Below are 72,089 nucleotides of genomic sequence, written 5' to 3'. Positions count from 1 at the left end.
AAGAGCTAAAGTAGAGCCATTTACATATAATTGAAAGAAACGGATAGCATTGCAGCTAGTGGCAACTTCCTCCATTGAGTAGGAGGAGGCATAGGATAGAACCTACAATCAAAACCATCTAAATTCAAACACAAAATTGAATGAGAAAAAAAACTTCTAGTTCAGTTTGTAGTCATATTGGTACCATTATAGTTTTTGCAGCAGCTGCTGCCCTGGCTGTGGCTAGCTCTCCTGAAAGAACACAAATATCAACAAGAAAAAGTGGAATGAAAGCCATATCTCAATTAAGCAATCCACCAAACTTTAACCTTCGTAGTATGCCAACTTATGTGCACCGGTTGGAGCAACCATGATAGGTGCAGAGATACGATAGCCCAAGATCGTCGTGGACATATCGATTTTACTCACATCGACAAGAATTCGAGGTTGAATCCTGAAAACAATTGAAAATTATGAACAACGTATAGTATCACTTTTCACAGTAATCGCAAACTAGCTTTAAAGAAACTTACATGATTCTATAGAAAGCTTGCATGTTCTGTCTAAGTGTGTGCTGGTCCTCAGCTCCTCCTGCATAGTAATCGTAATACATTTTTGGAAGTGCTTGCCTAGCCAATTCTTTGAAGTCATCCACATTCACTGGTTCAGTTGACATTTTAATACTGATAAAATAGAGACAAGAAGAGAACAATACTGTTTTAGAGATTTTGGTAACCATGAAGATCCATTCAAACAAATATCAGCCCAAATGAAGATCTGTACAATACCTAGCAGTGAAATGAAAACTCAAAAATCATAGTTACAAGATCTTGCCCAAATCAGTTCAACCATTGAATTATAACTCTTTCTTACTTATTTTGGCCAAAAACCCTAGAGCAAATACCTTGCATAATACTTCCATATTCTCTAAATCCATATAAGATCCACTTCTTGATGAAGGGAAGATGAAATTGCCCAGATTCATCACTGGAACTTTTAAAACAGAGGAATTGGTTAGCAAAATTAATGACACCAAACATCCTAATGTATAATTCTCTTAGAAGGTGACTCTCTTGACATTATAAAAAAAAAAAAAAAAAAAAAGACCCACTAAACTTGGGGTTGATATTTGATAAAGTCAAGTAAGCTTCATGAGAACAAACTTGAGAAAGAAGTAGATCAGCGAAAAGAAAAACTTACAGAAATAGCAACGACAAGCCGATTGAAGTGATGAACTAGAACAACACTAACAGTGAATCAACTTTGTTTATAAGGAACAGAAAAACATGTTCAACTGGGCGTTTACCGGGAGACATAATGTAAGATGATACATATCTATTTAATATCAATCATTGGACCTTGGTGTTATCTATTTATTTATTGTGTTGATTAATATTTCATTTTGGGTCCGTTGTACACGTAGCAAAATCAATCAAAGTAGCATAGCTATAAGGTTTAGGACATTTTCATTTACCTTAACTGAATCAACAAATGTATGGTTTTAAAAACTCAAAAGAAAATCAACTGGATACTTTAAAGAATTGGCCCGAGCTTTTGTAACTTGGTTCTTGGGAGGGAGAACCCAAAACACTGGTTGTGTCCTTGTTCGTTCACTTTATTCTACTTTGTAAGTTCTTCATTGTGTCCTTGTTCGTTGTTCACTTTATTCCGTTGTGTAAGTTCTTAATCCGTTGATTGCAACACTTTGAAGATGATCACGGCTTAGGGGAGCCTAAGCCATAGCTGTCAGAGAAAGGATTCTCAATCTTAGGGGGAGCCTAAGACTTAGCTTCAGAGAAGAAGTTCTCTATCTTAGAAGGACCTAAGATTTATCAGTGAAGGGAGTTCGTTGATCCAAGAGTAAGATAATCAAGTTGAGAGGAGTCTCACACACTGTCAAGTGCCGAAGTGTTAGATGCTAATATTAACATACTTAGGGGGAGCCTAAATTCAATTAAGAGGGAGTCTCATATCTAGGGGGAGCCTAGGTGACGTGTGAGTTAAGCTTTATGTGAGCCACTGTAGTGGTTGGTGTATTACAGATAAGTACTACGTCGTAAATTGTTTAACTCTTTAATATTAGTGGATTATCTTTCTTGGGGACACTGCCCCCTAGATATAGGTGGTTTATTATCGAACTGGGTTACCAACTCTTGTATTCATTTACTTGTTTTACTGTTTTGTTGTTACAGTGCTTGTCAGTATTTTCTGTTTAACATCCGTATATCCAATGGCGAGTCACCCTAGTGCTTTTTCAATTGGTATCAGAGCGGGTCACCTTTATCTCAAGTGTTTCGATCATGGATGGGATAAAAAAAGGTGGATCTACCACTTGTCCTCTGGATCTAGATAGAACTAATTATTTGTATTGGAAAGCTTGAATGGTTGCCTTCCTGAAATCGATTAATAGGAAAACATGGAAAGCTATGGTTGTTGGGTGGACTCATCCTACCATCAAAACTGATGATGGGAAAGAAATCTTGAAGCTAGAGTCATAGTGGTCTAGAGAAGAAGATGAAGCTTCAGTGGGGAATTCTCATGCCCTGAACGCCATATTTAATGGTGTAGATCACAACATATTTAGACTAATTAACACGTGTGTCTCTACTAAGGAGGCATGGGATCGTGACGCATGAGGGAACTTCTAAAGTCAAGATGTCAAGGCTATAGTTGTTGACATAAAAATTTGAGAATCTTAGAATGCATGATGATGAGTCCATTGCTGATTTTAATGTCAGACTGTTAGATATTGTGAATGAGTCCTTTGCTCTTGGTGAGAAAATCTCAGAAGAAAACCTTGCCCGAAAGGTGCTTAGGTCTCTACCTAAAAGGTTTGATATGAAAGTTACCTCTATTGAGGAAGCTCAAGACATAATCAGGTTGAGAGTAGATGAATTGTTTGGTTCGTTGCTTACTTTGAGATGTCATTGAATGGGTCGAGAAGAAAACTAAGTGTATTACCCTTCAATCCTCTGTTAAGGAAGAACTTGTTGGTCATGATAGAAAGTTAGATAATTTCCTTGCTAAATCAATTTCATTGCTTTCAAAATAGTTTAATCGTGTCCTAAAACGTTTCGAAAAGAGGTTTGACACGTCCAACACTAACCAATCTGGCAGTTCTCCTCCCTCCAAATAATTTAGAACTCAGAGTCGTAAGAAGGAAGCTGACGAGTCAGGTACTTTATTTTTCCAAAAAGAAAAGTACTTCAAATGTATAAAGTGTGACGACTATGGTAAGGATGGCAACGGGGCCAGGGTGGGGCGAGGATGCATTCCCTATCCTCGTCCCTGTGGGAATTTTTAATTGTTGGGGTTTATGTCATAAAACTCGCAGTTTGTAAAAAGATAAATATATTCTATAGTCAATAAACTTATTATTGATTTTATAAATTTCATACATAAGTGTATAAATCCAATAAACTAAGATTTGTGACTACACTTGAACTTTATGTAGAGACATAAAAATGAATCAAGTTCAAGTAAATAACAAAAACGATCTATAGTACATGATTAAAGTTGGTACCTTATTCTGGTAACACTATTGGATGTGGCTTAGTCTGTAGTTGTTACAAGTTGTTGTAAAGTTACTACTAACGAAGTGATCCAAATTCGTTCATGTATTTGACATGAGGAATGAGGGCGTCCTATGCAATGAGTTTGCATAAGATCGGACCAAGAAATAAGTCACTATTACTTTATAACGTTGTTTACTATATAAGACTGACTATTTCACTTAGATGACTTAGGTAACTCGATCTTAATTTTGAGCTAACTATGAACTCCTATTTATTTGTGATTATCCTTAGATTTGCATAGGTGAGGGTTGGCTCAACAGCGCTGGCTCAATAAGTCTCCCATTTCAGGGGTAAGATCGAATAAATAGCTGGGGACATAGAGTGCAAGGCAGAATTTATACCTACCCGATTTAGGGATAGGAGAAAGGTTGTTCTCTCAAGTACTAAATCTAGGTCTTGAACTAGGGGCCCCACCCTCTCACTGAGCTGAGAGAGATTTGGTTTAGTGACTAGATCACAAACCAGTTATTCATTAGAGAATCAGTAGGAACTTAAGAAACAAGACGTAATCTCGGGGGTAAAACAGACATTTGACCTAGCCGTTATTACAAACAACCTGTGAAAGGTCAACTTACTCATTATGGTTAAATCATGTAGACATAATATATCTACAGTGAGGGGAGTGCAACTATGGGCTTTAGTGGAGTGACTCATTAGTTAACGAATGAGGGTTAATTCGGTGTAATGAGTTTAGCCAATTAATCTCAAATCGTTGGAATTCATGATCTGTAGGTCTGTGAGGTCCCCCTACTAGCTCATAAATGGATTAGCTTTAGAGTAGCGTGATAAGTTAATTTGAAACGTTCAAATTAGAATTAAAGGAATTAGTAATTATATGAGATATAATTACACGTTTAATTTAAAGAATTAAACGGAATAGGAGAATTAATATTTAAATATGATTTAAATATATGAAGGTGGATTTGTGTAAAATTAATTTAATATTTGATATTAAATTAATTAGAATTAATTAAATTGTTTAAATAATTATTTATTAATTTTATTAGAAAAATTAATTTATGAAATTAATTTTACAAATTTAATAATATTTTCAATTTTAGAAATCAAATTGATTATTGAAATCATTTTGGTAAAAATTGAAAAATTTGAAACACAAAATGGAATTATGGTTTTTCCCAATAACATCATCAACTAGTTCACACAAAACCACCTATTTTTTGCTTCAATAACTCCAAGCATGAGCTGCATCTCATGCAATCATCTTCTTTGCATGAAAGACCTGCAATAAATAAAGAAGATTGGAGTGGAATTGAGGCATGCATCTATAGAGTTTTTGCTGAAAAATTCATGTTGAAGAAGTTGTTCTTCAAGTGGGCTGTAGCAGTGAGTTCTTCTCCAAATTCCTTTCATTCAAGCTTATTTTGAGTCTCAAAACTCAATCTAAAGCTCCAAGAGAATAGTGTGTAAGATCTTGAGGTGGTCTACAACAAAATTTGGAGAAGTTTGCAGTTGAGAATCAGGATTTCAAAAAGTTCTATAAAGGTATGGCTTGAAACCCTCTTGTTATTGTGTAAGCATGCTTTAGTTAATGCCAAAATTAATGAATTAGAGTGTTTATTGATCATTGTTGCTTCCGCTGCTTGCTAATATACTCCAACATTAATCCCCATTCCTGTCCCATTTTCCATTTTTGGGGGGTCAGGGTCGGGGTCGGGGAATCCTTATTTGGGGATTCGGTCCCCGTGGGGAAAACTTCTTGTTTTTTATTTTATCATTTTATTATTTTTATTATTTAAAATGAACTAAAATTAGTATTTTATTGAAATTGTGATTTTTATGTTATATATTAATATTATTGTTAGATATATTTGTTTAAATTAACAATTAAAAAATTATTTTAATATTTTTATTATAAAATTTATTATATTAAAAATTTTTTTAAAAAAACTATCTGAAACAGTAGCCAAGCTACTGTTTTAGTAGTTTATATATAATAATAGGGCAGGGATCCCCTCGCCGCCCCCGCCCCCGTCCCTGACTGGGGACCCGATTTGACCCCCATACCCGATCAAATTGGGGATTCCTCGTCCCAGTCGGATCGTAGACCCGACCCCGCAGGAAATTTTGCCATCCCTAGGCTATGGACACTTTCAAGCAGAATGTCCTAATTTTTTAAAGAAGCAGGGTAAAAGCTATGTTTTAACTATGTCTGATGTTGAGTTTGGAGATAGCAGTGACTCAGAGGAAGATGTTAAAGCACTTGTTATTAACATTTCATCTGACAACCCGTCATGTGAGGTTTATGAGCATGGTGTATATGTAAAAAATGTTCATGACACTACCAACCATGGGTCTACAAGTCCTTATCAAGCTTTGTTTGAAAAATGGCAAGATGATCAGAAGGCTCTTAATATGTAGAAATAAATAAATTGAGACCTTGATTGCTGACAATCACAGACTTATGTCTACGATTGTAGAGTTAGCTTGAACGTTCACAGGTTAAAACTGAAAAATACACTATGAGCAAGAATGTAAGAAAGTTGAACACTGGTACTAAGACTCTTTAGAAATCCTAACGAAAGGAAATGCGATAGGTGATAACATAGCTTGGTTTTTCAGAAGGTAGTCGTCAGCATAATAAACAGTCTAAAGGGAAGCAAAATATTGAGTTTGTTAGAGCTCAAGAACTAGAGTCCAATGGTTTTACTGAAACTTCCTCCTCCAATCCTATTGAGAAAGGTAACAGTATATTCAGGCAAAGATGGATTTGTCACTATTGTTGCTGATAGAAAAATGTTCATGTAGTGGAAGAAATCAAAATCAATAAACACTCTAATTATACTTAATTTGAGTTTTAAAGTATGTAATAAAACTGTTATTTAAAGTAGGGTTTCATAATTGTATCACCTTTGATGAAACTCTTGAAATCCTTACTCCTCACCACGAATTCAGCCTCCAAATGCACAATAGAATACTAAGAGGATCTTCTCTACTATCCTCTAACTTAGATTGTGTGGTGGAAACACTAAATTGGGGCCTAAATGATAGGAAAGGAAGAGGGTATTTAAGAGTAAATCAGAATTTCAAAAATCAATTTTTGTATGAACTCTTCAAACTCTGAATTTTAGAGTATTTGTGTGCATGATTCATGCAAACACTCCCTTAAACATCTGATTGACACTTCAATCAACACTAATGAAGTGGATTAGGTGTTGAATTGTGGATAATTCCACTTCAAACTCCAAAAAAAATGGACATTTCCACTCAAATTTTAAAAAAATCATTTTAATTTTTGGTTTTTATTTATTTAATTTTACATTTTAGAACTAAATTTATATAAAACCAAAAATTCAATCCAGAAATTGAATTTCAAAAATGAAAAATGATTTATTAATTTAATTAATTAAAAAAATTAATTAATTAATANTTAATTAATTAATATTAATTTAATATCAAATATTAAATTAATAAAATACCTAATTTAAACATGAATCCTATTCATGCAAATCAATATTTAAATATTTTGATCTCTACGATTATATTTAATTTCCACAAATTAAATGTTTAATTATATCAAATATAATTAATCAAACCCTAAATTGAATTTGAACACTTAAAATTCCAAAACCCTAATTTCGAATTTGAACATTGCAAATCTACTCAATTCGCTAATCCAAGACATAATTTTACGAGTTAGTAGAGGGACTTTATGGACTTACAGATCATGAGCTCCAACGATTTGAGATTAATTGGCTAAACTCTTTAGACCGAATAATCAATATTCGATAACTATCGAGATACACCACTATAGCTTGATAGTTGCATTCTCCTCACTGTAGATATATTTCTGTCCACTTTAACCATAATTAGTAAGTCGACGCTTCACAAGTTGTTTGTATTTATAGCTATGTCAAAATTACCATTTTTACCCCTATAAATACATCTTGCTTCTTAAGCTCCCACTGATCCTCTATTGAACAATTGGTTTATAGTTCAACTAATAAACCATATCCCTCTCGGCCATGAGAAGGCGAGGCCGTTTTGTTCAAAACCAGGAGTCAGCACATAAGGGAACTACTTATCTGCTAACCCTAAATTGGGTAGGAGTGAATTCATATTCATATTTATAATATTTAAATTAAATTTAAATATTTTTAACTCTCCAAATTTGTTTAATTCGATAATTAAATGTTAATTACATCATATATAATAATCCAAACCCTAATCTGAATTTGAATATTTCAAATTCTTTTAACACACTATTCTAAGACCTAATCCATTTACGAGCTAGTAGAGGGACCTAATGAACCAATAGATCATGAGCTCCAATGACAACCAATATTCGTTAACTATTGAGACACTCCACTAAAGATCAGTAGTTGCACTCTCCTCACTGTATATATTTTTATGTCCATTTGATTTAACCATTATTAGTAAGTCAATCATTCACAGGTTGTTCGTATTTTCAACTAAATAAAAATTATCATCTTACCCCTATAATACATCTTTCTCCTTAAGTTTCCACTGATCCATTAATAAACAATTGGTTTATGGTCCTATCAATAAACTGAGTCTTTCTCAGTCATAGAGAGGGCGAGGCCCCTTGTTCAATATTAAGAGTCAGTACTTAAGGGAACAACCTATCTGCTATCCCTAAAAATGAGTAGGAGAGAATTCCATCTTGCAGGACTATATCACCAACTATCTACCTGGTTTTACCCCTAAAATGAAACATTTATTGAGCGGCAATGTTAAGCCACTCTCAAAATTGCGGATTAAAGGATAATCCCGAGTAAATAGAAGTTCATAGTTAACTCAGGACTGAGATTGAGTTACCTTAGGTCATCAAGTTAAAATTGGTTGTTTAATAGTAAACGGCGTTATAAGGAAGTGACTATTTCGTGGTCCAGTCTTATGCAAAAATTTTTTGCATAAGATGCCTCCATTCGCATGTCTCCACATGAACGATTTCGGGATCACATCGTTTGTATCAAATACAAAGCGAACCACATCCATAGTGTCCCCAAGATAAGGTACCGAACCCTATCTTTATACTTTTAGACCGTTTTGGCTATATACTCAAACTTGATCCTCTTTTTTGTCTCTACATAAAATTTAATTATTCATGCTATAGCCAGGAGTTTGTTAGTTTATTGGATTTAGGCTATTACAAGTGAAATTTACATGTTTAATAACAACTTTATTGAATAAACCTCAATAACGACTTTATTGCAAATAGAATATGTTTAAAGATTACAAACTGCGAGTTTTAGGACATACAACCCAACAAACTCCCACTTGGACTAAAACACTAGTGGGTTTACATATATACAATGCTGAGTAAGGGAGAAATAAATACAATAAGCTAAGGCATCTAATACCCATGAATTCTCCCACTTGCCCTAGATTTATGAATCTTGTAGTCCTAGTCTGACTAGGTGACCCTTGAACACTTTAGCCGTGAAGGTCTTTGTAAATGGATGCGCTAGATTTTCTTATGAGGCGATTTACGTGACGATCACGTCTCCTAAGTGTACTTTCTCCCTAATGAGATGGTACTTGCGCTCAACGTGTTTCCTGCGCTTATGGCTTATCGATCTCTTGAGTTTGAATTGCTCAACTGTTATCATAATAGAGGGTGATAGGCATATCACCAGATGCATATTTGGAACTACTTACAAATCACTCAAGAATTTTCTAAGCCATACTGCTTCTTTCATTGCTTCAGATGAAGTTACATACTCCAATTCCATGGTGAAGTCAACAATACAACTTTCTTTTATACTCCTCCATACTATAGCTCCTCCATTGAGAGTGAATATTAATCCTGGAGTAGATTTTCTAGAATCCACATCAGTTTGCAAATCAGAATCAGTGTATCTTGTAAGGATCAAATCCTTAGAACCATATAAGCTCGTAGTCCCTCGCTCTCTGAAGATACATGAGGATGTTTTTAACAGCAGTAATGATCATATCCAAGATTGGAATGAAATCTCCTAACTATTTCAAGTATATAGCATATGTCTAGGCATGTACACAACATGGCATACATTAAACTCCCAACTGCTGATGTATAAGGAATTTGTTTCATAGCCTCCACCCTTGAGGTGTCTTAGGATGTTGTTCCTTAGATAGATGAATTGTATGAGTAAAAGGTAACAGACCTCTCTTGAAAATTTTCACCTTATATCTAGATAGCATCTTGTTCATATAAGATGTCTGAGATAAGGCTAGCGTTCTGTCCTTACAATTCCAAATTATTTGGATGTCAAGAACATATTGAGCATCTCCTAAAGCTTTTATTTTAAATTGTGATGTTAGCCATTCTTTAACGTCAGCAATAAATCCTACCTCATTCCCAATGAGTAGAATATCATCAACATACAATACTAGAAAAGTTATAGTTTTGTTGACAATTATCTTGTAAACACAAGATTTGTCAACGTTCTGTTTAAAGCCATAAGATTTGATCACATTCCAGGATCGAGATGCTTGTTTTAACCCATAAATTAATCTTTTAAGCTTGCAAACCTTTTGCTCTTGACCCTGTTCAATAAACCCCTCTGGTTGAGACATATAGATACTCTCTTCAAGATAGTCATTCAAAAAGGTTGTCTTTACACCCATTACCATATCTCATAATCATAAAAGGCAACAATGGATAAGAGTATTCTAATATACTTAATCATGACAACTGGAGAGAAGGTTTCTTCATAGTCCACCCTCTCTCTTTGGGTAAACCCTTTTGCCACGAGTATAGCTTTGTAAGTCCGTACCTTACCAACTTGGTCTCATATTCTCTTGGAGATCCATTTGTAACCAATGGGTTTTACTTCATCTGGTTGATTTACAAGTTTCCAGACTGAATTGAAGTACATAGACTCTATTTCCAGGTCCATGGATTTTATCCACTAGTCTTGATTCACATCTTCCATCCTATTTAAAGGTCAATAGATCCTTCAAGCCATCATCAGATATGATCACCTGAGTTTCTATCAAACTCATGTAACGTTCAGGCTATTGAACAACCCTCCCACTATGTCGAGGTACTTTCAACTCCTGAGATGGTTGTGTCAGACTAGTTATGCTAGTTTCATCAACTCTTGTTGATGGACCAATTTAATCAACAACTTGTGTTGATCTATCTATAGTTTCTTTAGAAATTTCATTCAATATTAGTTTACTGCAAGGTTGATGATTCCTTATATGGTCTTCCTCTAAGAATGTAGTATTTATTGGTACAAACACTTTTTCTTGAGGATCATAAAATGGATCACCTTTTGTTTCTTTGAGTTATCCTACAAAACAACATATTTTAGAATGTCGTTCTAATTTCTTCAAGTTTTGCACCAACACATGTGCTAGGCATCCTTAAATCCTGAAGTGACATAAACTACCTTTATACCCTCTCCATAACTTGTACGATATTTCTAAAACACTTTTCGAGGGAACCATGTTTAAAATATATACTGTAATCTGTACTGCATATCTCCAAAATGAATTAGGTAACTGAGCGTAACTCATCATCGAACGAACCATGTCTAATAGGGTTCTATTTCTCCTTTCTATTATACCATTTTGTTAAGGCATACTAAGTGCTATGAGCTAAGACTTAATTACATCTTCTATCAAATAGTCCTAGAATTTCAGGTCCATATACTCACCACCTCGATATGATCGAAGTGTTTTAATCTTTTTACCTAATAGGTTCTTAACCTCTACTTTATATTCCTTGAACTTTTCAAGAGTTTCAGACTTATGATGCATTAGGTAAATATAGCCATATCTAGAATAATCCCCAATGAAACTAATGAAATATTTAGATCTTGTTTGTGTTTTAACGTTCACCGGACCACAAAGGTTTGAAGTTATTGATGCACCTAGGTCTAGCATAGCATAGTGATAATTCTATCTCCTATTTTGCATAGCAAGGTAAACATTCTCGGGTCCCTATATTTCTGAGGCATGTCCTTTTTTAACAAAGCAGAGACATTCTTGCTAACAGTTACTCTCTCTTCTTCCTTCTCTTTTCTTTTCTTAGTACATAAGTCTTTTAAGAATTTAGCATACCTAGGTATTTGTTGAATAGAATTAAGTAAAAGGATATTAATTTGTACCTTTTTAAACATTTCAATTGGTTCTAAATCAACTTCTTCTCCTTTAGGCTTAGAAAGTCTACTAGGGAAGGGGGCCTTAGGTACATACGATTTTACATTAGGGGGAGAGTACTTACGTAACTCTAGGAAGATGGAAGATTCCTCAGACTTATTTACCTTGTTATCATGATCAATTACCTTTTCAGGTTTCTTGGGAGTTGGTTGAACTGGGCTAGCTACTTGAGAGGAAGAAGGAATTACCTTTCCACTTCTTAGAGAGATTACACTTACATTTGCATACTCGATTGAGCTGGGAGCTTTCCTAATGATTTACTCTCAAGTTTGCTTAGCACAATTGCAAGTTGCATATTTGTGTGCCCAAATTTGAGAAGCCTTGTCTAGTCTCTTGTTGAAAAGATTTTGTGTCTTGTTGAAGTTGTTTGGTTTCTTGTTGAAGTTTGTATTGTCCTTTTGCAAATTGTGGAGTTCCTGTTGAAATTTTAATGAATGGTCAACAAGGGGATTTCACTACGTCCTCGAAAGACATACCTGAGGAGCTTGAAGACCTTGTGGGCAAGCTTCGGAGGTATGTCCAACCATACCACATGCTCCACATGTTTTAATGTGGAGAAGTCCTCTTTGAGCAACCTAATTAAAAAGGAAAACTAGATTAGATACTTGAGTTCTCAACTCACTAACCTCTTTAGTCTGAACAACATCATATTCGAGAGTCTTTGATCCAAAATTCTATGAGTTCTCTGCCATGGTTGATATTAGTTAACTAGCTTCAGTAGGTATTTTGTCAGCTAGAGCTCCACCAGTAGCCACATTAATGTTGCTCCTCTCAGATGGAAGCAATCCAGAATAGAAATATTGGATAAGGTATTGGTTAGAAATTTGATGATGGGGAAAGGAAGCACGAAGTTGCTTATACCTTTCCCAATACTCATATAAGGACTCTCCTACCAATTGTTTTCTACCATGTATTTCTTTTCTAATATTATTAGCCTTAGATGCAAGAAAAAAATTTTCTAAAAACTTTTTCTTAAGACCATTCCACGTGATAATTGATCCCGCCGGCAAGTAGTACAATGAATCTTTGGCCACATCCTTTAAGGAGAAGGGAAAGGTCTAAGATTAAGTTGTTATTGCATTACGCAATGTGGGTGCATACCATCACATACCCAATGGAATTCTTTCACGTGTTTGTGTGGGTCCTCACCTGGATTACCTCGAAAAGTAGGTAAAAGATGAACTAAACCGGGTTTCAATTCAAAAGATACCATAGTCTCCGGATATACTATACATAACGGTTGTTGAGTGTAATCGAGTTCGGCAAGTTCTCTTAACGTTTGCTCTCTTGCTTCACCCATGGTGTTTGTTTGTATTGGTTCCTCTTCTTGACTTGATTATTCAAATTCTCTTTCTTCTCTTCTTGTTCTTTCCTTTCGTAGTCTCCTCTCCTCATGGTCGATATCTACAACTAAATCACAAAGTACACTTTAAGAGGAGTGGGTCATGCATAAAAGGATAGTTTAATAAACTAATTATTTTTCTTGTTTTGTTTTTATTTCTTTTTCTTTAAAAAAAAAAAGAATTCAAATATTCTTAAAGGCCAATTGCACAGTTCCCTTGCAATGGCGCCAATTTGGTCGGTGCAAAATAGGTGTCTTTGATTCCATCTTACCCAAGCAAATGAAATTTATAAGGCTCCAACGACTACCAAAACTAACACATAGTTCAAGTGGAAGTAGGAGGTTGATCCCAAGGAAACCTCTATTAATTGACCAAAAATAACCCGGGCGGGGGGGATGGGGATTGTTTGTAAAGAGATTAAATGCTAACTAAAATGAAGATAAAGGCAAGTTGATAGAAAAAGATTCTTGGAAATTCTTGTACTAGGTTTTAATCCTATCATTGTTCTTGAATCACATCATTTAGCCCTAATCTAAGTAAAAAAAACAAAAATCCAATAAGGAAAAACCTTTAAAGACCCATATAGTCAATTAACATGAATCACATCACTTAGCCCTAATCTAAGTAAAAAAAAAACACTTCCATATAGCTTTATCAAGTTCTTTTCTTAGATTGCTTTAAAGACATGGGTTATCATGATTATGATATTCAATAAATACAATAGAGTAAGTTTCAAGAATGATTGAATGAATGTTCTAATAAAGAATTTCAAGAGTTAAATTCGGAAAAAGTCCTAATTAACACAAGAAAACTTAATTTTGTAACCTATCTCACCATTATGCAATAGTGCCAAGCAAGAATTACATACAAGAATTCAATGGAATCAAAGCGCCAGTTATCCTCCTCTATTCAAATTCAACCCAAGAACATTCAAGGATGAAGACAATTTAAGAAAATATTTAAAAAAAAACACACAAGAATTAAACCTAGAATTAAGAATCCCCAAGAAAAAGAATTACTTAGCCTTAGAGATAAGAAGTCTTGAAGAAGTTCTTGAAAGTATGATGAATTCCATCAATCAATTCACTAGAGAATTGTGAAAGTTGCAAGAAATCTCTAATACAAACACAAAGTTGGGTAATTTTATCTTTAATTTTGTTCTAAGCTCTCTATCAACTAAAAAGTGAATTTTTCTCCCCCTCCTCGGTGAAAATGAAACAAATGAATTTAAATCTGCATGTGTAGCATCGCGATGCCAAGGCTAGCGTTGCAACGCTAAATCGTAAAAGAGCCAAGAAGCGTTGGGCTAGTGTCTTGATGCTGTGTTGACGCTCGGTAGCGCAAGGCGCGTTCGCGCACAGACGGTTCCGTTAATCTCTAGAGCATTGTGACCCTGGGTGAAGCATTGCGACACGACCCTATTTTTGCAGCAAATAGGGGCATTCTGTCTTCAAGTGTCAAGCTAGCATCAAGCTTAGTGTTGTGAGGAGCGTTGCGACGCTGTAAGTTGCTGAAGTGTGTTGAATTGTTCCTCTTGAGGGGTAAAGTGGTAATTTGTCCCATATCTTCTTGTTAAGTAATTCTTTGGTTTTGTTTGGCTCGAATTAGCTCCAAATCTTTTGAAATAACTTGGTTTGAGTCGAGATTGGAATTTATCTACCAAAATAGACATTTTAAGCAAATAATTGACGAATAATTGAGGGAATTGGTACTAATAAGATAGCTCTTTACCAGATCTATCAGTCCACCATTTACCAATCTCTTGATCCTATTGAGATTTATATGTCTAAATGTCAAGTGCCAAAGAAAGGCATTAGGATAAACTTTTCGTTTCTTATTTTGAGTTTCAAATATTTTAAACATTTACATATTTAAAATAGCTCTTGTCTCAGTTGGTTTTAACACATACAAGTTATTTTCAAGTTTAACAGAACATATTTGAACACCTCTTGAACTAAGAACACTTTATTAATATCAAAAGTAACTTTATACAATTGTTCTAATAAACAAAAGATTGATACTAAGTTCCCTTTCATGTCAGATCATAATAAACATTTTCTAACAAAATGTAGGTCTGAAAAATAACTTCAAATCTTCCACTACACGAGTTGAAACCAATTCACTTGTTCCCACCTTGAAAGTCATCCCATTCTCTACCAGCTGTTTCTAGGAACTAGTTTCATGAATGAAAGTACAAATATGGTTAGTGGTGCCTGAATATAATATCCAGGTCAAATGAGAATTTTCCACTAACCATTTTTCAATAACAAGAAAATCATATTTACCTTGTTTCTTTTTCTCTATTTTCTTTAATGCAAGGTACTCTGGGCAATTTCTTATCCAGTGTCCATCCTTGTTGCAATGGTAACATTTACCTTTAGCAACTTTGACCTTGCTCTTATTTGTATGAGCTTTCTTTTTCCCTTTACCATTCTTCTTCATTTGAATACTCTTATCTTTAGAAGTAGAAGGTCCAAATTTCTTACCATAAGGTTTAGTCCCAGATGATGATCCCTTCTGGAATTTTTCAAGGGTTATAACAGTTGTTTCCCCTTCATGGCCTTTATTCTTCATTAGGGATTGATAAGCCTGAAGCTCATTAAGAAGAGTAGTCAGATTATATTCTATTTTGTTCATTATTGCATTTGTACGAAATTGAAGAAAAATTTTCGGAAGAGATTCCATGTTGAAGCTGACTTGGCTCTTCTCATCTATAACAGGCCCTTTTACCTCCGGATATTGAAGTGGACCATCATGTCCATGATATGTTCTCTAACAGAGGTCACCTCCTTCATACGAGAATTGTAAACATATTTGAGAGCATCATGTCAAATGGATGAAGATGGTTGTCTGTACATCGCTTGCAATGATTCCATGATTGCCTTAGCGGTGACCATGCTCTCATGCTTCTTAGTCAACACATCAAATATATTGGCTAAGATATAGGCTCGAGCTTTTTCGTTCGCCCTAACTCATTTTTCATACGCATCCCAAACATTTCAGTTTGCAGTTAAGCTGGAAATTGGAGGACATTCCTCTGTTAAAACAAACCTTTAACCATCTATAACTAGTATTGCATTGATATTTGATTTTCAGGTTGAATAACCTTCAGCATTAAACTTATCGGAAGTTAAAAGTTGGATAATAGAATTCAACATGCTGAAAATATAAACAAATTCTAGTAGGAAACTGCTTTTAAATCCAATTTTATTTTAGAAAAAGTAATAATGTACCCATAATTCATTATTAATTACAACGATATTTTAGTAAGTCCGAATATATGCTACCGAGGGGTAGTCAAATACTCCTTCACTGAAGTAAGACATTCTTGACTACATACTAATACCAAAACAACCCTTTATTACTATAGTTATTTAGTTATCGTTTTCGGTCAAGAACTGACTAACGCTTAGTAACTCTTGTAAGGGTGACCCTCTATTTTTAGATTTCAGAGAACGGTATCAACAAGCTCCCAATTTGGAAAACATTGTTGAAGATGGAACTAGGAAACCCTATTCATTTCTGAAGTTTATGGTGTTTTGATCTACAACCCTCCGAATTGGTGGTCGCCTAAAAACGACACGCAGGTGGAACCTCACGATGTAACCTAATGGAAGAGACTGTAGGATATGTTAACACATTTCCTTTACCCATTTACTATGAAATATTTCCCCTATTCACCTTATTATTGACCTATGCAAACACTTTCCTAATAGAGCAGTCACAGTAAAAGCGACATGAAGCCGAGCATGAAGGATCTCATACTGAGAGCTCCATGAGCAGGTTTAGATCGCTCCGATTTCACGGTGATCGAAACACAAACAACATACATTCCATACATACAGTTATGCATATAAAACTAATTATCGGCATGCTCAGAATACAAAACAATAACAAAAAAAAGATTCATACCACTTGAAGACTCTCTTCGCACTTTTGAACCAATGCAACGGAAACCCTCCAACAGATCTACCAGCACCTGACGAGATATGTCGACTGCAACAGCACGATCAGAATGTACACGAACACTACAATGGGGACGACACCACCACAGAGAAACCTGGGTATTCTCGGAGTAAAAAACCCAAAGAGTGGGCTCTGGTGAGTTTGGTAGAGGATGGAGGAGAACACGTCGTGTAGACGAAAAGTAAGTGGGAGATGAAACTCTGCTATCGTATAGCGAAAATGCTTATCATATAGTAGAGCTACACGATCGTGTAGGAAAAAATGAATGATTGTTTAGGAAAAATGTATGTGATCGTTTAAAGAAAAAGTGAGGCAGATGATCGTTTAGACGAACGAGATTCTATCGTATAGGCTCTCACGATCGCTTTCACGGATTCTTTTGGGCACACGATGATACGAAATGCACGATTGAATTAAAATGAAAACGATTTTCATTGTTTTAAGCCCCATTTCCCATGTCTGAACGTGGATCAATCGGTTAATTATCAAATAATTAATCAATTAATTTAATTAATAAATATAATCATATAATATTTATATCCTATAGTTTGATATCATATATCTACTATAGTATTTTCTCCTTTACTTGATATAAATCATATTTATATCTAATTTCCTCCAAAACTAATGTATCTCATACATTTAGCCAATTATATCATATATAATTAACCAGTCCAATTATATCATATATAATTGAACTTTCTATTGTCAATTTAAACATTTCAAATTAACCCAAACACTAGTTCTTGACTTTATCCAAGCTACCCAGGTGACCTAATGGACCTGTGGCTCGAAGCTCCAACGGTACGTGAATAGCTGACTAAACTCTTTAGCCACGAGATCCATCATCCGTTAATTGCCAAGCATTCCACTAAAGACTAACAGCTGAACTCTTCTTACCACAAATATATTTCTGTGTCCATCGGATATAACCAATCATAAGTAAGATGACCTTTCACAAATGCTCATAAGTACAGCTGGGCCAATTTACCGTTTTGCCCCTGTAGTTACATCTAACTCCTTAAGTACCACTAATTCCTCTAATGAACAATACAACATAGTCCAACTATGTGTGAACACCTCTCGAGCCAAGAGAAAGTGTGTGGTGCCACATCGTTCAAGCTCCGGAATCAACCCTTAAGGGGAGCCATTTATCTACTTACCCCTGCCTCGGGGAAGGAGTGAATTCCATCTTGTGTAGCTAAGTTCCCAGCTCTCAAATTAGACGAATCCCAAAATGGCAGGTTTGAATCGGCGACCTGGCCACTCGCACCCATACAAATCAAAGGACCGCCCTCAATGGCAGGAGTTCCCAACTCGCTCAGGATTGAGGTCATGTTATCTATGGTCATCCTAGTGAAGTGAAGTCTCTGTCATGAACGGTGTTATATAACGAGACATTAACACTTCGTGGTCAGGTCTTATACAAACTCTTTGTATAGGATGTCCCCGCTCGCATGTCCCCAACACGAATGATCAGGATCAGACCATCTGTGACAAATCACAACACTTGTGACCATTCCACAAAGCGGACCGCGTCTGTAGCGTTACTAGGATAAGGATTCCCTCCTTTATCCATATACTATAGACCATTTTTGGTTATCACTCAAGATATGCATCCACTTGTATGTCACCACATACATGCTTGAGTCACATAAAGATAACCAGGGATTTTATGTTTATTGGTTTGTGGTAAAGCAAATAAAACAATCAACTTAGCAAAATATAATATGTGAAATAAATATCATATATTAATAACACAAGCGTTCGTACATACTGTTTACAAACTATTGGACACGAGACTTTAGGACATCAACCCCAACAGAGCATGGATCTCACGGTGTGAACTCTTAGGGACGTGAGAGCTAAAAACAATATATCATATATATTAATAATCTCTTACTAAAGTGTTTTATTTGTTTTGGATAAATGTTTACTCAAGTATATTCCAGCTAAAAAAAACTTAAGCTTAGGTGATTATCCAAGTATAACATTTATATTTGGATTTAACCTACAATGTCTAAGTGATAAACCACTTTATTACCTCACTTCGCTCACGCATGCTCATAAAACCGAGTTAACAACGCTCAGGAATCGGCTAAAATCTCTAAGTAGCAGGTGTTTCATAAACCGTCAACTTAAGTACCTCCAGCCTTAGACAGAATTTTAATCTGGGTGAGTTTGTAGCCAAAGTTTTGCAAGATAACAACATATTTTAACTATTAGAATAAGTTTTTATTTGTCAACCCTAGATGAGCATGCATCTTATCTTTGTTATAGATTTTAAATGTCTAATTCATTTTATAAGACTTTATAAAACTATAGACATGGTTTTCCATCCATAACATACACCAAATATTTCATAATTTAATATAACAAATTATATTAAATATATGAAACCCTAGATCATGAATACTATATATTATAACAAATTATAACATACCTTCAATGCATGATACATGCTTCCTATGGTGAGATTTTAAATCTACATGGCATACTATATACACATACAAGATTTATTTAATTATAATAAACATTCTACAATGCATAAATAATTAAACGCACTGATATAGACCAGTTTTGGCATCCTAAGCAAGCGAACAAGCTAAATGATTACAAAAATAATCAAAGCTTTTTTTGAACTGCCATTGGACCGCACGAACTGGCCTAAATTGGCTCTAAACCAACCGAATCGGACCATAATGCTTGAAATAGAGCTAAACCGAAACAAAAACTACTGAATCGAACCTCCAGCAGCTAAACTAGCCGAACCAAGCCGCAAATCACCTGAAACTGTTTCACTTGCACGTGCGAAATCTGAGTTGACTAATAAGCAGCGTTGCAACGCTACATGAAGGGCATTGCAACACTACAAGGCAGTGTTGCCTTTGTTGGAAAAAAAACTGTTGTGCATGCTTTGATTCTTTTTCAATTACAACCTAATTGCAACTCTATTGACTCTAACAAAGGTATAGACTCTTAATCATACATTAAGACCCATAAAAAAGGATCCAATTACAAAAATTACAACATAATTGAAGAAAAATCTAATGCCAAAATTGTACTATATCCTTATTAGCACCCATTTCATACAACTTATGAAAAGCACCCATCAAGTTAAAATTAACCTAAATTGAGTGCTTAAAATATGCTCTGATAACAATTAATAGATTCGACATTCAACATGCGAAAGTAATTTGGATGCTAAGCACTCTAACTACATCAATTTTAGTGAACATATCATCCTTGAGTTGTTTGATTTGGAGTCCAAGGAAGAAGCTAAGTTCTCCCATCATACTCATCTCAAATTCACTATGCATACACTTAGAAAATTCTTCACACAAAGATGGATAAGTAGAACCAAAAATAATATCATCCACATATATTTATACTAAAAGCATATCATTTTCTTTAATCTTAATAAAAAGAGTAGTATCAATTTTATCCATTTTAAATACGTTCTCAAGCAAAAATTACTAAGTCAATCATATCAAGCTCTTGGAGCTTTGTTTTAAGCCATAAAGAGCCTTTTTCAACTTATAGACATGATTAGGAAAATCAAAACTTTCAAACCCTGGAGGTTGTTCTACATAAACAACCTCCATGATATAACCATTTAAAAATGCACTTTTCACATCCATTTGATACAAAATGAAATTCTTATAAGAAGCAAAAGCAAGCAACATTCTAAATAGCTTCTAATCTAGCAACTGGTGCAAAGTTTCTTCATAATCTATTTCCTTCCTCTTGACAATAACCTTGGAGCTACAAGTCTAGCTTTATTTCTAATGATATTTCCATTTTCATCCATTTTATTTCTAAAGACCCATTTAGTTCCAATTATAGAAGCATGAGAGGGCCTAGGGACTAACTCCCAAACTTTATTCCTTTCAAATTGATTTAATTCTTCTTGCATAGCTAAAATCCAAAATTCATCATTTTCGGCATCTTTAAATCTTTTGGTTCAATTTGAGAAACAAAAGCAAGATTATTAAACATATTAAAGAGAGGAACGAGTTTTCACACCTTGTTTGAGATCACCAAGAATTAATTCTTTGGGATGGGAAAGGAGCATACCTCCACTCTTTAGGCATGGATGAAGAACCAACTTCGTTCTTTTCGATTAAGCTCACCTCTTGCTTATTCGAAACAATTTCCTTGCCTTTGTCACTAACAAGTAAATCTCCAAAAATTTCCTTTTAAAACATCACTATAAATAGGCTCATTAGAAATAACATTGCAAGATTCATCAAATACTACATGCATAGATCCTCAATATCTAAAGTTCTTTTATTGAAAACTCTATAAGCTTTACTAGTAGAGAAATAAGAGAAAATACCAACATCTGTCTTAGAATCAAATTTTCCAAGTTTTTCTTTGTTATTCAAATAAAAACATTTGCAACAAAAAACTTTGAAATACCCAATATTTGGAATTTTGTTATGCAAGTTCATAAGGAGTTTATCCAAAGAAGGTCTAATTAAAACTCTATTTAAAACATAACAAGCGGTGTTAACGGCTTCCGCCCAAATTATGTAGGTAAACCATATCATGCAACATTGATCTAGTAAATTCTTGCAAAGTACGATTTTTCCTTTCAGACTACAACCATTTTGTTGATGGAGTAGTTCTTGGAGCGGAGAAATTTATGAGAAAACCATTTCTTCACAAAAAGTTTCAAAAGCATTGCTATCAAATTCTCTCCATGATCACTCCAAATTTTAGAAATCAGAAAACCTTTTTCAATTTTGAACTCTTTCTTCAAAACTAAGAAAACTTTCAAAGCATCATCCTTAGTGTTTTATCATAACCCAAGTAAACTTAAGAAAATCTCATCTAACTATCAAAGGATATAAGTTCCTCCTACAATCTGAAGGGCCAAATAAGTCCATGTGTAATAGTTGAAGGGGTTAGTTGTAGATATTAACATTTTTAGATTTGAAAGAGAACTTAGTTTGCTTACCATTTGACAAGCATCACAAACTTTGTCTTTTCAAATTTAAATTTGGGAAGACCTCTAACCAAAGAATTCTTGGAAATATTTATAATTAAATGCATGCTAGCATGTCCTAGTCTTCTAGGCCATGACCAAGAAATCATTATGCAAAAGCCGATAAACATTTATCATTAATAGGAAAATCATTCAAAATCAATAGTATAAACATTTTCATCTCTATTTCCAACAAATATAACTTTTCTATCAACTAAATTTTCAATGATGGCAATTCTTTTTATCAAATACAACTCTAAAAAGCCTTTATCAACAATTGACTAATACTAAGTAAATCAATGCTTCAAACCATCAACCAAAAGTACATTTTCAATTAAAATAAAGATTCATTACCTATACTATCCTTTACTAATATATTTACCTTTCTTATTTTCACCAAAGGTTACAAGACCTCCCATCCTTTTTGGAGAGAGAAGACAAACTTGGATGGGGTATCCCGTCATGTGCCTCGAGCAACCACGATCCAAGTACCAGCTTTGTTTTCTTAGAGGCTTTCAAACAAACCTACAAACACAAATTTCGAGTTTGATTCTTTGGTACCCACACACTTGTTTGGGTCCTAGATGGTTACCATTGACAAACTTGGGAATCCATTTCATTTTTGCATAGACATTTAAGGCATTGACTAAGACAAGTAACAAGAATAAGTTGTATGTGCCAAACTTGCCACATGAAAAACAAACAACATTATGCAAAGATTTATCTCTTACAACAAATTATGCACTCTACTTTTCTTGGAGAAATTATTCCTTGGAGTATTGTGAAAATTTGCCCTTTGAGAAAAATTTCTTCTTGGAGAAGTAGTATGAGCATATTTCAATTTAAAACACTTAGGTCTAATATGGCCTTCAACACACAATAATGACATATAGGCACAAAGTCAGATTTAAACATGCCTTAGACACAACCTTAGGCATATTAAAGCTTAGGAAATTATGAGATGCTTTTACAAAGATAGTTTTTAGAACTTTGAAGGAGTAGAACATTCATCAATATAGCCTAAAATCTTTTTTATCACCAAAGAGCTTGCCTACTTCAATTATCTTGTCTAATCTTTGAGCACCTATTGTCAACTTTTTAATAGATTCTTTAGCCTTATCAAAGTTCTTGCAAAGCTAAATCCTTTTCTTTGAGTAATTTATCAAATTATCTTTTTCACAACTATCATGCTCAAGAAATTTTAATGTTGTCAAGTAAGGCAATTTTTCTCATCACAATCAAAAGCATGCTTGTCACAAGAGATATTCATTTCATCAATATGCATAGCATCATGCTCATTCTCTTTTAAGCAATCAATTTCTTCAAGTAAAGACTTATTTTTACTAAGATAAAATATTGTGTTTCTTTTTAAGCACAATAAACTTAGAACTAAGATTTTTCTAAATTATTTTGCATATTTTCAAAAGCTTCGAACAATTCATTATAAGAAAGAGGTTTCTAGGAGTTACCGTCATACATTTTTGTTCATTACCTCTTGCACTATGAGACCATAGAGCAAAAAAAATTGGTCACTTCTTAATTATCACTCTCAACTTTCGCTTCTCATCGCTATCATCCCAAGTAGCTTTCATTGTTTTCTTCTTGGATTTCTTGGATGATTTGAGAAAAAGACAATCGGTTTCTAATATGATTCAGCTTCTTGCATTTATAGCATATTACCTCATCCTTTTGCTCTTTTCCATACCTTTTGACTCTTTTTGGTTGCAGAGATGCTCTTGAATTGCTTCTTTCTCTTGATGAAGTTCTTATACTTACGTGAAAGATAGGCAATATCATCTTCATCAAGGTCATCTTCATCTTGGGAGTCACTTCTAAAAGAGATGGTCTTTAAAGCTATACTATTTTCTTTCTTTTTCTTCTCAGTCCTCCATGTTTTTTCTAATCTTTATCTCATGCGCTCAACAAGAGCCCATGAGTTCATCATGGAGAGAGATTTGAGGATCCTTTGGCCTTCGATGGCAGTGACTTTAGACTTGCCATTGTTTAGGCAAAGACACAATAACTTCTCTTTATCTTCTCAAGATTTGAGTATTTTTTGTTTTCCAAGTCCTTCTAAAGCATTGACAATGTTAGTAAATCTACTACTAACATATCGGAAATAGCTTCATTTTCATCAATTTTAAATATTTCATATTGAATGAACTAACATGTCAATCTTTGTTTCTTTTACTTGACTAGTTTCTTCATGAGTAATTTCTAATTTATCCCATATCTCTTTAGCGGTTTTGCAAATAGACACTCAATTATACTCAATTTCCTTCAAAGCACAAAATAAGCAAGGAATAGCTTTGACATTTAAAGAGCATGCTTTCTTTTCATTTATTGACCATTCTTCCTTAGGTTTTATAGTGCTAACACATCAACAATCTTTTGTTGGAATTTTAAAACCTTCCTCAACAATATCCACATAAATCATAATCAATAGAAAACGAAGAAAAATCTCATTCTATTTTTTCTAATAACTATAATTAGTAACCATTAAAAGAAATGGGGCTTTGTAATAGAATTGACTATCGGTAAAGGATAAGAACCTAAAGTTGCCATAGCTTAAAAACAATTAAGTTTATCAAGAAATAAATATTTCAAGAAGAGCAACCTGCTCTGATACCAATTGTTTGGATCGATATGGCAACCCTAGAGGGGAGTAAATAGGGTTTAAATAAACTTTTTTTTAAATTAATCCAATTAAACTAATTAATACACTTTTTTATAAATAAAAAGAAAAATTCAATTTATGTAACAAATAAGATGACAAACTAAAACATACAATAAATTGTTCTAAAATTAATTGCAAAAATAAAAAGGAAAGAGTTAGAGAAGAAGACACCGTAATTTTATAGTGGTTCGGTCAAACTCGACCTACTCCACTCCCCAAGCGCCTCTTGGGAATTTGAATAAAAATCTTTCCGACTCTTTCCACAGATTAAGAGCCCAACCATTATACCAGCGCTCCTTTTATGGGTTCAAGAGGCAAACCCGATCCTTTCCACGGTTTAGGATCAAACCATTACTAATGTTGAAATTTTTGAAGAACACAATACAACTCTCACTAGAGTGGATTTACAAGTTTAAGCACTCAACAATTTATCCTCACAATACAATAACACTCTCTCAAGAATAAGATGAAAAGAAAAAAAATTGGGAACTTAGAAGAGAGCAACAATGGAATTTTGAGTTTTGGAGGATTATGAAATGTAAATTTGTTAGTTTAAAATTTTGGAGAGGAAAATGGTTTATATAGAGATGGAAAAATTTTTAGAAACCAGAATTAATTTGGACCATTGGATTTTGGAAAAGAAAAATCAATTGTGGAGATTTAAACTAAACTAGCCGTTAGATACAAACAAAATATAATATTAAATTCCTTTTCTTTGAAATTCATTTTCTTTTTAAAATTAATCCAAAAAATAAAAAAAACATACCATGTGTCAAAAACTAGCCGTTAGACACAAACATAAAATAATATTAAATTCATTTTCCTTTTAATTCATTTTCTTTTTAAAGTCAATCCAAAAAAAAAAATATACCATAGTGTAAAAAACTAGTCGTTAGACCAAACAATAAAAATAATATTAAATTTATTTTCCTTTTAAATTTCTTTTTAATTTCAATTTTTTTATTTTAAATTTCAATCCAAAAATTAAAAGTTCATCATATGTTAATCTCTTAATGATCCACCATTCAACCAATATGCTGCCACATATCTACATGCAAATGGTCTGGTTATGCCACGTCATCACCACGGTATTTTCTCTATAGACTTGTTTCGGTCATATCGTCTTCGTTTTAGCTCCGATTTGAGTGATTCAAGAAGTGTTGGAATTGTTGTTTCGAGCTCTACACTATGGACATATTAAAACGCTAAGATTTTCAGTAATTAAAAATTGAGTTTGTTATCATCAAAACATTGATTAATTAATTAATTAAAATTAATTAATTTGAGATTAAGGGCCAAAAAGCCAACAATCCTGAGGACACTATGGATGCGGCCTACTTTATATTGATACAAATGATGTGATCCCAAAGTTGTTCATGTGGAGACATGCGAGTGGAGGTATCCTATGCAAAAGACGTTTGCATAAGACCGGACCACAAAATAGTCACTTTTCTTTATAACGATTGTTTATTGTTAAAACTAACTATTTCAAATTGATGACCTAAGGTAACTCGATCTTAATCCTAAGCTAACTATGAACTCCTGTTTATACAGAATTATCTTTTAATCTGCATAGATGAGAGTGGTTCAATATCACCGCTCAATAATCCTCCCATTTTAGGGGTAAGAGTGGATAGATAGCTGGGGACATAGTCTTGCAAGACGAAATTCACTCCTACCCGTCCTAGAGTTAGTAGATAGGATGTTCCCTTAAGTACTGACTCCTAGTCTTGAACAAAGGGGCCTCTGCTTTCTCATGGTAGAGAGAGATTTGGTTTATTGGTTGGACCATAAACCAATTGTTCAATAGAGGATCAGTGGAGACTTAAAGAACAAGATGTATTACAGGGGTAAAACGGTAATTTTGACCTAGTTATAAATACGAACTACCTATAAAGGATCGACTTACTGATTATGATTAAATCAAATGGACAAAAATATATCTATAGTGAGGAGAGTGCATTACTGAGCTATAGTGGTATGTCTTGGTAGTTAAGAGTTTAGCCAATTAGTCTCAAATCATTGAAGCTCATGATCTGTAGATCCATTAGATCCCTCTACTAGCTCATAAAAGGAGTAAAATCTTATATTAGAATATTGAATGGATTTGAAATGTTCAAATTCAAATTAGGGTTTGGATAATTACATTCGATATAATTAATATTTAAATTTATTGAAATTAAACGAATTTGGAGAATTCAAGATATTTAAATATTGATTTAAATAATAAATACATGAATAACGATTCATGTTTGAATTAGGTGTTTCATTAATTTAATATTTGATATTAAATTATTATTTATTTTAATTAATTAAATTTGTTTAGTTATTTATTTAAAAAAACCATTTTCAATTTATAATTCAATTTTGGAATTGAATTTTAATTTATTTAGAAAAATAAAATAAAATAAAATTTAATTTAAATTACAAAATGGAATTATCCACTTTTTCCACTTTGTTAAACACCTAATTAGTGGGTTTTGAAGTGTCAAGATGTCAATTAATTGATTTTACATGTTTAATTTGATTAAATACCCCAAACCTCATTTGAATTTGAGGTATGCAAAATGAATTTTTGAAAATTTAGGAAGAAAAATTAGCTTTCTATTTAACCCTCCATTCCAATCCAAAACCCCTTTCATTTTGGAGTTCCACCACTCAATCCAAGGCTGAGTTTAGTAGAGAAGACTCTCTTGGTAGTCTACTGCAAGAATTGGAGGTCAATTTCGTGGAGATTGCAAGGAACAAGTGGAAATCATCAAAGGTATTCATATTTAAACCCTACTGTTGGAAACCTTGAGTTTGCATGCTTGTTACTCAAATTAATGGAATTAAAGTGTTAATGATTTTGTTTGTTTCCGTATTATGCATGTTTACTTTATCAATAGATATCAGAGCATGATTTAAGCACTCAATTAACGTTAATTTGAGTAAGGTGGGTGAATTTCTTAAGGTGCATGAAATGGTTGCTGATATGGTGTCTTTCCAGTTTTGGCATTAGATTATTCTTCAATTTTCTTGTAATTATTGTAATTGGCTCTTGGTTGATGAGCCTTAATGTGTGTTTAAGGGTCTTTCAATTTGTTAGAGTCAATAAAGTTTTAATTAGGCTGTAATTGAAGCAAGATATGTAAGCTGCAGTGTTTAAAAAATGACGCTATTGCCAGATAGCGTAGCAATGCTACCCACAGAGTGTTGTAATGTTGTTCTTCCTCAGCCCGAGGTATCGTAACGCTGGGATAGAGCATTGCAACGATGCTCATCCCAGCCCAGAATGTGTGCTGCAAGGAGTCAGTTTGTGGGGTTGGTCTGGTCCGATCGATTTAGTTGGTTGGAGGTCCGGTTCAACCATTATTGGTCGGATTCAGCATTTTTTGCAACTTTAGAGGTTCGATTCGGGCGGTTCGGATCCAGTTCAAGCGGTCCAAAAGTGTTTTGAAGCTGTTTTGGATTATTTTTGTAATAATTACCTTATTTGCTTATTTAGGATGCCAAAAATGTCCATATCAGTGTTTGTTTAATTATTTATGCATGTAATGTATGTTTTAATTAAATTAAATCTTATATGTGCATATTGTATGTCATGTAGATTTAAAATCCTACCATAGGAAAGCATGTTTCATGCATTAAAAATATGTTATAACTAGTTATAATATATAGTATGCATGATATGGGGTTTCATAAGTTTAATATAATTGTTATATTAAAATATGGAATGCTTGATGTATGTTATAGCATGTCTACAGTTTTATAAAGAGTTATAAAATGGGTTAAAGACATTTAAAATCTATAACGAAGATAAGCAGCATGCTCAATTAGGGTTTAATTCATAACAACTTGTTTTAATAATTAAAATAGGTCATTATCTCGTAAAACTTTAGTTACAAACTTAAATCGATCTATAATCCTGTTTAAGGCTGAAGGTACTTAAGTTAACGGTTTATGGAACACGTGCTACCTGGGGATTATAGCCGAATTAATTAGAAAATAATTTATTCTTGTTTTACACTTTATGAGCTAACAAAGGGACCTTATGGACTTATAGTTAGAAGTTCCAATGATATAAGATTAATTAATGGGTTATTTCTAAATATAGAAAAATGAATCAAAATATTTACAAAATATAGCAAAATTTTAGAGCTATTAGTGATAGATACTGATAAACACTGATAAACTTCTATTAGTGTCTATCAGTGACATTGATAGATACTGATAGAAGTCTATCAGTGTCTATCAATGTTTATCATTAATAGTTCTAAACTTTTATTATATCTTGTAAATATTTTCAACAATTTTACCATTTAAAATAATTTTTCTTAATTAATTAAACTTTTCAATTAAATTAATTAACATTCATTAACTATAGACCCACTAAAGACCCACAACTGCACTTTTCGAACTGAAGATATATTTCTATGTCCATGGATATAACCAATCAACAGTAAGTCGACTCTTCACGAACTGCTTGTAACTAAAGCTATGTCAAATTACCGTATTACTTCTGTAGTTACATCTAAGTATCACAGTATCACCGATCCCTCTAATGAACAAACTGTTTATAGTCTAATTATAAACTAATCTTTCTCAAGTTAGTGAGAGGGTGAGGCCTCAATGTTCAAGACCTAGAATAAGTTATTAAAGGAGCAATTCATCTACTTACTTAAAAGATAGGAATGAGTAAATTTCATCTTATGTAGCTGTGTTTCTAGCTTCCTACTCAAACAAATCCCCAAAGGATCACCCTTATAGACTAGAGTTCACAACTCACTCATGATTAAGGTCGAGTCACCTATGGGTTAATTCTGAATGTTTATCCTACATATTTCATGGTTGGGGGATTTTGAATGTTTATCCTACATATGTAGGATTAAGGTCGAGTCAGAATCTCGTGCTTATGGATACGTACCACTAAAATGAATTAAGGTTTGTAGTGTATGGATAAGGTTGAGTTAATGAAATTTAAATGTTAAATAAAATAACTTTTTATTTTATTAAATAAATAATTTGTGTATAAAAATTTATAAACTACGATACCTACGAGATTTAAGACACAAACTTTAACAGATGCCACATTCATGGCCACGGCAGATAGTCGTCCACTATGTGACCAAATTTGGCGTTGGGAGTACATGTTTTTCTTGTAGTTAATCTATTTTAGCAGTGACATAGCCTCCCCCGACGAGGTTCGGTTGATGACCATTATGACTCTCAAAATGGCATCGGAAGAGGGTTTTTTTCTTTATTATTATTATTATTATTCTTTAACATTTTTATGCTTTTTTCAATGCTTTTTGCAGTTAAGAAAGGATATATTTGTTGCAGTGTCTCGTGCATCTTCCACTAATGTGGATCGTTGGTGGTTGTAATGCACTATTTCTCTCTCTTTTGGAAGGGAATGAAAAATTGTTGCGCTTTCGTAGTGACTTGTCTAGCCGTAAAAGAACAGGTTTGTGATTGTTGAATTTAAGTGGGAATGAGAATTTGTGTTGTGCTTTTGTGGTGACTTGTTTGTTTTCTATGGAATTTTCCAAATTTTATTAAGATATGGAGGATGAAGAGGAAGATGAAGTTGGATCCATGATCAATCGACATCGGTATTTGCATCGACGTTGATCGTTGAAACTCGACATTGACATTGATGGCAACATTTGTATTGTTATTTGAATCGGCATTGACATTAGATTTTACATTGACATCGATCATTTAGTAAACTCACAAAGTACTATTTTGAGTATGAGGATGGGGATATTGGGTTAGATTAGATTAAGTTATTTGAGTTAGATATGGTTTAGATTATGTTATTTGGATTAATTAAATTTGATTTAGATTTAAGTTATTTCCTATTCGAATTATGATTTGGGAATAGATAGTTTAGAGTATGTTTGATTGATAACCAGGATTTTGTTTTGTTTCCAGATTCACCAACTTCAGCAAATATGGCAGATAATTCAGATTTTATTTTTGAAAACTGTTTTCAAATTTTATGTTTCAAACGGTGCAAATTCTGACAACATTTTTATGTTATCATTATATCCACATTTAGAATTCTAAATTTAAAAATATAAAATATATTAAATAAAGATAAAAACATGAAATACAATATGTTATGTTATAACTTCATTCATCTTTTAGAATTAAAATATTTATATAATGTATTATAAATTATATAATATTACAAAATAATATTTATACAAAATTTTCTTTAGCATAAAACATATTCATAAATAAATTAATAATAGTTTATTATCATTTAATATTTAATAAGTAATATACTACAACTAGTTTTATGGTTTATATTTTAAATAATTGTTTAAGAGTGGATTTGGTTTAATTTTTCAAGTGTTTAATTTTGAAAATAATTCATTTTGAGAAATTGAAGTGTTTGGTGGCCGCTCAAAATAGCTTTTAAAACACTTTTAAATTTTATTTTAAATAGTTTTATCAAAGGAGTTTAAATAAAAATGATATTTTTTACAGAAAAAAACTTGTTTCTCTAGTCAATCCAAACAGATCCTAAATTAGAATCTAATTTATGAATCGCTATACCAAACACGTATCTGAAAACATAAAATACAATTATATTTTTAAATTTTTGTTTTTAGATTCTCTAATAAACAAGCCTTAAGTCTTTTCATTAGTATAAATATAGTTTATTAAGTCTCTGTCAGTTAAGCACTTTTCCATTTGATAGAAACCTAACCACTTTTTGTATTCTCTCTAGTCCCAGGTCAAAGTTCATGAACCCCAAACGGTCGATCGGTCCAAAAATGAAAAAATTAGGATCCAATTAAAAAATTGTGAACTCCTATCTTGAGAAGACATTGTTGAGGATCCTAGATTGAAAAAATGGAGAGATCTCACGCTCTTTTTAATCTAGATGAATTACTCCTTCCATCGAAACTAATTTAGGGGTGGATCTTATTATGTTTATTTGATATTAAAAAAAAAAAAATCATCCTTACCATTCCACTCAAACTTGTAATTACAAAATTTAAATCGGTGAACTTGTAAGATTACAAACAATAATTATAATAAATTAATTCCAATAATCCAATAAGACATGATTTTAATTGAGTTTTGGTTCAACCCAATTAATAGTTAATTAATTAATTAACTAATTAATGGCTTGAAATTTTGCATGAGAGGGACGTGAGAGGGAGACATTTTTGCATGCATAATGGAAGCAGGTTAGCACAGCTGATACATCATCTATTTAATTGAATTAAAAGAAATACTAGAAAATCAAAATGAAAATGGAAATGATATTATAAAAGTAATACATAATACGAACGATTTTGTTTGGCAAAAATGTTTCACAGATGGGACATGGGAATAAGATTTATTCCCGTCGAGACAGCGTATAAGTTATTCTCGCATGTTTTTTTTATTTTTATTTTTATTTTTTTAAATATACTCTCGTCAAAGGGTATTTGATACCTTTCTAAAAGTAAGGGTTTATTTCTTTTTTTTTTAAAAAAAAATAATAATAATTTCATTCTCTCTCCCTCTCTTTTTTTCTTTATAGATTTTTATTTTTTTTATTTAATATGTTTGTTATATTTTAAATTTTCTAGCGTTTAAATTAAATGTATAATAAAACATATTGTATAGAATTTATTTGATAATAATATATTATTAAAGAGAAATTGCAATTGGTAATAACACTTTTATGGATAATAACTCCTACAAGTTATATGGTTTATCATTAAGAGGCTATTTGTTTTTTTGAAAATATAGAAAACCAAAATCTTTAGATGCCTGAAATTATAGATACTTGAAATTATGCATGTTCGACATTTTTAGCTAATTAAGAGATGTCTACGGGGTGGGATGGGGACGGGGGAGGCTTCCCCGTCCTCATCCCGACCCCTTATTCATTTTCCGTCCCTGTGGGGACAGGTGCGGGGATTCCCCGCGGGAAAATTTTTTCCGTTTGTTTTATTTTTAATATATTCATTTTTAGCAATTTTGTTATTCTCAATCAAATAAAATTATATATATTAAATGAGTTATTTTCAATAAGTTTTTCATTAAAAGAAAATAGTATAAAAATTCATTATAAAAATAATACTATTACATGTGTAAAAATATAATTTAATCCTATAATTTCTAAAAGTTAAAATTTAAATATTACAATATCATAGTCAAGCTTTCCATTTAAATACTACAACATTTGTGGCTTAAAGTAAAAAGTCTTATTATTAAAACAATTTAGATATGTATTAAAATACAAAAAAGTTTAAATGAAAATTAGAAAATAATTAACTTTTCATACCATAATTTTTGTAAAAAGTATATAGATAAAATTATTATTATTATTATTATTATTATAACTATTATAATAATTATTATTATAAACTCATATTCTATTTATGTAAATAGAATATGATATGATAATAATGATGATGAGTAATTATTATTATATAAATATAATTATATAATATATTCATTGGGATATGGATGGGGTCGGGGGTGGGGACCCTGTTTAGCCAACAGGACAAAAATTATCCCCGCTCCCTCCCCCATTCCCCGTTTAATCGGGGATTCCTCACCTCATTCGAAGCGGGTCTTCGCAGGGCCCTGACCCTGCAGGGTAAATGGATATCCCTGTAACTACATTTGTTTTGCAAGAATATTTTTTAAAATGTTTGGAAATACTTGTATAACTATGTTTGTTTTGTAAGATTTATACTCGAGAATGTCTGAAATCTATATAATTCCAAGAAGGCCTTAAGGTTGTTCAATAATTCATAACTAACTTAATATAATTTTAACTTATATAACATATTTGTTTTTAAATTAAATTAATATAGTTTTATTGTTTTATTTGTTATTGTTCTCCACAAAATAAAGAAGAATGATATTCTTATTTATTTATATAATATATGAGGGGAAAAAAGACTAAAAAAAAGTAAAAAGGGAATGTCCTCAATATTAGAATACAAAAAATCCATGTTTTAGGAGGACATCCAAAACTTCCGATAATGCGCTCCCCGAAATCTTCAAATGCTTGAGCATCTTACATTACCACAAAACAAATGCGAAAATTCAGATACCCATTCCATGAGAATCTTGGATTCCTGTAAAACAAACGATAGAGAGTTGGATCTAAATTTATTGTATATTTGCAAATTTTTTTACATTGTACTACGTGCTAATACTTTTGACCTAATTGTTATATTTGCAACTATTTTCTTAATTAATTATGATGGATAAGAATATATTAAAAAATCTAGTAGTTTTTTTTTAAAATATTAGTTAATTAATAATCTACAAATTTAAATAATTCACTTTTTAAATTAATCAATTATATGAATTATTCTAATAATAAAAAATTGACTATTTTACTAAAATTGTTCCTCCATTAATTACTTGTATTAATAAATTAACCTATAATTTTCAGTAAATTAAATAAATATATATTCATTTATTCAAATATTAATTATTTATTCGTGAAATTTATCACAATTATTAAATGAAAAGCTATATATTGATGAGAAAAACATTTGTTTATATAAAATTCCATAACATTCTTTCGCAGAATCAAACACAATTATCTTATTACCATGCATCTATTATTCGATTCTCAGAATCTTATTCTGGGGCATCCATTGTTGATCAACATCAAATGAAACTTTAAACAAATGGCTATCAAATTTAATCAAGATATCTTCGGTATCAAAAGATGTAAATTTAAAAAGATATGTATTGTTTATCTTTTGACTTTCTAGTAAACACCCAACGAACAAAGTTTATTTTGTTCCCTATAAATAAAGTTTGACTCACTGTTAGTGTTGCACCTTCAATCGAGATCCTCCTGCCTCTGGCTATCTGTAAGCTTTAATTTACTACTTTTTTCTCAAGTTTGTGTGTTCTCTTCTCATTAGCATTACATTACATTACATATATTCCACTTAACTCCATTATAATTCTTTCTACTTCGAGTGCCTTTCAAATTTTACATGTGTTAGACTAAATTATGAATTTTCTTGTTATTTGCTGCTTTAATGTTCGCTATTAGTTTATTATATATTTCTTTAGTCTTTATTATTTATTTCCGTTAACCAATAGTTATCGTACATGTAAAAATCTATCATGAAAGGTGGTCTTCAAGCCAAAAAATAGAATGTTCAAAGACAAAAGAGATCAAAATGAATAGCAGAATCCGTCCATTAAAGGATGGCATTCAAGCCAAACAGTAGAATGCCAAAATCTGTAGGCATGTGATGCTAAAACGTGAAATCTGAAGGCATTGTACATGCAAGACTTTAACTAAGCCGCTATAAATATGTAATGAGAGGAATATTCTACGTATCTTATAATTTTGGGAGGCTTTTAAATACTTGTTCGATTTAGGGTTGTCAAGATAGTGCCTCTTTCGGTGTACTATTCTTTGATCATGTTTTTAGATCGGATGTCCATTTGGACATAATGGACTTTGATATGATATCATGTTTGATAAACATGAAGTTCAGTCTCAAAATTAATTGATAATGAGAGTAGTTCATGTATATTATTATAACATTGCGAGGACCTTTTAATTTTTTTTGTAGTGTTAGATGATATAATATTAAATCTGTCTTCTTTGAAAAGCTTAAATTTTTTTTGTTCAATGGGTGATTTAAGATGGTACCAGAGCAGATGGTCAACGAGATTCTATGTTCTTCAAACCTTGCAATGTTATTTCCTCCCAATTAATATTGACTTTCACTTGTTGGATTTCGGCAAGATATTTTCTCTAATAATGTTTTTGCCCAAAATAAGTAAGAAAGAGTAAAACGCAATGGTTGTATGTATTAATTTGGGTATGCAACATCTTGTATTTGAGTTTTCATTTCATTGCTAGCTAGGTTGTTGTAGAACATTATATATCTTACTTTTTTTTGCTTGATATTTGTTTGGATGCATATCATACATGCACTTGCTAATTATATACATATATAATATGCTTAATTATTCCTACATATATTAATGTTGTTGTCTATTTTATTAGGATTGAAAATGTCAAGTGAAACAGTGAATGTGGATGACTTCAAAGAATTGGCTAAGCAGGCACTTCCAAGGATGTATTACGATTACTATGCAGGCCGTGAGGATCGAGGAACAGATATGTTCAAGGCATTAGCTCTTGGTGCTCAGGCAGTCCTTGTAAGCTCTATATATATTTCAACTCATTTCAAAGGATCTATTATCACTCTTCTATTCAAACGTAAAACTGTGCTATGTTCAAAACGTTTTACGAGGTTGATTTAATGAAAATATCGATAAAATATTGAATATCAATGGAGTTTTGGAAAGGACGGGCATAAAAACAAAAAGTTTAAAAAAGATGTATTTAGATTAATAAATAAACATTTTATGCATGTTGAAATGTCTATTGTTTATAATATATAATGAAAATATCAATTCATCTTTTATGTTGACGTTGAATACGTATGTAGATATGTGAAAATATTGATGAAAATATCGACCTGACGATAAAAAATTATTCCAAGTGGGAATAGTGACATTGTTTTCTGCATTTTAAAACTATTTCAATATTTATTCTTTTAGATTTCTAGAATTAATAGTTATGCTTTTATTTCCTTGATGGAATGTTTTGGGGATTATTTCCAAAAGAAAAAAACAAAGAAAGAAAGAATGTTTTGGGGATCCGAATAAAGAAAAGCTAATTTGGTTTTAAAATGGTTTGTTTATAGATGTTTTATTATTTATTCATTAATCAACTTTATTTAGGGAAATAGTGAATAAATATTTATCCATTGGTTTCATATTTAAACTATCATACAAGTAGTAATGATTTACGATAAATCGTTACAAAACATGAAGGCATATTTACCAATTTGATAGAAGTTTTTAGGAAAATCACACCAAAGTGAGTAAAAAGAAAACACACTTAAATAGAAATGAATATTCAAATATTTGTTTAAAAAAAAAAAAAAAGTTGAAAGGGTTTTTATATAGTTGTAGAAGATCTAAGAATTGATTATACATCGATTTAAGGTAAATCCGTAAATTTTAGAAATTAAATTATAAAAAGAAATAGATAGAACTTTACATATTCTACCTTGTTTATCTCTTTAAATACTTTTAGGTTTTGTACGGATGTGATCATGTGAACAAAAATAATGAATAGTAAATGTTAATGTTAATTTTTATTTTTATATTAATTAAGTAATAATAACTAATAAAACAATTATGTCAAACCGAGCATACCTCAATTAATATTCAAGTGTGCTAAAACCACGAGATCCGTGGTTCGAATCCTCCTATCTCAATTATATTTTTAAAAAAATAATAAAACAATTCTAACAAAATATATGTAATAAATAATTTTTAAAAAAATCATGAGAACGTGGGTAAGAAGATTTTTTTTTCTTCTAAATATCAATTTTTAGCTTTTAAAACAACTTGACAAGGGAAATTTAAGTTTATTTTAAAAATAATGGATAATGTTGTAAATTTAAGATTTGGTAAAATGACAACATAGTCTAAAAATGATTCGCCTCTTTAGCCAAAGTTAGTTAAAGATTTCATGTTTCTTACTTCGATTCTATACTTGTCTAGAAATATCAAGTCTCTAGAATTAATTGTACTTTGAGTATTTGACTACTATAATTTCTTTTTTTAGCAAAATTTGATTATTACTACAATTGATTGCACTTTAAGAGGGCATTTAGGGCATTTGTGCCACTTTTTCTCCTTTCTCTCTCTCTCTTTTTTTTTTTTTTTGAAAGAAACCCTAAATTCATCCCGCTCTATTTTTAAAATATATGTTATTTTTTCAAAAGTTACAACATTACCGTCGACTTTTCATAAACATTTCAAAACTAATCTTAGAAAATGAAAATTTGGACATGTGGGTTTTTCTACGAATCTTAATAGTATGAACCCTTATAAGAATCCTTATAAGAATGATGATGCATATTTTTGTTTTTTTTAGGGTAAAATATCTTATGAACCAGTGAATGTGGAAGACTTTAGAGAATTGGCAAGATTAGCACTTCCAAAAATGTACTATGATTTCTATGCCGGGGGAGCTGAAGACGAACACACACTTAGAGAGAACATACAAGCTTTCCAAAGAATCACGTAAATAAATTAGTTTTAAGCTAACTAATGATTATTCATTACTTTGAAAAAGTGACATGCTATCTATTAGAGTTTTTTTTATACGGATGATCTATTCTCAGCCTTCTAAATGATTAATGACTTGTCTAAAAACAAATGAGATCTGATCTTCAAGTTATTTCAAAGCGTACTATCGTATTTTATACAATATTATATTAGAGATGATAATATCTATCGTAGTTCTAATGCGATGACCATGCCTATCCCGATATTCATTTTTCTCCACTCCACCGTATAATATCCATGGTGAAAGCACATCAAAGTTTGAGAAAAATGAAGATCGTGATAGACATGGTCATCTCTAATGCAATATTGTATAAAACGTGGTAGTGCACTTTGACACATAAGCAGAAGTTTAGAATTTATTAATAATTTAGGAGGATTGAGATTGGATTATCTGTACCAAAAACCTCTATATATTATATTATTTATTCATGGTTTATATATATAGGATTCGACCTCGAATTCTGGTGGATGTTAGCCAAATTGATACTTCAACAACCATATTAGGGCATCGAATCTCTACACCTATTTTGGTTGCTCCCACAGCTGCACATAAGTTGGCATTCCATGAAGGTTAAACCAACTCTTTGGTATATTGCTTAAGTTGATAATCATGTTCATTCTACTTTTTCTTCATCATATATGATATATCTTTTCTTTTAGGAGAATTAGCCACAGCCAGAGCAACTGCTGCTGCTAAAACTATAATGGTACTACTCGTTCAATACTATTTTTGGTCTCTGTATTTTAAACTTTGATTTATTTTGAACTTTGTACTTTTAGAACCTTCGTTTTTTTCCTTTGAACTTTGGTTCATCTTGGTTTTGTTCATTTGGTCGTCCTTCAACTTTATAATAGTAATCATATTTTGATATCTTAAAAATAAAGAATTAAAATAATTATTTTACTAAAATGACCGAAATAAACTTTTTGAAAATATGGAGAGCAAAATTAACTGAAACTAATTAATAATATTTAATCTACTGTATTCATTTATTCTTTATTTTTTAATATCTATCCATTTTACACTCAACTTTAATTATTAGTTATTTATTATTCATTTTAAATCACACCTTGAAGAGTGTAATGTCACGTAGATTTTTTTTTAAAAAAAAACAAAGATTCAATTAAGTAAAAAAAAAAAAAAATTAGACATTAATAATTAACAATAGTTTGTATTAAATGATAGTTAAAGTAAAAACCATAAAATGCAACTTTTCGAAACATCTTGAAAAAAGTGTAAAACTTGCATGAATTTTCAAATTTTCACAAAATATCAATTAATTAAATTAAGAGAAATGATATTACAATCTATTTGTGTCTATCAGGGATAGATAATAATCGTCTATCAATATCTATCACTGATAGATAGTGACATTTTGTTATATTTATAAATATATTTTGGTTCATTTTTTTATATTTGAAAACAACTCAATTTCAAAACAGAAATTAAATTTGATTTTAACAATCATCCCTTCAAACCAAAATTTAAAATGAATGTTTTCTGTTGCTATTTATTTATTTTCTACGCAACTATTATAATTTTAAGAAATCCAAAAGATATTTTATTATCCAAAAAATGTGACATATATTACAATCAAAGTGTTAAAATATGAAATCAAAATAATTTAATACTATATATAATTTCAAGAGATACCAAACATTTTTCTTTTATATGATAATCTAGATTTTTCTATTAAAAGTAAATCTAAGTTTTGTAAGTAAAATATTGAATATTGTCAAATGTAACCTTCTTGGTAAATATATCATACCAAAAATATTAAATTTATATTATTACTCAAAGAATATATGAAATCATTGAAAAAAAATATTACACATGTACACGTAATCATTTACTAGTATCATTGTCAAAGTGAGCATAACATATATGTCAGCGATTACAAGATCTGTGGTTTAAATTCCCCCACATTTATTATACTAAAATAAAATTTACTAGTATCACCATGACTTTGGTTCATGGGAGGGAATGGAAAATGATATTCTATTACCATGTTTGGCACAAGTTTTTAACTTAGCGAATGAAAATATATTATTCCAATACCTTTCATATTCCCATTATGGAAGTTTTTATAACCACCCCAATAGATGGATTTTCTCTATTTCCAATGGTTTCTCTCTCTTATTTTTTATCTTTTCATTTTATTTGTTTTTATCTTCGTTGATATTGGTTAATTTATTTAATTTTTATAAATATATCTAAATTAAATTTATAATTGACATATATAGTTAATTTTATTAATAATAATACTAATATAATAATTTATTCTATTATTATGAATTAATATGAAAAATCATAATCTTTTCGAAAAAAATATGAATAACCATTTTTGTATTTGCTTAAATCCCTTTTTATTGGTAATTTATATTAACAAAATTAGTTATTTATTAAAATTATTAATTAGTCTTTAAAAAAATATCAATTAATTAATTAATGATAAAATAAGTTAATTTTTTCAATTAAACAATTTTGTACACTTGTACTTTTGATTTTAATCTATAATCGTAGTCATTTTCTTAAAATTAAAAACATTGTTTGATGATTTAAAATCAATTGGTTTATATCAACTTCTTTTTTATATATATAAGGTTTATAATAGACATTAAACAATTAATAAATTAACTCTTCAATTAACAAAAAAAAAATTGATATTTAAATTAATTACCAATATTTTTTTGATAAAATTTGATAATATAAATGTACAATATAAAAATTTCATTTGACAATAAATATATTAAACTAGAGGGTAAGTGGGTAAATTTTATTAAATTTAAGTGGGTAAATTTTATTAAATTTTAATGGTTTAAAATTGATTTAGTAACTTAATGTAATAAAAATAAATGAAGGTTTTAAACTTTATAATCGCATAAAAAGGTATAAAAAATTCTCAGATATCCTATTCTCATTCCTATATATAACCAAACATAGTCGTCTTTGACTCTCATATATTCTTTATTCTCGAACATCTATAAAATCTTAATCTAAACAGTCCTAAAAGTTAGTGAAGTTAATTTGCCAAATCGAAACCACAAGGTCAGTGATTTGAATCCCTCTACCCTAAATTGTACTTAGTAAAAGGAAAAAAAATAGAAGTTATTTTACTAGTGTAATTCGGTTGATTGAAATTACTTTGGTTTGTGTTTGTAGGTTCTGTCCTACTCTTCAACCTGTTCAATAGAGGAAGTTGCCTCTAGTTGCAATGCTGTCCGTTTCTTTCAATTATATGTAAATAATACTTTCCTTTGCACATTTTACTATTCCAATTTCAATCCTTTACTATAACCGGACATGTTTGAGAATGATTTTGAGATTGTTAAAATCACTTTTATCAAAAAAAATCATTTCGAAACATGTCTTTAATCACTCAAAATTAATTCAATTTTTTTTTAATTTACACTTTTCAATGTAGTTTCATATTATCAAAGTTGGTTTTTTGAATGATCAAAAATATACTTGAAGGATAATTTTTTAAAATGATAAAATTGATTGTACCTATTTTCAGAATCACTCCCAAACATATTCCTAGTTTAGATTCTGATTCCGCAATCATCAGATATTCCGAAGGCGCGATATCTCGAGGCAACTAGTAGAGAGAGCAGAGAGATTTGGATACAAGGCAATTGTACTCACTGCCGATACTCCTCGACTTGGTAGAAGGGAGGCTGATATAAAGAACAAGTACCAATACCTTTCACATTCTCTGTTTATTTTTTTTATTTTTTAAAATTAAGTCTATAGATATTATTTTCACCTCCAAATTTCTTCTTCTATAATCTATTTTTTATCAATGGTTTAAACAACCAAATCAAAATTTGAAAACTAAAAAGAGTAGTTTTTAAAAACTTATTTTTGTTTTTGGAATTTGACTAAAAATTCAATCATTATATTTAAAGAAAGATGCAGATCATTTTAAGAACTAGTGATGAAATAAGCTTAATTTTAAAAAACAAGAAACAAAAAATAAAATGGTTACCAAGGAGGCCTAAGCTATCCTTTGGTTTCTGTCTAATCTTTGATTAAATATGTAGGATGATTGCAATTCCAGAGAAGAACCTTGAAGGCCTCATAAGTATTGACGTTGGCTGTGTGAGTACAAATACAAAATGGAGGAAGTTTTTAATCTGGGGTATGCCTTTTTAGTTTCCCTCAAGCATAATCCTAAGCTTATTTACGTCTTGCAATAAACTTACGCAGGATCGAGGTTCAAAATTCGAAGCTTTTGCTAACAAAACCTTGGATGCTTCTCTGCGTTGGGAAGTATGTGCAATAAAACTGCTTGAATTGTTGTATGTATGTCTATTTGCTTTTGAGTTTAGTTTGTAATATGTTAGTATCCACAGGACATAGAATGGTTAAGATCAATCACTACTCTGCCAATTCTGATAAAGGGAATTCTCACTCATGAAGATGGTAAGCTTAAGATATTAGAATCGAGAACTGAGGCTTCTTTAGTTTCCTTCTGGTTTATGAGTCATTAAACATGCTCAATGATTGGCAGCAACAAAAGCTGTGGAAGCAGGTGTTGATGGAATTATAGTGTCCAATCATGGAGCTCGCCAACTAGACTTTGCTCCAGCCACTGTTTCTGTTCTTGAAGAGGCATGTTTCATTATGTACTACTACACTTATCTGAGTTAACAAAAGATGTGAAAATAGGGAGATACAAAAAATTACTCCAATTTCTGCTTAAACTAATTTCAACTTGATTAGAATGAGAGACAAGCTTTATCAAGTATAGTTTACCAATAATTGTAGTAATAATTCATCAGTGGTGCATGCTTTTTTAAACTCAGAAAATTTGATGCAGGTAGTCCATGCTGTCAAGGGTAAAGTTCCTGTGCTGTTAGATGGAGGTGTGCGGCGAGGAACGGATGTGTTCAAGGCACTAGCCCTTGGTGCTCATGCAGTTCTTGTAAAATTCCTTTATCTGCTCAACCTTTTTTCAAAATTCCCGAACTAAACACAAAGTTGAAAGTTTAGAGTTTCATTCAACATAAAATTCAATTTTAAAGTTAACTTTAAAGAAATTTAAATATATCGAGAATCTTTTGGATACAAAGTTGAAAGTTTAACTAAATAATCGAAGTTTGTTTCTTGTTTCTGAGAAATATTCCCCGGAAAAGTGGATTTTTTTATTAAATGGGCATGGATATTCTCTCTGATTGTAGAATTGGTTGTGATTTGATTCAGATTGGGAGACCAGTTTTATTTGGGCTAGCAGCAAAGGGAGAGGAGGGAGTAAGAAAAGTGTTGGAAATGCTGAAGAATGAGTTAGAGACAAGTATGGCACTTTCTGGTTGCCCATGTGTAAAGGACATTACTAGAAGCCATGTGAGGACACACTATGATAAGCTACAGTCAATGCTTTGATGTGTTTGCTTGATAATATAAGCAACTCTTACCTTGCTTGGCTTACAAAAAGAAGAAAGAGGGCTAGGAATTATGCAAAACTAATATATAATTGTTGTTCTAACTAATGAGAGGGAAATGAGAAAAATGGGAAGTGTGTTTATTTCATTCTAGAAAACTCCATATAAATACATATCTTGAATCTACAAATAGATTCCACAATGTTAGCAACTAATCCCACTAACTCCACAAGAATAGGAACTTAGACTTAACTACAACTAAAAATAACTTCAACTATTTTCTAGAAACTAGAAATTGACTAGACCAACTCAAAAACTAATTTGCAATTTCGAGTTACTAACATTCTCCTCCTAACTCAAATACTGCAAACACCTAACTTGCTCCTAAGAGCTTGAAAATGACTCACACAAAAAGACTTAGTGAAGATATCAGCTATTTGTTCTTCTGAGCTGCAATGTACCGGCTGCACTTCTCCTTCCTTATGCATCTCTCTCATAACATAATACTTGATCTTAAAATGTTTGGTCCTTCCATGAAAGACTGGATTCAATGAAATGGTTAGAGTGGCTTGATTATCCACAAACACCTTTACACACTTTTCCTGCTTCAGATGCAAGTCATGCATCAATTTCTTCAACCAAATAGCTTGGTTGACTGTTGTCGTCGCTGCAATGAACTCAGCTTCTGCAGTTGACTGAGCCACTATATCTTGCTTTTTTTTAACACCATGAGAAACATCCTGAGCCAAAAGTGAAACAATAGCTAGAGGTGCTCTTCATATCATCTAATGACCCAGCCCAATCACTATCTGAGTAGCCTTGCAACTCAAAATTTTCAACTTTACTAAATTTTATCCCAAAAGACAGTGTGCCTTTCAGATATCTCATAACCCTTTTTTAAGCAACCATATGATTCTTGCTTGGACACTGAAGAAATCTACATAAGAAACTTACAATGTACATAATGTCAGGCCTAGTGGATGTGAGATATATGAGGCATCCAACTAGACTTCTGTACACATTCTCATCGGCAGGTTCCTCTCCATCATCCTTTTGCAACTTCTCCTTCTAAATCATTAGAGTGTTCACACTCTTACACTCCTCCATATTGAACCTCTTCAATATCTCTCTTACATACTTCTTCTGACAGAGGAGCATTTCATTTTGCCTTTGCTGAATCTCCATACCTAGGAAGTAATGCATCAGACCTAGATCAGTCATCTCAAACACCTTCATCATTTCTTGCTTGAATATCTTTATTTGAACATCATCACTTCCTATCACTAGCAAATCATCTACATAGAGAGATACAATCACAATAGCATTATTTGATTTCTTCACATAGAGTATGGATTCATTTAGACTCTTCACAAAACCCAGGTTCAGCAAGTGATCATCCATCTTGCTGTACCATGCCCTAGGAGTTTGCGTCAACCCATAGAGAGCCTTCTTCAACAAATAAACCTTCTGCTCTTGTCTTGGTATGATGAATCTGTCTGGTTGCTCAACATATATCTCTTTTTCTAACACTTTATTTAGGAATGCTGACTTCACATCTAGTTGATACACCTTCCAACCATGTTGGGCTGACACAGCCAGTAGCAACTTGATTGTGTCCATTCTTGCAACTGGTGCAAAAGTCTAAAAAAAACTCAATTCCCCAGACTTGTGCATACCCTTTTACCACTAACCTGGCCTTGAGCTTGTTTACAGAGCCATCTGGGTTCAATTTGGTTTTGAAAACTCATTTGACTCCAATCACTTTCCTGTCTGCAGGCTTCTCCACCAACTCCCATGTATTGTTTTTCTCTATCATACTCAACTCTTCCTTCATTGCCTCTATCCATTTCATATCGCTTTTAGCTTCTTCATATCCTGCAGGCTCTAATGCATCTACACTACTTCTTTCATACATCTCCCTCAATAGTTTAGTCCCTCTAACTGGTGCATCACCAACTAATTCATTAGGATCCAGAGAGACTTCTTGTTGCTTCACCTCTGCTTCTTCTATCCAATCCCACTCCTCATCCTCCAAAAATTGAACATCTTTGCTAATCACCATCTTCTCTGTGTGAGGTTGATAGATCTTGTAGGTTTTGGACACCATGCTATAGCCTACAAAGATTCCTAGTTCGACATTTTCACTCAACTTGTCTATTTTCACCTGTGGAACATAAGAAAACCATAAGCAGCCAAACATCTTCAAATTTGTCAATTTTGGTTTAGTACCAAACCAAGCTTCATAAGGTGTCTTCTTCTCAATACCCTCGTAGGTAGTCTATTCAATAGAAAGACTGTTGTGTTTGTTGCTTCAGCCTAAAATTCCTTTGGCAAGTTTTTCTCATGCAATAAGCATCTTGTCATTTCCATAATACTTCTGTTCTTCCTCTCTCACTAACTCCATTTTGCTGTGGAGAATATGGAGTAGTGAGTTGATGCTTTATCCCAACTTCTTCACAGAAGGAATTAAACCTTTACGATGTATATTCAATCCCATTATCAGTTCTTACCACCTGAATCTTACAGCCATTTTGATTCTCAACCCATCTCTTAAACTTCAGAAACACTTTAGCTACTTCAGACTTATACTTCATGAAATATATCCAACACATTCTGGTATAACCATCAATAAAGATAATGAAATACCTGCTACCATTTAGTGAGAGAGTTGGTTGAGGTCCACACAAGTCAGCGTAGATGAGCTGCAACTTCTCAGTTACTTTCCATTGTGACTTCTTGAAAGGCAGCCTTGTTTGCTTCCCCGTTAAACAAGCTCTGCAGTTTATTTTCAGCTCCTTCAAAATTGGTACTCCTAGTGTCATCTCAGTCTTCTGCAGATACTGCAACCCTTTCTGATGAAAATGCGCCAACCTTTTGTGCCATAACTCAGTGTCATTCACTTGACACTTGAAAGCTATATGCTCCTTCTCAAGTGGATCCAATGAAAAGCTCTTGTGCTGCATCTTTATTTTGAACAACTCATTCCCATTGGAATCAGAAATGAGGCATTTTCCTTCTTCAAACAACACTTTGAATCCATTCTATACTAATTGACCAACGCTTAACAAGTTTTGATCAATTTCTGGGACAAACAACACTTCAGTAATCAACTTAGTTCCAGCACAGCTCTCTATTGACACTGTGCCCTTCCCCTTTACTTCTAGATACTCACCGTTTCCTATCTTCACCCTTGACTTAAATGACGTGTCAAGGTCCTTGAACAACTCTTTATCACTTGTCATGTGATTGGTACACCCACTATTAACCAACCAACCATCACATTGCGTGACTGATGAGAAACAAGTAGCCATAAAGAGTTGATCTTCTTCTTTCTATACTATAACATGTGCTCCTCCTTGCTGTTAAGTTTTTGCTTCCTTATAGAATCGTTCAATGTGCCCCAATAAATGACATCTTCTACACTTCACATCTGGCCTTCTCCAGTATCTGAAATGTGGATGATTCTGCTTCCCACAGTGCTTGCATGTACTACCAGCATCCTTTGCAGCCGACTCTAAACTACTGCTGCCACTTCCTTTCTTCCCTTTCCCCTTCTTCTCTCTTTCACCTTCTCCCTGCTGCACTCTAGCTTTCAATGCCCCATCGGTGCTTCCTTCTTATCTCATCAATCTCCTCTGCTCTTGTGCTTGCAAAGCACTAACCACTTCTATCACCTTGAGTTCTGAGAGATCTTTAGTATTTTCTAAGGAAGCAATGGTTTCTTCATATCTCTCAGGTACTGAAACTAGAATCTTTTGAACCAATCTATTGTTAGATAAATCGGTTCCTAATACTCTTGCCTTGTTAGTAAACCCAATCAACTTATCTGAGTACTCTTCAATGGACTCAGAATCCTTCATTTGCAATCTCTCGAATTCTCGCACTAAGTTCAACACTTTCATGCCTTTAATCCTCTCATCACCTTCATATTCACTTTTAAGGAACTCCCAGATCTCCTTTGCCGACTTCAAGGCCATAATTTTGTTGAATATGGCGGGAGACAGAGCTGCATATAGGCAAGCTCGAAGTTTTGCCTTCCTAATGACCCTCTTCTTGTGAGTCTTGATCTGATGTATTGTTGGGTTATCAGGAAGTGAAGCAATCTCATAGTCTTCCTCAATAGCTTCTCAATAATCATAACCCTCCATGTAGGCTTGCATTCTGATAGCCCATGCTTGGTAGTTTTCACCATCAAACACAGGTGGAGCCAATGAAGAAAGACCGTTTGATCCTAATTCCATCTCTAACAACTCTCACAGGTGTATCACTCAGTTTCTCTCGAAGATATTGCACTGATTCTCACTCACAGATCACTTAAGAATTGAGGACTCTGATACCACTATTGTAACGACCGGATCCTTACACATTATGATCCGACCACTACGACATGCATACTTAGACTTTTCTATCATGAGTTGAGTTTTGGTGAAAATTTCAAAGCACATATCTAAATTTTATTAATTAGAAAGAAAAACTATATAAAAAGTTTATTTATCAAAACATCAGGATCCATATAACATTAGCGTGGTGGTACAAAATGCATGTGCCTATAATAGTAAGTTTGATGGTTGGCCATTTGAGCGACGTCCAGTTCTACCACCTACGCTGTGTCCTTACCTACAAAGTCTGTAAAAATATAGGATGAGTATATAATATACCCAGTAAGTAGTTCTCACGTAAGGTAGTGACCAAATGCACAATCACAAGCAACATGTCATGAAAACATATGGTTGGGACCGAAAACGTATAATAACATGTGGTGGTCGGTTATACTTCCAACATAAATCTCTCCGCCCTGATAGGAAGATGAGGACCTAAGCGAAAACTAACCCATCTGATGATTAGCGGGTCATGCAGTCAGTAGAGCCAGAGTCGCATCCAACATCAACCATTAACATAAACGTAAGATTAGGCTGAAAGCATAACTTACACCTAATTAAAACTTGATTTTAACGTAATCGTGAACAAACATAATGCATGGGGTTCCTTGTAGAGAAACGTGTTCTAAACATGTAATGCAATATAATAATTAACATAATCATGCAACATAATAAAGGTACACTACCATAGAACATTTAAAGAGAGGGTGAGATAAACTACTTATTGTGATCTAGTTATTCCTTATATTCTTTATGATTTGATTAGTAAAGCTTTCCCTTTTTAAACTAGAAGGAAATTTGGGCAGCACCTTACCCGAGCTTTTCTCTTTTAGCCTCACAGAACTTCCTCACTCACACTTACTCTTTCACACGATTCTTTGTTACTGAGATATGTTTGAGAATGTGTTAAATCTTCAGGCAAAGGGTCCTATTTATAGTAGTTTTCAGCTCTTCTCAATGTGACAAATCATCCTACATGTGGCTTCTTTAAAATTACTTAGGGTTTAAGGATTCCTCTCAATAAGACACCTAATCTTGGCTAACGTTTGCCCTTACATCATCATTCTTTGTTTGTATTCAATTTTAGGGTTTTTCCATGTATAATCTATAAGATTGTGGCCAAATTCAACGCATAATCCATGCTTCTGTCCAAATCTCGCTCTTTCTGTTCTCAGAATCTCGCTCTCTCCAGCTTTTTCGCTGGTTTGCTCTCGTGACTCTCGCTCTTACTCTCACTCTCGCTCTCGCTCCCACTCTCGCTCTCTCCAATCTCGCTAGTTTTCACGCGTGGGTTGCCTTCACTGCTTGTGGATTCCACTTACCCTTTTTAACTCTTTCAAATTTTAAGAGTATATGGGCAATTAATTCACCTTCAATTCTTCCAATGAGTAGTGCCCAAACAAAAAGTTATCTACTGCCCATTGTCTCCTGAATTAGCTAACGTCCAACTTCTAATTAATCCTCCCTGATTCTGCCCCCTTATTCATTATTTTAGGATAATTAATAAATTTCCTATTTTTTTTTCCAATTCTAAATTTCCATCCAATTTTCCTATTAAGTTTATATATTTTTCATTCTTAGTTATATATTTTATTTGTTTTCCTACTTTCTAAATTAAGGTTAGGGTATTACATTTACCACCCCTTTAAATAAAATTTCGTCCTGCTTAACATTTGACATTTAATTTCCTGCAGTGTATACGTATAAATTTGGGTTGTTACAACTATTGTTCTAACTAATAAGAGGGAAATGAGAAAAATGGGAAGTGTGTTTATTTCATTCTAGAAAACTCCATATAAATACATATCTTGAATCTAAAAATAGATTCCACAATGTTAGCAATTAATCCCACTAACTCCACAAGAATAGGAACTTAGACTTAACTACAACTAAAAATAACTTCAACTATTTCCTAGAAACTAAGAATTGACTAGACCAACTCAAAAACTAATTTGCAGTTTTAAGTTATTAACAGTAACTCCAAAAATTCAATATGTTTTCCAACATTAGGCAACTTCTGTAATGTAAACATACTGAAAGTTTGTCAACTAATATGTGAAGTTTTAATTTTTTTTTTTTTTTTTTTAAAAAAAGCAAGCTTACATAAATCAATTACTTTTTGTTTTAAAGGGTTCTTCAACTTTTAAAATTTCATTAATATTCTTAAATTTTTTTTGAAATGAAGAATTTTAAAAATACAAATGAACTTTCAAATTTTACATTAATAACTTGAACCTTTCAAAAAAAAAAAAAAAAGTTAACAAATGCCCTATCGTTAGTATGAATAGAAAACGATTATCTACACCCAATGATCACTTTCCTCTTCCATTCCTCTCTTTTCTGTTACGACCTTACTTGAAGAGAATCTGTTCTATAGGTTATCCTTGTACACTTCCCTCTTTTTTTATTTTTTGTTCCTTCCCTTCATTAAGACTCTAAAACTACCCCCTTCAATCAAGCTATATAGGGTATAATAAGAAGAAATGAGTATAATTGTAACCACACCAAGGGATCTCCATAAGACTTAAATGTATTAACAAAGTTGTACATTAATAGTTGTATGTGAGTTATTTGGTTTTAGTTCTCTTTGACGCATTTGGAAGTTAAGTACCATATAATTTTGAGGTTAATCAATTCTGGAAACCCTCGACTGAAGAAGAAACAAATCTACACGATGGAAAAAGGAAGAAGCAACCTAAAACATCAGCAAAAGCATATAAATCGGAATTTCGTACATTAACATATTTATATGACATTTTTTTACCATTTCAGCATATATATATATCAAATTCTCTAGCATTGCAATTATGTGCTAAAATGTTCATCAATGCACGGAGAAATGGTTTTACAAATTTAGCAACCCACAAGTGTTTGAAATCACGAATAAGTTTCATAGAGTATATATGTTTTTTATCTAGGAACTTCATCTTCCCTTCTCTCTCACTCCAATGTTTCTACCGATTCCATCCATTGGCTATTGCCGATGACTAATTCCAATGACAATCATCATCGGCAACATGTTCCGATGATTATTGTCACCTAATTCCAGCAACAACCACGTTGGTGACTGCCATCACCTTACTCCGACAACATGTTCTGACGACCACCTCTGAGAATGGAACTTTCAAAAAAGAGAGTTATAGGCTTAGTGTTTTGAGTGATTTGCTACATCTTAGCTAGTGTTCCTTTAATTTATGCATGTTTTCTCCTTATTTTTAGGAGAAGGTCAGCATTTGGTTTCTATGAGAGCATTCAAGATCCTGATTGAATGTTTAGTGTTTTTCACAAGTAAGCGTATATGTTAAGATGTAGGGCTTTTGATGGAGCATCTTTCCAGCAACTATTTTTGTTGGAGCATTTGTCTAACATTTCATTTTGGAGGAATTCGAGTGTTTAGCTTTGGCACATGAGAACTCAGCTCATTAGATTTGAAGTGGGGCTGAACCCCTTGACTTCTTTCACGATGGTTTATGCCTGTTTTTTTCTCTTTCAGTTTGGTGATTTTACGGAAAGATTCCATGAGATTTGCTGGTGGTTTGAGACGGCAAGGTTTATTGCTCCAACATTTCACTTTATAGAAGCACCCAGAACTGCCTAATCCCAACCCATATTTTCCATCTATTATTTCGTTTTAGAGTTGATTTCTTAAGGGACGTTTTGGATAAGGACGGTCTTAAAGCTATAATAACCACTTTTTGTTACAGTAAATACTATTTTATAGTTTTCAATTAGCTACAATCAACATTATTTCAAAATCCCCGATTGTTACAGGATTTACTGTTTGCTATAGTTTTTACTGTTCTACATTCATCATTTTTTTATTTTTTGCTAGTTTATATCTTAAAAATATACTATACGATCGCTTAAATTATCTACACAATTGCTGAGCTCCACTACACAATCGTTTACAAAATACTATACGATCACTTAAATTATCTACACGATCGCTGAGCTCTGCTACACAATCGCTGAGTAACAAAATTCTATACGATCACCTAGCAAATGCTACACGATCACTGAGCTCGGCTACACGATCGCTGAGTAACAAAATGCTATACAATCGCCTACCCAATGCTAGACGATTGCCTACCAAATGCTATACAATCGCTTACCAAATGCTATACGATCGCTGAGCTCCACTACACGATCGTTTAGCTCTGCTACACGATCGCTGGGTAACACTAAATGGTCACCCACGAAGACCCCACGTACCAAATGCTATCGTGTAGACGCTTGTCCTATCGTTTACCTTTTTTCCAATGATCGTCTAGATATTTGACAACGATCGTCTAGTCTTTTTCTCAACGATCGTCTAGCCTCGTTTAGCCTTCACCTCTCAACGATCGTTTAGTCTTTGACAATGATCGTTTAGCCTCCCTTTCTTCCTCCTTCTTACAACATAAAATCAGTGACTGAAGATTGAAGAGAGGAAAAGGGACAGCAGTGTTCGACAGTGGTAAATAAAGTAGCAGTGTTCGACAGTAGTGAATTTCGACCATGAATCTAATTTCTAATTTATTAAGTACCAAATGCTAAAATCAGTGACTGGAGATTGAAGAGAGGAAGAGAGACAGCAGTGTTCGACAGTAGTGAATAAAGACAGCAGTGTTCGACAATAGTGAATAAAGATAGTAGTGTTCGACAGTAGTGAATTTCGACCATGGATCTAATTTCTAATTTACTAAGTACCAAATGCTAAAATCAGTGACTGGAGATTAAAGAGAGGAAGAGAGACAACAGTGAATAAAGACATAAATTGAAGTGAGAAAAAAGACATAAATGGAGATGGAAAGATTGTAAGTACCAATAGAGGAGCAGAAAATCACGCCGGCGAGAAGAGAGGAAGAGAGATCGAAGCAGAACAATGTATAGAAATGGCTAGCACCGAAGCAGAGAGATGGCCGGCAATCAAAGTAGAGAGGTCGATTTTCACGGCTGGAAGGAAGAAATTTCATGATAGGAAAGGGAAGAAGAAAAGAAAACCCACACTTTTTAATGGGCATTCAATTCCTTCCTTTGTGTGGGAAAAAAAAAACCTAGGACTTATCTTTTCCAAGGCAAATGAACAAAGTCCACCAACCAAACATGGGCTTTGTAAGTCCACATTCCCACCCTCTTTTCCCTCCAACCAAACTGCTCATAAGTGTTTTCCATTCCCTTAAAAAACTATGGGTTTTCTCATTTCCCACATATAACTTCATTTTCAATAATAGTAATTTATTACTTTATTGTTTTTTTAATAATCAAGTAATTTATGAAGATTAATTTTAATTTGATCATTTATTATGAACATATAATTATCACGGGTTATTTATAAAAAGTTAGTTATTTATTGTAATTATTTTTTTATTACTCCGTTCATTATAAACATATCATATTTACAAAATTTTTTAGTATTCTTTATTAATATATCATATTTTTATCTCATTTTCTTCACCTTTTATATAATATATTGTCCACTTAAATATATTTTCTTATATTATTTAATTAAAAGTTTATATTAATTTATGAAATTAAATTCATTATAGTGAAATTGGTATTTTATTAATTTATATTAGATATTAAATTAACAAATTAATTAAAAGGTTTAATTAATTAGTTTTATTTAAAATTATTTAATTGAATTTTTTTATATAAAACTTAAAAAAAAATAAAATTGGTTAATTTGGAAATTGGTTTTAGAAATCAATCTTAAAACAAAATTTGAAAAAAAACAAATTGAAAAATTACAAGTGGAGATTTCCAAATATGAAATCTCCACTATGGTGCAAAGTGTCACAATTGCACTTTCAAAAGCTTCACTTAACAATTGTGAGGTACTTGTTTTCACTCACAAACAGTTAGCCATTCAAACACAGATCGCCGATGGAATACCGAGTGACCTCCACCCCATTTAAGAGAAAACAATTTTAGAAAATAGGTTTGAGAAAAGGTTTTCGCAACGTTTTGAATGTATGAATAGTGAAGAGAAAAAAAAATTACTAATGTTGAACTTAATTAATAATAAAAATGATTAAGTGTTAGATATAATTAGTATGACATTCATAAAATGAATTAATTGGTTAATTTTAATTATAAAATTATTAAACATTTATAATTATAATTAAAATATTAAATATTTATAATGATAATGATAATCTTCAAATATTTATAATTGAAATTATTATTGATTCATATTAATTAATTTTTTATTGAAATATTGAAATTATTTATTCTTTAAATTATTAATCTGTTACAATTATAATAAGTTTTTCAGGCTTAATTTCATAAATTAAACACAAACACAATTTATATTCACTAAATTATTAATCTATTACAATTATAATAAGATTTCCATGCTTAATTTCATAAATTAAACACAAACACAATTTTTGTTCACAAAATTCTGATAGCATTATTCTTGATTCCAAATAATTTTATTCCCATACATCCTTAATTCTTGGGCATTGAGAAAACTTCAATCTAAACGGCCACTAGATATCACCTAGTAAAAACTAGGTATTATTCTTTGTAGAAATGATAACTTACTCGCTACCTAATACTAAAATTTTGTATACTTGCACATAATTGATCGCATATTTTAAGACCATATTGCAAGGCAACACCATCCTCAATCCCGATCTCTAGCCCCAATCACCAATCATTGGTGACCAACAATTGACAGCAACAATTAGTGGCCAATGATTATGATTCGGGGATCGACAACTAGATTGAAAACCAGCGACCAAGACGAGGGATCAATGACATGCAACTCCCCTAGCAAATGGGACTAAGGACAGGTAACCAACAACCAAAGACAAGGTACAGGGGAGCAATCATTTGCAACCGGGAAAGGGCTCGGGATCGACGACCATTGACTGTCACTAAAGTGGTCATTAGTCATCAGTTCCTAGTCCCAGTCCTGATTCCCAAATCGAGGTGGTTGCTATCACAAGTCTCAACAATTTTCGAAGGGGTCACTAGTCACCAATCCCAACCACTGTCAGAGAGGTCCTTGTTCACTAGTCCTGACCGCCAGCAGTTGGGGGTGGTTGACAACAATTATTGTCGGGTGATGGTCTCTAATTGTTGATCTCCAATTTACGATCCTGGTCGTCACAATTCAAGCCCCAACCACCGTCCTCGAATCAACGAAGTGGTCGCCAATCACCAATCCTCAAATTCAATCTCTAGTCACTTAAAATTCTTTTCTTTTGTCTTCTAAAAGTTCATTTCTAGTCTTTTAACTCAAAATGACTTTTTTTCTCAAACTCATTATATAAAATATCAATCCAAACACACCTTAAATCAACTATGCTTAAATTATATACAGAGACATTACAACATTGACTGTAGTTTATCATAGTGTGTCCTCACATGGCTTCTAGTAATGTCCTTGATGCATGGGCAACCAGAAAGGGCCATACTTGTCTCTAACTCATTCTTCAGCATTTCCAACACTTTTCTCACTCCCTCCTCTCCCTTTGCTGCTAGCCCAAATAAAACTGGTCTCCCTATCTGAATCAAATCACAGCCAATTCTAACATGATAAAGAATATCCACGCCCATATAATCAAAGAATCCACTATTCAAGAGATTGTTTCTCAGAGACAAGAAACATAATTAAATTATAAGTTGAAACCAACAACCCCATGATTTTATTTAACATCGAATACCTTTTGTGTGCGAATAGAAGAGTAAGTCTTAGATTGAAGGTTAAAAAATACTTTTGATTCCTAAACTTTCATGAAAGTAACAATTTAGTCTATGAACTTTGGTTTGTAACGATTTAGACCCTGTACTTTCAATTTTGTGATAATTTAGTCTCTGAACTTTAATATGTAACAATTTAATCCTTGTACTTTTAAATTCATAACAATTTAGTCTCTAACGCAAACAAATTTATCGATGATGTCAATTTTTATTATTTTATGATGTAGACTTTGTATTTCATAAAAATATCGAATCTCTAATTTGTTTATCGGTTTATTTATGAAAGAAATCTCATTAAATTTTAACACTAATTTCTACAATAGGAACTAAATTGTTACAAATTTTAAAGTATAAAGACTAAATTGTTACATAATAAAGTTTATGAACTAAATTGTTACAAAATAAAAAGTTGAAGGACTAAATCATTACAAATAAAAGTTTAGAAACTAAATTGTTACTTTTATGAAAGTTTAGGGACTAAAAGTGATTTTTAACCTAGAATGAAAACTATTTTAAATTAAAAGTTTAGTGTCTCAAGTTTCAAAGTTTGTATCTATGTGGTTTCTAATGTTAAAAAGTATTTTAATAAATCACTAAACTTTCAATTTTGTATTAAATATGTTCTTGAACCTTAAAAATGTCAAATTGGTTACTCAACTTTTAACTTTGTGTCCACTAAATTCTAATATCTACAAATTTCTTAAAAATTAGCGTATCAAATAGATATAAAATTAAATTTTATATTTGATGAACCATAAACTTTCAATTTTGTGTTTAGTAGTACCTTTGTGAATTTTGAAAAAATTGAATAGAAAGAGAATAACGGACATAAAGTAAAATTAAAAAAAAAAAAAAAAATCCAGGGCCTATTTACCTAAAATTTATGATGTTTTAGTTGGGGGTATAGTACTTACAAGGACTGCCTGGGCACCAAGGGCTAATGCCTTAAACACATCTGTACCTCGCCGCACACCTCCATCTAAGAGCACAGGAATTTTACCCCTGACAGCATGAACAACCTGCATCAAAATTCCTGTTAAAACAACCATACTGATAAAAGATTATTACAGTTATTTAGTAAAGCAACCATGTAGATGTTGGATAATGTTTTTCAACTATACTTCATAAAGCTTGTCTCTCATTCTAATCCAATTGAAGTCATGTGGAAATTAATTTTATCTCCCTGTTTTCACATCTTTTGCTAATATAGTAGTAGTACATAATGAAACATACCTCTTCAATCACAGAAACAGTGGCAGGAGCAAAGTCGAGTTGGCGGGCTCCATGATTGGACACAATAATTCCATCAACACCTGCTTCCACAGCTTTTGTTGCTGCCAATCATCAAGCATGTAAAGAACTAGACACTAAGGCCCCGTTTAATAACTCTTGTTTCCTATTTCTTGTTTTTTTTCTTTCTTTTCTTTCGTGTTTTTTAACTAGAAACATAACTCACATGATATAAAAGAAGGTTCTTTACTTGATTCAAAAACCTAACTTAAACTTACCATCTTCATGAGTGAGAACCCCTTTTATCAGAATTGGAAGAGTAGTGATTGATCTTAACCAACCTATATCCTGTAGATGGTAAAATGTTATAACTAAACTGGAAAGAAAATAGATATACAAGGAACCTGAGCAGTTCATCGGACATACTTCCCAGCACAGAGATGCATCCAACATCTCGTTGGCATAAGTTTCTAATTTTGAACCTTGATCCTGCATAAGATCGTGAGTTTGTAAATAAGCCTAGGAGTAGTAGAAATGAGGTTTTAGAATTTGATATGGAATTAAGATACATGGTAGTACGCTTGAGGGAAAGTGAAAGAGAACTTGGATGTATGCACATCCCAGATTACTGATCAAGTAAGATAAAAATAATTCCTCCATTGTTTTTGTGAGTGGTAATTCTAACATTCTAAACCAGATGATCAAAATATTACTCACAGTGTTAACGTTGATAGAAATGAGGCCTTCAAGATTCTTCACTGGAGGTGCAATCATCCTACAAATTTAACCAAGTGCTTTTCCAGATGAGACAAAAACCAAGGAATAGCATGCAATTGGTATGCAGGATAGGAATAAAAAATATTCTAGGGAAAGAAACTGAGATGTGAAGCATTGGTACTTGTTCTTTATGTCAGCCTCCCTTCTACCAAGCCGAGGTGTATCAACAGTCAGGATAATTGCCTTGTATCCAAATTTCTCAGCTCTTTGAACAAGCAGAGCCGAGATATCGCGCCTTCTGAAAATCTAATGATTACAGAATGAGAAACTAAATTAAAAATTTGGGAACAATTGGATTGCTGCTACAGGAAAGGACTGAAAAGGGATATTAAAATGTGCAAAAGAAGTGTCATTTACATATAATTGGAAGAAACGCACAGCATTACAGCTAGAGGCAACTTCCTCTATTGAACAGGTCGAGGAGTAGGACAGAACCTACAAACGATGGCATCTATATTCAATTACCAAATAGCACGAGTAAATCAACTTATAGCTTGTAGTCACATTAGTGTACCATTATAGTATTTGCAGCAGCTGCTGCCCTGGCCGTGGCTAGTTCTCCTGAAAGATCACATATATGATCAAGACAAAGTAGAATGAAAATCAGTTCTTAACTAAGCAAAATTATCAAAGGGCTTAACCTTCATGGAAGGCCAACTTATGTGCAGCAGTGGGAGCAACTAGCATAGGTGTGGAGATGCGATGTCCCAATATGGTTGTTGACATATCAATTTTGCTCACATCCACAAGAACTCGAGGTCGGATCCTATAAACCATAGAAACCATGAATAACATATAGCATGACTTTTTCAAAATAATTATTAGTTTGCTTCAAAATTACGTGATTCTATAGAAAGCTTGTATGTTCTCTCTAAGTGTGTGTTCATCCTCAGCTCCCCCTGCGTAGAAATCATAGTACATTTTTGGAAGTGCCAACCTAGCCAATTCTTTGAAGTCATTCACATTCACTGGTTCAGAAGACATTTTACCCTGACAAAATAGAGACCAGAACATCCTCCAGTGATTGATACTAAAATTTGTTAGGAAAAGAGTAACAGAAGATCTAGTAGCCACGAAAGGTCTTGAAGCACAGTGGTTTGAATTAAGAGAATTTTCTCAACTTTCTTAAAATTAATAATAAGAGTTTTTGGTAGTATGAATTTTGGATAATGCATCCAAATAATTGAGGCAAGAGTGAGTTCTCCACAACACCCAGTAATCAAGTAAAAGAAAAGTACTTAAACCAGAACAGAAGGCATAGTTGTAATGGTTGTTTTACGATTTGGTCAATAATCGGATTATTATAATTCTTTAGTAAGGAATAAGGATGGATCAATATGTTGTTCAAACAATTGAAGAATATAGGAGGGTCTTGCCAAAAGTTCAACTATTGAGTTGTGTTCTTTTATGTTCTTTTGGGAGGAGAAAAAGAGAGAGAAACTTTGGAAATAATTTCTCACGTAATATTACAACTTTATTTTCTCTACAACGATCTTAATCTACTTATTGAGGACGGGGAGATATGAGGTCCCCAATTTCCCGACTGAAACTTACAGTACCAACGTAATGGGTAGCCAAAATAATCATGACAAATTAACAGTACACACAAAGTCACAAATATTAATTGATAATTAGTTTAGAGGGTGATTTTCTTGACAGGTAAAACTGAAGCAATAAACATTATAAAGGCATCACAACCAAAGAAAAGCAAGATGACCCACGAACTTTATTACTCATAATGAAATGGAATACAAGTAAGCTTCATGAAAACTCACTTAAGAAAACAGTAGATCTACAGAGAGTAGAGCTTACAGATGTAATCTAAGGAATAACACTTGGCCACTTGTGCATAAACAGAAAAACATGATCATTGCCCCAAACAATTCAAAAAGCTGAATTCAGTGTACCTTGATGTCGTTATTTGGACCGAAGCTTGCAGTCTCGAAAGTGCAGCCTTCAGTGGAGAATGGATCGGGAAGTTCAAGTAGCAGTTGAAGACAGAAATATCGCTAACGAAAGCGTGCAAGTTTAGAAAATATCTATCAAATTAATTTTGTGAACGTGCCTTCCCAACCACTCTGGTTTGTCTTAAATTCATAAATATTACCGATGCTGACGGCTGATGCCAATGAGTGGTGGAACATGCCAGACAATTTAGACATTGATAATCCCTTGCATGCCAGACAATTTAGACATTGATAATCCCGATATCAAGGCCAGCTATTCTTCTTGTCAAACAAGCTCGTATAAGTATGGGCCAAACATCAAATAGACCTAGCCCAAACATTAAAACCCGTTATCACTTATCAATCGCACGAAAAATCACCTCTGTTGCATTCCAGAGATGTGCCAAGACTAATTCTTCCTTAAACAAATTCATAAAATAGAAGCAAAATGAGTAGATTCTGGGTTTAGCTGCGTGCAGAATTATATCTTTATTCAATATCATTCAAGTAAAACAACACAAAAGGAATACCATCCTATAGAAAATATAGAATAGAAGTAGTGCAGTTCAATCCACATCCCCCTCACCCACCACCACAAAAGTGGAGAAAAGAAAGGCACAGATATACGAATGGTCAATTCTTATCATACAAAGATGTAATTTTCCTCTAGCCTGACTATTAAGCGGCAGGAATTCTCACAGTGGACGAGGGAGCACCTTTCCCCTGTCATACAAAACGTGTGTTCTAAATTCTAATTCAGTCATCAAGAACTACAATCCCAATTTGGAAGTTGAAACACGGACTCCATATTCTGGAGAATTACGCCAAAAATGGAAGCAGCAATCCACGGCATTGAAGAGGAGCACCAAAATAATCCGGACAAGAATCGGGAATTGGGTTACCAAATCTTTGATTTCACCCAGAATAAGAGAATAACGACTCCAAGCACGATAGCTACAGGAGCCCACTTCTGAATCAAAGCCTACAAATAGAAGAAAGCATAGAACGTTAAAACAGTACTTATCAGCTACTAGTATATTCTAGAGTTCTAAAAACACCAGGCAAATTATAGTTTTATTGGGTTATTTTCTGAAGCATCAGATTAGAAACCCCAGTATATCATAGAGACACCTCCCTCAGAGTTTTCAATGAAGAAAAGCAAAATGGCCTCCCAGACCTGAATAACTTTACGTCTCTTCAAAACAATCCCACTTGACAGGTTATCGTTATAAATGTTTATTCAAATTGTAGAAAACAAGCGTCATTCAAGCTTATCATTGTGTCTAACACAGCCTCTGAACACAATTTAGGAATGAAAATCTTTCCAGGAGATAAATAAACGCCTCTTCTCCGACAAAGGAAGGTCTTTTGATAGCTATTTCAATCTTATTATCTTTCATGCTATGAGTTGGTGTAAAAGCACTTCTTTCTTTAATTCATACACCTTTTCTTCCCTTTTGACCCATTGGAGAAATGTTTAACTCCATTGGCTTGGGCTATGGCCTCTTTTTGTAAATTTCATACATCAATAAAATTTGTTTCCTATCAAGAAAAGAAAAATCTTTTCAGGAGAGGTCTATATCAACAACATTCATCTAGTAGTGAAGCTCTTTTTTTTCTTATAAGACATTTAGCATTGAAGCTCAGTCCATATTCAGCTTCAACACTTAATATCTCAGTTAATCTTTTAAGGTTTCACAACTTCCCAATGCATATCACTAAATATTCATTCCAAGAAAGTTGTAATAATCCAAAATCAAAACAATACACATAATATAGGAGGGATACAAATTGGGAGCTATTAAAATGACCAGGATATAATAGAAATCTTTTTTGAGAACTTCATTGATCTCTAGAGAAGTCTTTGTGTGTAATGTACATTGCGGCTACCTGTTCCTAAAACTTGCAACAACAGTATACATTCATTTCATATATAAGACAAACAGACTTTTCCATAAGTGGGTTGGGAGAAAAACCACACAAATGACAAAACTAACCTGTCGATTCAAATCTTTTGCCTTGTCAGCATAAATGCGAGATTCTGATGTTAATCGACTGGACATTTCACTAACCTCTGCAGAATTTGTAATTATAAGAGAATACCAAAGCATATTGTTTCTCACTATAGTAGAACTCCAGGCACAAAGAAATAAAACTTCATGTGCTTAACGGAATTATATTCATCAGAAACTGAACAAAATAAGGAAGCAGGACTCTTCACTTAAATCTGCAATAATATTTAAGCTAATCAGAACAGCATGAGCAGAAGATTAGACCAAACCTAATCAAAAGAGCTGCTCAAACAAGTTCAAATTGAAATCCTCCCAACTCATCAAGTCACAAGGGATGCAAATACGCTGAGAATGCTTTCAATAAAAGTAGAAATAGAATGTATTTTACAATCTAGTAAACTATTGACCACAAGATATAACCAGCCAATGCATGAAGAAGCAATACGGGGTGTAAAAGTTCTATATTTATATTTTTTAGGTGTTTCAAAACAAAACGCAGATATACTGGTGTAAAGCAAGACGAGAGGCTCTTGTCTTCTTTCCCAAATCCCATACAACCCTCCACCTACCCAGAAAACGAAAATCCCCAACCATCACAAAAAGGAAACTAGTCCCACTTGTGGGAAACAGGAAACAAGTTGTCAACTATTCACTTCCTTGCACCTTGCACACTGCTTGTATTCACAAATTTCAGAACCGGCTCTTTATAACTTAACATAGGCATAATACAATAAAGAATGAAAGAAGCAACTAAACAAGAAATTTATTCCTCTCCCTTGGTTTTTTGTTTGTATGAGCATGTGTGTGAAGAGAAAAGCTGGAGAGAGGAAGCATATAGGGAAAGACATCTTACGATCCAACTTTTCACCAACACCAAGAACTTCCTGAACATTTCGAGTCATTATTTGGTGCACTTCATAGAGTTCATCATTTAATTTTGCAATATTCCTCTGGGTACGGGTATCCTGGTACAGCTTCTTCATTTTCTGTATGAATGTATCTTTTAAACATAAAAGACAGAAAGATCAAATCCAGAAGAAGAGGCACAGAGAACAAGGTTCTTGTAGAAGAAATGAAGACAAAGGGAATTAAGAAAGTCAGCCCGCACCAAACTTGATAAATGCATATGGCCTAGCAGCAGTTTCAATGTGAGCCCCATTAACATGCTCGAATTCATTCTTAAGGTCTTCAAGGTACTGGAAAGCAAGTTTTTTTGGGTACGCACGGTCACACATTGTCAGATAACAAACACGCCCTTCAATTATATAACTGAATGCCATCAAGGAAGCATAAAATCCGACAATTCTACGACAATAGTATGAATAGTGGCAATAAATATAGGAAGAAATGGACTCAAGTGCAATAGTTCATGAAAGTTTCAGTTCCAACCATGCATTATGGTTGGTGTTAAGTCCAAAGTCTGCTTTAGACTATGATCTTGGTATTGCATAAATGGTGGTCCAAAAGAATAAGGAAGAACAGAACGGAGACCCCTAACCCAATTAGAGGAGAACAAGCATCCCTTTCATAGTCATTGTCAGTCAACCAAAGGGTTAAAAGCTAAAACCTTCCAAAATAAATAGAAAAACATTTCCGAACAAATTAGAGAATAAGGGTCGTTATTCATAGGTAACTAAAAAAGCATTTGGGCATTGATATCATCCATCACATAAATTCAAACTGGAGAAACAAAAAAAATAATTCAAAGCCCATCTCAAGTAAATACTGAATGGATAAGGATGAATTTATTAAAATATACAAATATAAACCCAAGAAAGTAGAAAGGCATTTGATACTCAAATCTAAGATTGCACGGTAAACAATATTGCATGTTGCAAGGATACTGAAAGACATAAGAGCCGGTTTCAATGGACATCCTGGAAGGCTCATTCTGTCCTCTTGATAAGTTCTTAAACAACGCTTTGGCTTGCTGCTTGTAATACTCAGCATCTCTCAAATCACGACCATCATCTAGTCCCTCAGCAAGAGGAAGGCCGTCAGTAACACGGGCAATCATTGTCAACTTCACCATCTTTGATTTAACACCTACACAACTATTATAAAATTTGAAACACTACCAGCACCTTAGTCAAATTGTTTCAGGACACACACACACACACACACAAAAAAAAAAAAAGGAGCAAAAATTTGAATATGCTTGGGAGTTTACTCGAATTACATAAATTGCGTTAAAAAAAATGATTTCATAAGACATTACATATTAGTGATTCAAAATGTTCAACATTTGTTTCAAACATTAAAGTGAGGTCATATTTCCAGGACCCTTCCCCCTTTCACTGCAGATTCAAAAATAAATAGATAGACTGAAGAATAACAAGTCTTGTAATTCCAAATCGAACTGAATAACGAAAATACTTTAAGAATGAGATCCATCTGATTATCAACGTAACTACAACTTATACTGAAGAAGTGTGTTCTTCATCTGGGATAACGTTTTGCGAAAAATTAACCGATAGTTTCCTCGATCAAACAATAATTACATAGAACACAGACTAATTCGAAATCCCAATTACAATTCACAGCGAAAACGAAGTCATTTACATCAAAGAAAACAACGATGCAAAATCAATCCAGAATGAAATTCGAAAACGAAAATCATGAAAGCGTGATCAGCGGAAACACTATCCGATTGTCCATTGTGCGTTGCAATGTTAAATTGCACGAGTAGAAATGCAACATCAGAAAGAAACCAGTAAGGTAAAGCAAACTTCAATCGTACCTGATTATTGCATTTGGGGTTTTGATTTGGTTTAGAGGAATTTAAAGGATTGTGAAATTATGCGAGGAAATAACAAAAAGATAGAAATTTAAATGGAAGAATTGCATTGAAATTTTAATGGAATGGTGAAAAACTGAATTTTAAAGTGTACAAGAATTTGTTATTGCGATACATACGAACAGCACGTTACACAACGCGGGCAGCCACTGCCTCACACTTCACGGAACGTCTAGGACCATGTTGTGATTGGGATTGAAATCCATTTGCCCATGAAAATAGGTCTTCTTTTTTCCCTTTTTTAAGATACCTATTTGCTAGCGATATGTCCTCAATAAAATCTAACATTTTACTTACATTAGAATGCACTACTCCATCATATATCATAGATATGACCCCTTTAATACGATAGTACTCTGACTTAAGCAGAATGCTAGATTTCATACGTTTGTAAGGAACGAATCATCAATCATAAAAATATTTACAAAAATCTCAGTAAAATAATAGCAAATCTAATACCATCTAAAATTATTTGTAAATGTAACATAACTTTTACTAATAGAACAAAGGTTAGGTCATATTGTATGAATTTTGGACAAGTTGTTATTTAGTTAAGAAGTTTTTTGAAAGCATACATGCTAATTTGTTAGGATTTATTTACTTCCCTGTGTACATATTTCTGCATGAAAATGAATACAATGTCACTTTCATTTGCCGCCAGTCTAAAGGTTTATACCTTACCATCTACACTCGTTTTCCTCTTGTAGATCTATTTGCAATCTATAGGTTTTGCCCATCAAATTGATCTATAAGTTTTCAAACATAATTGAAGTACATAGACTCCATTTATAAATTCATGGCTTTAATTCATTCATTTTTGTCAACATCTTCCATTGCTTGCTTGTAAGATAATAGATCCTCAAGCCCATCATCAGATGTGATGTTTTTGGGTTTTTGGGTTTTTGTTAAACCCATGTAGCGAACATGTGGGTTCATAACCCTTCCACTACGTCAAGACAATCTCAACTCTTGAGATGGATGTACTTAACTAGATGAACCACTTGTGTTGATTTACTAGTCTCTTCAACAACTCTCGTCGAAGTTTCAGTAGTTTCATTAGAAATTTCACTTAATACTATTTTGCTTTGTAGTTTGTGGTCCATCATGTAATCTTCTTCCAAAAAAGAGGCATTTGTCGATACAAATACTTTATTTTCTTTTAGATTGAAGAAGTACCCATCTCTCGTTGCCTTAGGGTAGCCTACAAATAGACACACTCTTGAACGAGGTTTCAACTTCTTTGGATTTGTCATCAGCTTATGTGTCAGACATCCTCAAATCCTGAAGTGGTGTAAACTACCTTTACGACCTCTCCAAAACTCAAAAGGTGTTTCAGAAATACTCTTTGATAGAACATTGTTCAAAATGTAAACTTCAGTATTCACTTCATATTCCAAAATGAGTCAGGAAGTTGTGCATAGCTCATCATAGACCGACTCATGTCCAACAAGGTTCTATTTCTGCTTTCTAATATACCATTTTGTTGAGATATACCAGGTGCTGAGATTTGGGACGTTATTCCATGTTCTATCATATAGTTCTTGAATCTTAGGTCCATATACTCTCCACCTTGATCATATCAAAGTATTTTTTTATCTTTTTATCTAACAAGTTTTCAACTTCAGTCTTATACTCTTGAACTTTTCAAAAGCATCAGACTTATGTTGAATTAGATAAAGATACTCATACCTTGAATAATCATCTATGAAAGAGATGAAATATTAGTACCATCCTCTTGCTTTTACATTCATTAAACCACAAAAATCTGAATGTATAAGCTCCAAGGGCTCTTTGGCTTTATAGTCTTTTTTAGTAAAAGGTCATTTTGTCATTTTTGCCTTCAGAGCATGACTCACATACTAGTAAAGAGTTTTCTTCTAAACCATTTAGAAGGTCACGCTTAACTAATCTCTCAATCTTATTGAAATTAATGTGACCTAACTTTAGATGTCAAAGTTAGGTGTTTTCTTTAGAAGAAACTCTATCTTTTAGTTATCGTTGTCGTTCTAAACATTTTAGTATTTGGGACAGCCTTTGTAACTAATGACCTTAGTACATACAAGTTACTTTCTATTGAAGAAAAACCAATTTCAATCCCATTCTTCAAAATATATACTTTGTTTTTAGGAAAGGAAATAAAGTACTTGTTGTTGGGGTTGATGTCCTAAATCTCGTAGGGTCCTATAGTTTGTAAACTTTATATGAACAAACTCTTATGTGATTAATAATATATGATATTTTATTCACTTTATCTATAAAATATGTGATATTTTAATTGCATTAACCACAAATCAATGGACTAACATCCAAAATTATCATTGTAACTTAAACATGTATGTGGAGACATATAGGTGGATCATGTTTAAGTGATAACCTAAATGGTATGTAGTATATGGATAAGGTTGGATACCTTATCCTGGTGACACTATGAGTACGACCTTTTTTGTAGGTATTACAATTGTTGTAAAGTGCTACAAATGATATGATCCTAATCATTCATGTATTAGACATGCGAGCGGGGATATTCTATAAAAAGGAGTTTATATAAGACCGGACCATGAAATGTTTAGTCTCATTATATAACACCGTTCATAATAGAGACTTACATTTCACCTCAATCCTAAGTGAGTTGTGAACTCCTGCCTATGAGGACAGTCTTTTGATTTGTATGGGTGAGAATGGCCAGATCGCCGACTTAACAAGCCTTGGGGATTCGTCTGATTGAGAAGCTGGGTACACAGCTACACAAGATGGAATTCACTCCTTCCCAGAAGCAGGAGTAAGTAGATAAATTGCTCCCTTAAGGGTTGATTCCGGGTCTTGAACAATGTGGTGTCATACCCTCTCTTGGCCCGAGAGGGGTTTAGTCATAGTGAGACTATGATGTATTATTCATTAGAGGGATCAGTAGTACTTAAGAAGTTAAATGTAACTACAGGAGCAAAACTGTAATTTGGCCTAACTGTACTTACGAGCAATTTGTGAAGGGTCATTGTATTGTTGATTGGTTATATCTAATAGACACAGAAATATATCTGTAGTGCGAAGAGTGCAGCTATCGATCTTTAGTAGAGTACTCGACAGTTAACGGATGGTGGATAATGTAATTAAAGAGTTTAATTAATTATTCACATACCGTTGGAGCTTCAAGCTACAGGTCCATAAGGTCTCCTTGGTAGCTCAAAAAAATTTAGTTGAGAATTAGTTTTTGGGTTAATTTGAATTGTTCAAATTCATAAGAGAGATTTAATTATATATGATACAATTAAATTATTTCAATTATATATGGTATAATTGTCATAATGTATTTGATACATTATAATTTAATGGAGGAAATAAATATTTGAATGAGATTCAAATATATTTCTATGAATGTGATTCATAGTGGTTAAATTTAATATAAATATGATTTATATTAAATGTCATAAAATAGAGAAAATAAACTATAGTTTATGTTGTATGTGATACGATATTAAAACTATAGGTTATATGTTATACGATATAATATATAGTTTAATATAAATATAATACGATAAGTTAGTTATCATATTTATTTATATTATTTTATTATTTTGGATAATAACTTTCTCTTTTCTCTCCAACCACCTTAGTGGGTGGTTATTCAATTTTGTGGCAAAAGGAATAAAAGAAAATAGTTTTCTCTTCTTCCTCAGCGTTTGAACATTGCGATTTGTTGTACAATTGAGAATTACAGAAGTGTTTTGTGTGTTCTTCAGTCTTCTTCCTCCAAAACTCAAACAATCCCTCCTAACCAAAATAGTCAAAGTCCACCACTCTTGGGTTCTCACCCTGAGAATACCAAAGGCTCATTGTGGTTGTGTCCCGTTTGGTTCGAGAAGTTCTTGAAGAAAGTCTTCAAAAGGTTGCTATGTTCAAGGCTCGTGATTGTTCAAGGGATACGTGAAGAGAAAATGTCTTCAAAGGTAATGTATCTTGAACCCTTTTCTTGTTTAAGCATGCTGTAATTTATTTTGAATGCGTATCTTGTATGTTTACTGTAAATTATGTTTTCAATAAAAATGGAATTTGGACGATCCGCTTCTACTCAAGGATCTCCTTCAATATGAGTTCTTTCACTTGTAACACCCTCATTCTTATAGAATTCCCTTAGAAGTAAAAGAAGCTTGGAGTGCAAGCTTTGGAGAAGTTTGGCTAAGTCTCTAAACTGTGGAGGAAGTAAACTTTCTAAGTGTTGAAAGCTTGAAAGATTTGGAGCCAAAATTTTGACTGTGTCTAAACTATGCCATGAGAGTAACGGTTGAGTTCATAGCATGGGAGTAGATGAAGTCCTTGGATGCTTAGGGGATGTAGGAAGCTATGCTATGAGGGGAATTAAGTGAGCCATGCATTGAAAACTAGATGGACGCATAAGGAAAGCTTGATGGACACATAGGACTCTTGGAAGGAGAAAATTGGCTAAGTGTTGGACCTCATAAGACACCACAAGATGAAGAAACATTAAAGAGAGAAGGTTTTGACACATAGATGGAGCAATTGGCACATCCAGGGCCATATGGGTGCATAGATGAGCGCATACATGGAATGAGAAGTAAGATAAGGGGAACATATGGATAAGTCCTTGAGTATGAAGGAAGACTATGCCTAACAAGAGAAAATAGGAGCCAAAGGAGAAGGAAGAGGAAGAAGATTTGGCGCATAGAGAGATGATGGGCACATAGAGGCTAGGGTTAGTGAATGGGAAGACTAATGCATTCCATTGGAACCCTAGGAGGAGTAAGATGGAAGCATAAGGCAAACCCTTGGGAGGAAGTTACACCAAAGAAGCCCAAAACCCTAGATGGACGCATGTTTGGAAGAAGGTGGACGCATGTTTGTGCTTGAGGCTCAAGAAGAATCTATGAGTTGAATTAGGGGTTGAGTTGAGGAACCAAACATCCAAGTCTAGGTGAGCATGCATTGAGAATACCATCATGGACATATGAGGGAGGTGTTGGACGCATGAAGGTTGGTTGTTGAACTAACCATGTGCCCAACTTAGGTTACATGCGTTAATGTGAGGAAACTTGGGGAGCATAAGCATGCAATAGGCCGGAGTGACATCTAAGGGAGGCCTATGCGTTGGACATTGCATGAGAAGTGTTGAAAATGTCCTAAAACTCGTAGTTTGTAAATATTGAACATATTCTATTTACAAAAAAAAAATAAAAGGTATTATTGAGACTTCATTCAATAAAAGTGTTATTGAACTGCATTTATTTATAAATCCAATAAACAAACTCATGGCTATAATATGAATACTTAAACTTTATGTAGAGATATAAAAAAGGGTCAAATTTTAAGTATATAACCAAAATGATCTTAAAATGATCTATTGGGAACACAATAGGATGCGGCCTTCTTTGTATATTGATACAAACAATGTGATTCAAAAGTCATTCGTGTAGAGACATGCGAGTGGGGCATCCTAAGCAAAAGATGTTTGCATAAAACAAACTGCAAAATAGCTACTTTTATTTATATATATAGAAAAATATATTAAAAATTTAATTGAGGCGGGGTCAGGGACGGGGCGGGGATACCCTCCCTATCCTCACCCCATCCCCGGTTTGGGGACCCTAAANGACCCTAAAGAGGTCCTCGGTTTGACTCCATCCCCAATCATACCGGAGATTCCCTACCCCAATTGGACGGGACCCCACGAGGAATTTTGTCAACCATAATTTTTAGGAAGTAATTTTTGTTTTTGGAAATTGACTAAGAATTCGAACTTTTTGTTAGAAAAGAAGAAACATATAGTAAAGAGTCATAGAAAACAATTACAAATTTCAAAAACTAAGAAACTGACCCCATTTGGTAACCATTTGATTTTTTGATTTTTTTTCTTTTTTTAAGCCTATAGACATTCAACACTATTTCTACCTCCAAATTACTTCATTTGTTATCTATTTTTTTACCAATGATTTAAAAAATCATGTCAAAATTTGAAAACTAAAAACAAATAGCTTTTAAAAAATTGTTTCTATTTTTGGAATTTAGCTAATAATTCAACCATTGTACTTAATAAATATACAAATCATGGTAAGAAATAGGGAGGAAATAGATCTAATTTTAAAAAAAAAAAAAAATGAAATGGTTACCAAATAGGATCAGATGATTATCAAAAGAGGCATAGTGTTTGAAAAAATATATTTTTTAAAAAGAAACCTATAATAAAATAGTTATCAATACGGGCGTAGTTTTTCTAATATAAATATTTTAAAGAAAGTAACTAAAAATTCAAATGTTTATCTAAAAAAATAAGTTATAATTAAAAAATGGGAGAAACCAATCGCACAATTAATTAAAAAAAGTAGAAAACCAAAAAAACAAAAAAAAAAAACAAAAAATTGTAAACCAACGAGACCCAAAATAAGACAAACTCATCTAAATAAGGAAACAATAACTTTTAATCCCTAATTTTTCGGTCTAATTTTAACATGGTCCCTAGATTTCAAAATATTACATTTTTAATTTTTAATTTATTATTATTATTTTAATTTATTTCTTAAGTCTCAAAATGTTATAATTAAACTTTGAGTTTCTTTTTACTTTGATTTTAAAATTTCAAGATTTACATTCTTAACCTTAAATTTTTACTACACTTTGCTATCAATTTTTAATATTAATATCTATTAATTAATTTATAATAATTTGAAAGAATGTAAAAAGTAAAACATATAACACTGAAATGAATCATCAGAGTAATTATTTTAAATGACAAAATTCCTAATTTTTTTTAAATATAGCAAAATGATATTATCTATTAGTGATTGATTAAGATAGATTCTGTTAGTGTCTATCAGTTATAAACAATAATATTTTGCTATATTTAGAAATAAATAGACTAATTTCTGCACAGAAAATGGAAAATGAACAAAATACAAATTAGAAAGCGATTAACTGAAAGTTTGAATATACAAATACAAAAAGCCTTTTATCCGTCTTTTCGGGTACATCCTCCTATTATATACTAATTATACTCTGTACATATATTGTACATGGAAATTTGTGTTCCTTCTAATATTAACAAAATAGTAGTGGGAAAAAGAGATATTTTACTTTATCCTCATGAAATTACAGCCTTCATTCTCTTCTTCCGTTGGTCTTCTCTCTTGTTCGTCAACGATCCAATGCAGTTATTACGATCCTATATAATTATCACATCAATTATGTTAATTCATTTATATCTTTCACTTTCTAATATATTACATCAACAATTTAAAATTAAAAAACCTTTGTAGTTGTTTTCCAAAAATAGTTTTTAAAGGTTTTTTTTTTCAAATGATAACCAGATATATTGAAAAAATTGTACTAAGAGGGACAACTCTATAACAACAGTTTTTGTCTACTTCCTAAATTTTCAAAAGTTTATAAATATCAATTTAATGTCTCACAGAGCCATAAAATATTCATTTTTTTTAATTAGAAAATGTCAACAAGTTAATGGTCTTTTCTAATACAATAAGTGGAGTTTTGAAGATTTGAACTTTAATTTTATGATTAACTTATTTTAACCAAGTTAAGGTTCAATTAATCACAAAATTGAAAGCTAAAAATCTATTAATCAAGTACAAGATTGATTCGTTTAAGAATTTATGCAACACAAAATTGAAAGAGTTTATGGATCTATTATAAAACTTTTTTAAAAAAATTATGGACTGTCAATTAATAATTTCTTAAACAAAATATTATAATTTTATTAGGAAAAAAAGTTAAATGATGAAAAATACCTTTCAATTATGAAGTTTATTTCATTTATACCCCTAATTTTTTTTTTAAAAAAATTCATTAACTCTTGAAGTTTGAAGTTTTCTTCAAAACGACCCTCGAAAACTTTTGCTATTAAATTCATATAAGTTGTATCTAGTTATGAATTGCTTGAAGTAAACAAAACAACAAACATCAAGAAAGTAAATGTCGAATCAAGGTCAGTGAAAAATAATATAAATCTCATAATATGGGATACAGCTATAAGTATGGTTCACAAATACGTTAGTATATGTTTAATTTAGTAGTTTAAGGGTATTTTTGATAATTTAAAAAAAGAGAGAGA

The 72,089-nt window shown here is 32.6% G+C and overlaps 5 protein-coding genes across 17 annotated transcripts in view; 1 reads left to right on the top strand and 4 right to left on the bottom strand.

Annotated features, from left to right (window-relative positions):
- LOC120083199 (peroxisomal (S)-2-hydroxy-acid oxidase GLO3-like) overlaps window positions 1-1,338 on the bottom strand; it is a 4,594-nt gene extending 3,256 nt beyond the window's left edge. For 2 of the 5 annotated variants that reach the window (XM_039038882.1, XM_039038850.1), the window contains exons 1-6: window positions 1,180-1,338; window positions 884-972; window positions 513-662; window positions 309-433; window positions 185-231; window positions 25-102 (exon numbers count right to left, since the gene is read on the bottom strand). In XM_039038882.1, coding sequence (XP_038894810.1) covers window positions 25-102; window positions 185-231; window positions 309-433; window positions 513-655 — 393 coding nt within the window. In that variant the 5' untranslated portion in view covers window positions 656-662; window positions 884-972; window positions 1,180-1,338. Of the gene's footprint in view, window positions 1-24; window positions 103-184; window positions 232-308; window positions 434-512; window positions 663-767; window positions 973-1,179 lie in introns of all 5 variants that reach the window. The other 3 variants (XM_039038864.1, XM_039038856.1, XM_039038873.1) reach the window with 3 other exon arrangements.
- A 33,017-nt stretch (window positions 1,339-34,355) lies between these two features.
- LOC120085178 (peroxisomal (S)-2-hydroxy-acid oxidase GLO4-like) lies at window positions 34,356-43,368 on the top strand. Its single transcript, XM_039041098.1, has 13 exons — window positions 34,356-34,493; window positions 35,654-35,808; window positions 37,604-37,752; window positions 38,243-38,367; window positions 38,458-38,504; window positions 40,961-41,038; window positions 41,367-41,491; window positions 41,842-41,899; window positions 42,008-42,070; window positions 42,154-42,223; window positions 42,312-42,412; window positions 42,621-42,725; window positions 43,004-43,368. Exons 2-13 carry the CDS (start codon window positions 35,662-35,664, stop codon window positions 43,181-43,183), a joined length of 1,248 nt encoding a protein of 415 aa, XP_038897026.1. The 5' UTR covers window positions 34,356-34,493; window positions 35,654-35,661; the 3' UTR covers window positions 43,184-43,368.
- Window positions 43,369-54,731: 11,363 nt separating this feature from the next.
- On the bottom strand, window positions 54,732-59,394 carry LOC120072613 (peroxisomal (S)-2-hydroxy-acid oxidase GLO4-like). Of its 5 annotated transcripts, none has more exons than XM_039025032.1 (12): window positions 59,073-59,389; window positions 58,102-58,250; window positions 57,902-58,026; window positions 57,775-57,821; window positions 57,618-57,695; window positions 57,382-57,506; window positions 57,201-57,258; window positions 56,910-56,972; window positions 56,762-56,831; window positions 56,487-56,587; window positions 56,168-56,272; window positions 54,732-55,058 (listed from the first exon to the last, which is right to left on the bottom strand). In XM_039025032.1, the coding sequence occupies exons 2-12, from the start codon at window positions 58,242-58,244 to the stop codon at window positions 54,879-54,881; spliced, it is 1,095 nt and encodes a 364-aa protein (XP_038880960.1). In that variant the 5' UTR covers window positions 58,245-58,250; window positions 59,073-59,389; the 3' UTR covers window positions 54,732-54,878. The 5 variants fall into 5 exon arrangements, with proteins under 5 accessions (XP_038880960.1, XP_038880952.1, XP_038880978.1 ...); XM_039025024.1 differs by having other exon boundaries at window positions 59,168-59,385; XM_039025042.1 differs by having other exon boundaries at window positions 54,887-55,054; window positions 59,168-59,390.
- A 286-nt stretch (window positions 59,395-59,680) lies between these two features.
- Window positions 59,681-64,268, bottom strand: LOC120072638 (25.3 kDa vesicle transport protein-like). Of its 5 annotated transcripts, none has more exons than XM_039025086.1 (6): window positions 64,135-64,267; window positions 63,063-63,264; window positions 62,327-62,487; window positions 62,072-62,218; window positions 61,204-61,280; window positions 59,681-60,188 (listed from the first exon to the last, which is right to left on the bottom strand). In XM_039025086.1, exons 2-6 carry the CDS (start codon window positions 63,248-63,250, stop codon window positions 60,105-60,107), a joined length of 657 nt encoding a protein of 218 aa, XP_038881014.1. In that variant the 5' UTR covers window positions 63,251-63,264; window positions 64,135-64,267; the 3' UTR covers window positions 59,681-60,104. The 5 variants fall into 5 exon arrangements, 4 of the variants coding, with proteins under 4 accessions (XP_038881014.1, XP_038881005.1, XP_038880997.1 ...); XM_039025077.1 differs by having other exon boundaries at window positions 63,063-63,272; window positions 64,135-64,265; XM_039025069.1 differs by having other exon boundaries at window positions 63,959-64,255.
- A 6,631-nt stretch (window positions 64,269-70,899) lies between these two features.
- LOC120070640 (dormancy-associated protein homolog 4-like) overlaps window positions 70,900-72,089 on the bottom strand; it is a 1,756-nt gene continuing 566 nt past the window's right edge. Inside the window, exon 3 of the mRNA XM_039022473.1 lies at window positions 70,900-71,183. Coding sequence (XP_038878401.1) covers window positions 71,156-71,183 — 28 coding nt within the window. The 3' untranslated portion in view covers window positions 70,900-71,155. The remainder of the gene's footprint in view (window positions 71,184-72,089) is intronic.

The sequence above is a fragment of the Benincasa hispida genome, chromosome 1 (assembly GCF_009727055.1).
Source record: "Benincasa hispida cultivar B227 chromosome 1, ASM972705v1, whole genome shotgun sequence".
NCBI classification, from domain to species: Eukaryota; Viridiplantae; Streptophyta; class Magnoliopsida; order Cucurbitales; family Cucurbitaceae; genus Benincasa; species Benincasa hispida.
The sequence above is the reverse complement of the archived record's forward strand: the minus strand, read 5'-3'. Positions and strand labels throughout refer to the sequence as shown.

Coding starts and splice junctions, on each gene's coding strand:
- LOC120072613 (XM_039025014.1), bottom strand. CDS start 58,274: ATGTTCTGGTCTCTATTTTGTCAGGGTAAAATGTCTTCTGAACCAGTG. Junction 56,832..56,909: donor ATGCATCTCTGTGCTGGGAA/GTATGTCCGATG, acceptor TACCATCTACAG/GATATAGGTTGGTTAAGATC. Junction 55,059..56,167: donor TTGGTGCCCAGGCAGTCCTT/GTAAGTACTATA, acceptor GATTTGATTCAG/ATAGGGAGACCAGTTTTATT.
- LOC120072638 (XM_039025086.1), bottom strand. CDS start 63,250: ATGGTGAAGTTGACAATGATTGCCCGTGTTACTGACGGCCTTCCTCTT. Junction 62,488..63,062: donor ACCGGCTCTTATGTCTTTCA/GTATCCTTGCAA, acceptor GATGGCATTCAG/TTATATAATTGAAGGGCGTG. Junction 60,189..61,203: donor CAAAAGATTTGAATCGACAG/GTTAGTTTTGTC, acceptor TTCTATTTGTAG/GCTTTGATTCAGAAGTGGGC.
- LOC120085178 (XM_039041098.1), top strand. CDS start 35,662: ATGTCAAGTGAAACAGTGAATGTGGATGACTTCAAAGAATTGGCTAAG. Junction 37,753..38,242: donor CAAGCTTTCCAAAGAATCAC/GTAAATAAATTA, acceptor TTATATATATAG/GATTCGACCTCGAATTCTGG. Junction 41,492..41,841: donor GAGGCTGATATAAAGAACAA/GTACCAATACCT, acceptor TTAAATATGTAG/GATGATTGCAATTCCAGAGA.